General features: G+C 40.8%; 2 protein-coding genes across 3 annotated transcripts in view; both read right to left on the minus strand.

The window, feature by feature from the left end:
* Nucleotides 1-5,843: 5,843 nt before the first annotated feature.
* On the minus strand, nucleotides 5,844-52,685 carry sytl1.S (synaptotagmin like 1 S homeolog). 2 transcript variants are annotated; one of them, XM_018248315.2, is made up of 15 exons: nucleotides 52,585-52,685; nucleotides 41,942-42,183; nucleotides 39,201-39,349; nucleotides 38,988-39,072; nucleotides 38,752-38,797; nucleotides 35,840-35,882; nucleotides 27,312-27,367; nucleotides 27,111-27,200; nucleotides 24,581-24,750; nucleotides 23,494-23,596; nucleotides 21,180-21,341; nucleotides 20,497-20,575; nucleotides 19,912-20,011; nucleotides 18,212-18,417; nucleotides 5,844-6,156 (listed from the first exon to the last, which is right to left on the minus strand). In XM_018248315.2, exons 2-15 carry the CDS (start codon nucleotides 42,085-42,087, stop codon nucleotides 6,020-6,022), a joined length of 1,572 nt encoding a protein of 523 aa, XP_018103804.1. In that variant the 5' UTR covers nucleotides 42,088-42,183; nucleotides 52,585-52,685; the 3' UTR covers nucleotides 5,844-6,019.
* An 18,702-nt stretch (nucleotides 52,686-71,387) lies between these two features.
* The window catches only part of tmem222.S (transmembrane protein 222 S homeolog), an 8,366-nt gene continuing 7,664 nt past the window's right edge, over nucleotides 71,388-72,089 (minus strand). Inside the window, 2 exon segments of the mRNA NM_001095346.1 lie at nucleotides 71,388-71,907; nucleotides 72,022-72,089. The exon segment at nucleotides 72,022-72,089 is cut by the window's right edge and continues 60 nt beyond it. Coding sequence (NP_001088815.1) covers nucleotides 71,820-71,907; nucleotides 72,022-72,089 — 156 coding nt within the window. The 3' untranslated portion in view covers nucleotides 71,388-71,819.

The raw sequence follows: 72,089 nt of genomic DNA on the forward strand, positions 1-72,089 counted from the left end.
AGTCAACGAGATTTTTTGAACCCACTGGGACTGTTAGGGGGCTGTTTATAAAAACTCGATTCTTTTTTTCTCTAAAAATTCGAGTTTTCAAAAAAAAGAAATATATATATATATATATATATATATATATTAAATTCATGCACAAGTCAATGGCAGTTGTCCCTTTAACCAACTGAAGATGTTTTTAAGCTTCACTAGTTTTGGGGTGTTTGATGCAGGTTTTCGCTTGAAAACATTTTTTTTAGTTTTCTTTATATCTGATTTTTTTTACTTGATTTATTAGTAAATTAGCCAAATTTGTATATGGGCATTAGGTCAGGTTTTATCTCTGTTAAAATATAAGAAAAAAAATGTTATGTTTTGGGTAGCCGAGGATGAATAGAGTATATCAGTGCTTTATTAGCAGGCTCTCATGCAGCCATTACACAACAGTTACTTTCACTTTCACTTTTAAGCTGACAGGAAGTATGCACAAGTCTGGGTACAGTGACATCTACAGGCCATTTGTATAAACACCACATATTCCCCCTATAGCAGGAAAGCATTTGGGCAAATGTAATAAAAACAACAATGCATCTTAAAGCAATAATATACATTATTCACATCACATAGTCCTGGGTCCATGCAGGTAGTTTTCAGATTCTCTCAGTACGCCTTATAGGTTCACTTTCTTCAGGCCTACTGCAGTTGACATCAGGAGTAGCAAAATGTCCTTCAAATGGAGCTTCTCCAAAGTCATATCTAACAGGAGCAAGACGACTTGCATCCCATATGCGACTATCAGACAGTTCATATGTGTATGGTCCTCCCTGGCACCTCACTTCAAGTGGTGTAGTAAATTTAGATTGTCCTTGTTTCAATATTCCTGGTTTCTTAATTCTGACTAAAGATCAAGGCTGAAAGTGTACTTCTCTTGCATCACGTTTTCTGTCAGTAAAGTCTTGCATTTGGCTTGACGTTTCACAATGTCAGCAGTAGATGATCTTGTAGGCACAGTATTTTGTGGAAGTTTGATGTTTGCAACATGTAATTTAGTGCCATGTAATAATTCAGGTGGAGATGGTTGGGTTGTTGCATGGTGCATTGCTCTTTAGTTATGTTGGAAATCTGTTGTAAATACTTTCCAAGATTTCCCAATAAGATTTGATGTCTGTAGTGCTTCTTTCAGACTTCTGTTGAATTTCGATTTCTTCATTTGCTTGTGGGTAATACACTGAAGATTTCCTATGCACGATATTCCTCTCTCTCTCAGAAAGGATTCAAACTCATATGAGACAAACTGTGGTCCGTTGTCTGATATTAACTCCTTTGGATTACCTTCTCTGCTGAAGACTGTAGACAGAAATGTTATTACTGTAGCTGATGTTATATGAGAAAAAAAATGCAATTTCTGTCTATTTACTGTAATAGTCTATCAAGGTTATAGCAAATCTACAGTCTATAGGAGCATCTGTAAAAGGACCAACAATATCAATAGCAAGTTTTTCCCATGCTGAATCAGGGAATTGTACTGGTTTTACATCTGGTCTCAACTTAACTTTGTGTACAAAGTTCTTTGCACAACCCAGTGAAGTGTTGCTTTGTGGTGAAATTTTAGACACTGACTGTGTGGCAGGCACTGGTGCTGTAGTAATGAGACCATCAACTAATTGTAGGTTTAATGCAGCAAAGAGATCCCTTCCAAGTATAGCAGTACCCTTATTCACAATGTAAAAATCACATTTTGCAGTATTTGATTCAAATTGAACAGTCACTGGCAAGCAACCAAGCACAGGGATTGGATCCTTTAAGTAACTGACCAGTTTCAGGGCAGGTGCAACAAGCGGATCTTTTGCAAAGTATTTCAAGAAAATATCCTTTGGTAGTATAGAAACAGATGAACCTGTATCAAGCATCAGGTTAATGGAGTGTCCCTTGTCAGCAGAAGCAGTACTGACACTTGTCTGGAATAAATGTACCAGCTTTATTCACATTTAATACTGTGACATTTGTAGTAGTCACTTCATGAACATCTTTAGCAGAATTATGGCAGATCTTAGCAAAATGTCCTTCTTTTGTGCATTTGCGGCGCCGTTTAACTTTTGCAGGACATGTAACATGATTTGCAGTGTGTTGTGTTGAACCACAGTGAAAGCAGTATTTTCTATTTATGTTTGCTGCACGGTTTTGCAGTGTAGGTGAATCCCTTTCTAGCACTGTATTTTGCCTGTGACTGTGTATTATTAGGCCACAGTGCTGAATTCCCAGTCTGTACATTCCCAGCAGTTCCGTGACTGAGCGTTGTAGCCTCTGCCACTGCTGTTTCAATTTGGCTAGCAACTGTAAAAGCCTTTGCAAGGGTTAAATCCTGCTCTAGGAGCAGTCTCTCTCTAATGCGAGGTGAGTTTGTTTTTTCCACTATTTGGTCTCTTAGCATTTCATCTGTTAGATTCCCAAACTCACAAGTAACAATCAGCTCTCTCAAAGCTGCTACAAATTGTTCTGTGGATTCGCCATTACAAAAAAGTTCTTTATAGGAGTAAGAGCAGTTTCATAAGTATCATCAGTTAATGGTAATGTATATTCTGTCCCACTGCTCCCAGGCAGTGAATAAGTAAAGCACGCTTTCTAGCAGCAGAAATCTCCCCTTGGTCAGCAGCAATAATGTAATTTTCAAACATACAGATCCAAGCACGCCCCCCACAGAATGAGCCAGGACTTTAGGATGGAACTACTCAATGTAACTGAAGGTGTCACAGTGGGACCTGAATTTTTACTATTGATTGCTGTTCTTATATCTACCAAGGAGCTGTTATCTGGTTAACTTCCCATTGTTCTGCTGAGGGGCTGCTGGGGGGGGGAGCAGAAGGGAGGGGAGTGATATCACTCCAACTTGCAGTGCAGCAGTAAAGAGTGACTGATGTTTATCAGAGCACAAGTCACATGACTGGGGACACCTAGGAAACTGACAATATGGGGCAGATTTATTAAGGTTCGAATGGCAAATTCAAATTCAAAATTTATCATAACTCGACCCTGGAAGTAACTCAAATTTGATAGGTCACCACCTTAAACCTGCCGAGTTCCTGTAGAAGTCATTGGCAGAGGTAGGTTAACCCATTTAAAGATGTTAATAGACTTCCTGACATTCCAGTTTTTTGGAAAAAAAACTCGATTCGAATTGTGTTCGAATTTGATTTGAGTTTTCGGGTCGGTAATGTTCGTTCAAATTTTATACATTCGAGTATTTCCTTAAATAAGATATCATTCGAGTTTCAAAGTCATTCGAGTTCATTCGAGCTAAAAATATTCGACCTTTGATAAATTTGCCCCCACGTTTAGCTCAATGTCAGATTTCAAAATAAATGTAAAAAAAACTGTTTGCTCTTTTGAATTTTGGAAAAAAAAGCCATGTTTTTCCATGACAGTATCCCTTTAATACAACCAATACTTCTAGACTTGGTGTGTGTTCTCTACCATTCACAATAACCAAAAACAAGTCTGTAGTTCTAATGATGATCTCATTTAATGTTGTCCTTATTTTTAACAATTAACTCTCTTTGCCATAGATGATGCTCCTTCAGCAAGTTCCTCTCATACTGTCTTCCATGTTGGGAGTTTCATTGGAGGTGGTGTCTTAGTCATCATAATACAGGCTATTGGATTTGTTGTTGTGAAACGCCTGCAAGGAACTCAAAGCGACTACCAGGCTATGTGAGATATTCTTTGTGATAACTATCCATTACATTGTGACATATAATTACACACTGGGAATATTCCACAGAACTGTTTAGTTATTAGACCCTCTACTCAAAATAGCTAGCTATAATATCACACTGCTGGTATCCACATCACTTGTTAACGACATAAATACTGCGAATACAGTTATGCACTCAGCATTTTATGTGCTCTGTAGCAGAGTACAAGATTCACATATGGTTGCTTTCTTTCCGATATTTTCCTATCATTTTTACTGGCCAAGCTGGTAAAATATCAGCCTTGTGGCAACCCTAGATTCACGCTATGTAATTACTATAAGCTGCATAAAGTATCTCCTTGGTGAGACAGCTTTGCTTAAAGGGACAGTAACACTTGGGACATTTTTATTAAAAAATTTTAGAGGCAAAAATGTTCTTAAAACTATTGGATGGGTTCATATCAATATCCCATTTTGAAAAAAACCCTCAAACTTCCTTGAATGTTGAAAATACACCTGCAGGTACCCAACTCTTTGCAGGTCTCTATTGCATGCATTTCCTATGGGTCCACTGAGCACAGACTAGATATTTATATATCTGATTAAAATGGCTGAAGATGCAGGATAAAAAGCAAACAAACTGAACAACATGGACTTCTCATTTAAGTTTTATATTTTATACCATAGCAATAAATAATATTTCAAGACAATTTAATAATTTTTGCTGTTACTTATGCTTTAATTAACACTCTGTTCTGTTTTTTCTCTTGCAGGGAGGAGACACCTCAGTAAAATAACAAACTACCATGTGAAGAATGAATGATAACCCAAATTAATTTAAAATAAGAATAAACTCAGAATAGCACCCTCATCAATTTGACATTCACTTATTTTAAAGGTTTACTTATCTTTTAATAGGTACCTGCCAAGTGCTCCCTTATCATTGCACCATAGGCAGGTGCCTTTTCTGCCTACCCCTAGTGCCGTCCCTGAATTTTAGGGCCCACAAAATATCTAGAGGTGACCTGTTTCACCAATATACAGTATATTCAAATTGCTAATTAAGTAGTGACTCAAGGGGCCCCCAGTTAATCCGCCCCCCCCCCCCGCAGCAGCAAGGTCTTCTTCCTCTGTAGTTACACCCCTGGCTGCCTGTCCTTGTCTAGAATGCAAACCTGCCTGACCCAAATATGACTGCGCTGACTGTCCTTTACTATAATGAAAATCGGTCTGACACTATACATAATTCCTAATCTTGAAATCACTGTATGAAAATAGCACATACTTTTCATATACTTGATCCTAACTAAGATATTATTAATCCTTATTGAAGGCAAATCAAGCCTATTGGGTTTATTTTATTTTTTAAGTAGACGAGGTATGGAGATTCAAATTACAGAAAGATCCCTTATTCAGAAAACCCCTGGTTGATCATTTTGTATAACAGGTCCCATATGTGTAGTTATGTGATGACCGTAAAACATAAAACTTTTTTTTTGCCTGGCAGCCATGTTGAACAAAGTTTCACATGTTGTTATTGACTGTGCATGTCTATTAAAAACTTGAGCACAGATTCAGCCTCTTAATAAAAAGTTTGTTGTGTTTCCTCGATAATTGCTTGTGAGATTGTGTTACTTTGGCAATGATTCAGCTTTGCTTTGTGTACAATATTGCATAGGGTAATAGTTCCAAAGTAATAATTTCCAAATAATATATTTATAATTCACCCCTAAAAATATTTTATTCTTATTTATCATTTTGCAGCTATTGTGCAAGTGTGCTCAAAACACACTCTCCAGCTTTGCTGTAAATATCTCCTCAGAAACTGCCATATTCTTTATTAGAATAATTTGTATACATATTTGCCATGTTCTGGCCTTTATAATTGGTATGACTGCATCCCACTTTTTTGAGTGTAATATTCTTGCTTTTCTGGGGCTTAGGAATTCTTCTGGAATTCAGATGTCACTTCTTACGATTTTCTTCTTTCCGAAGATCACATAGGCTAATTACTCCCAGTCAGTGTTAAGTGAGGGTAGTTAGCTCTACTGAAGCATCAAGCTTTTCCCTGGATTACCATCTGGACAAAAATAGACAAATTTCTAGCTTTCTTCCTTATCAATAACATTGACATCAAGCATCATTTGAAAAAATATAGAAACTGCCATACAGGTAACCCTTTTATTTTGCAGGGTCAAGTTCATTCACAAACGGTTCCACTTGGCATTATGTGTAACAGTTTTCAGCAAACCCAGAGTAAGGGTCTATCCTCAGCCTAGGTTGTATGATTTATGTCTGGGGTAATCTTCATTGTAGGTCACCTCTTTAACTGGTATTAATCAGTCAACGTGAAGTTAAATTTTGTCTTAGTGGCAGCACAATCTCTGCCCACTCCGCAGGATTATTTATAACTGATTTCCAGAATGCCTTCTCCTCTTCTGTGGAATCCATCCAGTTGACACTGTTTTCATAGCTGCTTCCTGTAATACAAACGTTTTTTTAATATTCTGTATCAAGTTACTAGGAACAGGTAACTGCTTAAATAATTAATATTGCAAAAACACGCCCAGCAGTATACAATAGCTTTCTGACAAATATCAATCATTAATCTTTTATTAAGAGGTTAATAGGTTAATAAGAAGAGAAAGGCATTTAAAAACTACAAGTCTGTGGGTACAGAAGTTAGGAAATTAGGAACACATTGCGACAGAGGCTAAGACTAACCCCAAAAAGGCTTTAAAGAATATTAATAGCAAAAAACAGATGTGGGGTTAGAGTGGTGCTCCTTTAAATAATGGTACCAGTATGGGTGTAACAGATTCAGAAAAGGCAAATGTGCTAAATCAGTTCTTTTCTTCAGTGATACAATTAAGGAGTCATATTTTCCAGGCTAGTTCATAAAGCTTTAATAAAAATGAATGTGAACAAGGCGCCAGGGCCAGATGGCATACACCCCTAGATTCTAAGAGAGCTTAGCTCAGTTTTAGATTAGCCTCTATTTCTGATTTTCTCAGATTTGCTTTCATCTGGTGTGGTAACTATGGATTGGAGAAAAGCTGATGTCATTCCAATATTTAAAAAAAAGATTAAGATCTCAGCCTGGCAATTATAGGCTGGTAAGTTTGACATTTGTGGTGGGCAACTTATTTGAAGGCTTGTTAAGGGATCACATTCAAAATGTTGTCCTAGTGAATGGTATTATGAGCAGCAGTCAGCATGATTTTAAGAAGGATCGGTCATTTCAGACAAATATGATTGCCTTTTATGATGAGATAAGTAAGATGCTGGACAGCGGGGGAGCAGTAGATCGATTTGGATTTTGCCAAAGCTTTTGATACAGTGCCCCACAAATAACTGCTTTATAAACTAAAGTCTGATGAGCTTAATGAAGTCGGGATCGGGTACAGGATCGGGTAGCCAGAAGGTGGTTGTTAATGGTACATTCTCTACTTTGAGTAGGGTTCTTAGTGGGGTCCCTCAGGGGTCAAGTATTTAACTTGTTCATTAATTACTTAGGGGATGATAAGTAATATATCAGGGTTTACAGATTACACAAAACTATCCAGCCCAATTAATTCCATTCAGGATGTGACATCCTTGCAACACAATCTTGACAAACTGGCAATTTGGGCAGCTAAGTGGCAGATGAGATTTATGTTTTTTGCTAAATTTATTTTTTATAACTAATATAAGTTCTTTCCCTTCATTATGGAAGGCCTTATGCATTAAGCACTTTGATTAGCTACCCAGAACACTTCTCTGATTGGTGCTTTTTCATTTAAATATTACTGGTTGTACAGAATATCCTTAGCTTATTATTAAGTGTCCATAAGGCATGAAACGCATAAGGCCACCCTTTGAGATGTTCCTTTTTGTGTAATAATACTTTTTATTTGAATCTATTTTGGAGTTAAGTCCAGTTTTGTGCCAGCTTACCACTGAATTCTACATGATAAGATTCAATGTTGATAAATGTAAAGTCATGCACCTGGGATGTAAAAATATCCAAGCCACTTACACCCTTAATGGGACTGCACTAGGCAAATCCATAATGGAAAAAGATCAAGGAGTCCTTGATAAACTTGGCTGTAGCAAGCAATGCTAGCCAGTAGAGATGTCGCGAACTGTTCGCCGGCGAACTTCGGGTGTTCGCGCTCGCCGGAAGTTCGCGAACGTCGCGCGACGTTCGCCATTTTGGGTTCGCCATTGTTGGCGCTTTTTTTTGCCCTCTCACCCCAGACCAGCAGGTACATGGCAGCCAATCAGGAAGCTCTCCCCTGGACCACTCCCCTTCCCTATAAAAACCGAAGCCCTGCAGCGTTTTTTCACTCTGCCTGTGTGTGCTGAAGAGATAGTGTAGGGAGAGAGCTGCTGCCTGTTAGTGATTTCAGGGACAGTTGAAAGTTTGCTGGCTAGTAATCGTTTTGATACTGCTCTGTTATTGGAGGGACAGAAGTCTGCAGGGGTTTGAGGGACATTTAAGCTTAGGTAGCTTTGCTGGCTAGTAATCTACCTTCTACTGCAGTGCTCTGTATGTAGCTGCAGTGGGCAGCTGTCCTGCTTCTGATCTCATCTGCTGACTGCTGCAATAACAGTAGTCCTTGTAAGGACTGCTTTTATTTATTTTTTTGTTGTTTTACTACTACTACTACTACTACTACTATAAGAGCCCAGTGCTATTAGTCTAGCAGTGTTGGGGAGTGGGACTGGTGTGCTAATCTGCTGCTCCTAGTAGTTCAGCAGCACCAACTTTAATTTTTTTTTTTTAATATTCATTTTTTTTTTATTTTACTTTTTTTTATTTTACTACCGCTGTAGTAGTGTATAAGTTGACCTTTTAGGCATTATTTGCCCTGTAGGCATTATTTGCACACTGTTTTCTTCAACCCGCCATCGAGCTGTGTGACCTTGTTCCCATTCTGTCTAAATATCCATAATATTACCGTCTCCAGAAAAAACACCGGAGTCACTTTTTTCAAGCAGCCATAATATATTTTACGTAATCCGTATCCACCGCTGTAGTAGTGTATACGTTGGCCTTGTAGGCATTATTTGCACACTGTTTTCTTCAACCCGCCATCGAGCTGTGTGACCTTGTTCCCATTCTGTCTAAATATCCATAATATTACCGTCTCCAGAAAAAACACCGGAGTCACTTTTTTCAAGCAGCATTCATATATTTTACGTAATCCGTATCCACCGCTGTAGTAGTGTATACGTTGGCCTTGTAGGCATTATTTGCACACTGTTTTCTTCAACCCGCCATCGAGCTGTGTGACCTTGTTCCCATTCTGTCTAAATATCCATAATATTACCGTCTCCAGAAAAAACACCGGAGTCACTTTTTTCAAGCAGCATTCATATATTTTACGTAATCCGTATCCACCGCTGTAGTAGTGTATACGTTGGCCTTGTAGGCATTATTTGCACACTGTTTTCTTCAACCCGCCATCGAGCTGTGTGAGCTTGTTCACATTTTGTCTAAATATTGATAATATTATCGTCTCTAGAAAAACCACTTGAGTTACTTTTTTCAAGCAGCATTCATATATTTTACGTAATCCGTATCCACCGCTGTAGTAGTGTATACGTTGACCTTGTAGGCATTATTTGCACACTGTTTTCTTCAACCCGCCATCGAGCTGTGTGACCTTGTTCCCATTCTGTCTAAATATCCATAATATTACCGTCTCCAGAAAAAACACCGGAGTCACTTTTTTCAAGCAGCATTCATATATTTTACGTAATCCGTATCCACCGCTGTAGTAGTGTATACGTTGGCCTTGTAGGCATTATTTGCACACTGTTTTCTTCAACCCGCCATCGAGCTGTGTGAGCTTGTTCACATTTTGTCTAAATATTGATAATATTATCGTCTCTAGAAAAACCACTTGAGTTACTTTTTTTCAAGCAGCATTCATATATTTTACGTAATCCGTATCCACCGCTGTAGTAGTGTATACGTTGACCTTGTAGGCATTATTTGCACACTGTTTTCTTCAACCCGCCATCGAGCTGTGTGACCTTGTTCCCATTCTGTCTAAATATCCATAATATTACCGTCTCCAGAAAAAACACCGGAGTCACTTTTTTCAAGCAGCATTCATATATTTTACGTAATCCGTATCCACCGCTGTAGTAGTGTATACGTTGGCCTTGTAGGCATTATTTGCACACTGTTTTCTTCAACCCGCCATCGAGCTGTGTGACCTTGTTCCCATTCTGTCTAAATATCCATAATATTACCGTCTCCAGAAAAAACACCGGAGTCACTTTTTTCAAGCAGCATTCATATATTTTACGTAATCCGTATCCACCGCTGTAGTAGTGTATACGTTGGCCTTGTAGGCATTATTTGCACACTGTTTTCTTCAACCCGCCATCGAGCTGTGTGAGCTTGTTCACATTTTGTCTAAATATTGATAATATTATCGTCTCTAGAAAAACCACTTGAGTTACTTTTTTTCAAGCAGCATTCATATATTTTACGTAATCCGTATCCACCGCTGTAGTAGTGTATACGTTGACCTTGTAGGCATTATTTGCACACTGTTTTCTTCAACCCGCCATCGAGCTGTGTGACCTTGTTCCCATTCTGTCTAAATATCCATAATATTACCGTCTCCAGAAAAAACACCGGAGTCACTTTTTTCAAGCAGCATTCATATATTTTACGTAATCCGTATCCACCGCTGTAGTAGTGTATACGTTGGCCTTGTAGGCATTATTTGCACAGTGTTTTCTTCAACCCGCCATCGAGCTGTGTGAGCTTGTTCACATTTTGTCTAAATATTGATAATATTATCGTCTCTAGAAAAACCACTTGAGTTACTTTTTTTCAAGCAGCATTCATATATTTTACGTAATCCGTATCCACCGCTGTAGTAGTGTATACGTTGACCTTGTAGGCATTATTTGCACACTGTTTTCTTCAACCCGCCATCGAGCTGTGTGACCTTGTTCCCATTCTGTCTAAATATCCATAATATTACCGTCTCCAGAAAAAACACCGGAGTCACTTTTTTCAAGCAGCATTCATATATTTTACGTAATCCGTATCCACCGCTGTAGTAGTGTATACGTTGGCCTTGTAGGCATTATTTGCACACTGTTTTCTTCAACCCGCCATCGAGCTGTGTGACCTTGTTCCCATTCTGTCTAAATATCCATAATATTACCGTCTCCAGAAAAAACACCGGAGTCACTTTTTTCAAGCAGCATTCATATATTTTACGTAATCCGTATCCACCGCTGTAGTAGTGTATACGTTGGCCTTGTAGGCATTATTTGCACACTGTTTTCTTCAACCCGCCATCGAGCTGTGTGACCTTGTTCCCATTCTGTCTAAATATCCATAATATTACCGTCTCCAGAAAAAACACCGGAGTCACTTTTTTCAAGCAGCATTCATATATTTTACGTAATCCGTATCCACCGCTGTAGTAGTGTATACGTTGACCTTGTAGGCATTATTTGCACACTGTTTTCTTCAACCCGCCATCGAGCTGTGTGAGCTTGTTCACATTTTGTCTAAATATTGATAATATTATCGTCTCTAGAAAAACCACTTGAGTTACTTTTTTCAAGCAGCATTCAGATATTTTACGTAATCCGTATCCACCGCTGTAGTAGTGTATACGTTGACCTTGTAGGCATTATTTGCACACTGTTTTCTTCAACCCGCCATCGAGCTGTGTGACCTTGTTCACATTTTGTCTAAATATTGATAATATTATCGTCTCTAGAAAAACCACTTGAGTTACTTTTTTTCAAGCAGCATTCATATATTTTACGTAATCCGTATCCACCGCTGTAGTAGTGTATACGTTGACTTTGTAGGCATTATTTGCACAGTGTTTTCTTCAACCCGCCATCTAGCTGTGTGTATTATCGTTTCCAGAAAAACCAACTGAGTTTTTGTTGTTGTTGTTGTTTTTTTAAAAATAATGCCAGGCAAAGGCAGGCCGCCACGCAGAGGCCGTGCTAGGGGCCGTGCTGCTATGCAATCCTGTGGCCCTAGCAAATTGCCCAGTTTTAAAAAGCCAATGACCCTGAACTCCCAAAATGCTGAAGAGGTAGTTGACTGGCTTACACAGCACACCCCATCCTCTACCGTTTCTAACTTTACCACAACATCCTCCTCATCCTCCACTGCTATGGCCACCCCACGTAACACTTCCTCCACCACCGGTGCCCCTTCTTCACTGGGGTCAGAGGAGTTATTTTCCAATGAGTTTCTTGAACTGAGTAATGCGCAACCATTATTGCCAGAAGAAGATGAAGGAGATGAGGACCTTACACCAGATTTAATTCTGGCAGAGAACACGATAGAGATGGACATAATGAGTGATGAGGAGGAGGTCCCCGCTGCTGCTTCCTTCTGTGATGTGTCAGAAGAAATTGATGCATCTGAGGAGAATGATGATGAGGAGATTGATGTTTTGTGGGTGCCTAGTAGAAGAGAGCAAGAGGAGGGTAGTTCAGATGGAGAGACGGAGAGTCAGAGAGGCAGTAGGAGAATAAGACTTAGAAGAAGCAGGGAGGACAGCCCGCAGGGATCAGCAGGGCAACAACATGTATCGGCACCTGTGTTCAGCCGGCCAACGCACCCGCCATTGCCGCCAATACCGCCAACTCCGCCAACTTCTACTGTTACCGCCAGATCGCACACTTCCAAAAAGTCAGCAGTGTGGGATTTTTTTAATGTGTGTGCCTCTGACAAAAGCATTGTAATTTGCAATGAGTGCAGTCAGAAACTGAGCCTTGGTAAGCCCAACAGCCACATAGGTACAACTTCTATGCGAAGGCACATGAGCGGCAAGCACAAAGCACTTTGGGAGCAACACCTCAAAGGCAACAGGCAAACTAAAAGCCACACTCCTTCTGGTCCAGCATCTTACTGCTCTACCTCTGCTCTCCTTGACCCGTCTGAACCACCCTCCACTCCGCCTTCCACCTTGACCACCTGTTCCCATTCCCAGTCATCTGCCACCAGCCAAGTTTCTGTGAAGGCCATGTTTGAGCGTAAGAAGCCAATGTCTGACTGTCACCCCCTTGCCCGGCGTCTGACAGCTGGCTTGTCTGCACTCTTAGCCCGCCAGCTTTTACCATACCAGCTGGTGGACTCTGAGGCCTTCCGCAAATTTGTAGCAATTGGGACACCGCAGTGGAAGGTACCCAGCCGCAATTTTTTTCTAAAAAGGGAATACCACACCTGTACCAACATGTGCAGAGCCAAGTTACCGCATCTCTGTCACTTAGTGTTGGGCCAAAGGTCCATATGACTACTGACGCATGGTCCTCCAAGCATGGTCAGGGCAGGTATGTCACCTACACTGCCCACTGGGTGAACTTGGTAATGGCTGGGAAGCAGGGAATGGGTAGCTCAACAACAACAGTGGAGTTGGTGTCACCGCCACGGATTGCACGCGGTTCTGCCACCACCTCTACTCCTCCATCGCTCTCTACCTCGTCTTCTTCTTCTTCTTACTCTGCTGCTGGGTCCTCCTTCTCCTCCTCCACACCTGTGCACCCCCAGCTCCCCCTAGGCTATTCGACGTGCCAGGTACGCCGTTGTCACGCTGTCTTGGGGATGACGTGCCTGGAAAGCAAAAACCATACCGGATCTGTACTCCTGTCATCTCTGCAGTCACAGGCCGATCGGTGGCTGACCCCACACCAACTGCAGATCGGAAAAGTGGTGTGTGACAATGGAAGCAATCTGTTGGCAGCGTTGAGACTAGGCAATTTAACACATGTGCCCTGCATGGCACATGTGTTAAATTTAATAGTCCAACGTTTTGTCTCCAAGTACCCAGGATTCCAGGACGTTCTCACCCAGTCCAGAAAGGTGTCGGCCCATTTCAGACGTTCCTACACAGCCATGGCACGCCTTGCTGACATTCAGCAGCGCTACAACATGCCAGTCAGGCGTTTGATTTCTGACAGCCAGACTCGCTGGAATTCAACGCTCCTTATGTTGGAACGTCTGCTGCAACAACAAAGGGCCGTCAACGAGTACCTTTTTGAACTGGGTGGTAGGACTGGATCTGCACAGCTGGGGATTTTTTTCCCCCGTTACTGGGTGCTTATGCGCGATGCCTGCAGGCTCATGCGACCTTTTGAAGAGGTGACAAATATGGTCAGTCGCACCGAAGGCACCATCAGCGACCTAATACCCTTCGCTTTCTTCCTGGAGCGTGCCGTGCGACGAGTGACAGATGAGGCTGTAGACCAGCGTGACGAGGAGCTGGAAGCGCACGATTTCTGGTCGGAATCACCAGAACGAACCCAGGCACCTGCTGCAACGCAGGGAGAGGTGCCAGAAGTGGAGTCAGAGGAGGAAGGTGGCTTTGTGGAGGAGGAGGAGGAGGACCAACAGGAGCAGGCTTCCCAGGGGGCTAGTGGTGACCTTTTGGGGACCCCTGGTCTTGTACGTGGCTGGGGGGAGGAGACCGTGGATGATGCAGTCCTTGATAATGAGGAAGCGGAGATGGATAGCTCTGCATCCAACCTTGTGAGAATGGGGTCTTTCATGCTGTCATGCCTGTTGAAGGACCCCCGTATCAAGAGGCTTAAGGAGAAGGACCTGTACTGGGTCGCAACGCTACTAGACCCTCGGTACAAGCATAAAGTGTCAGAAATGTTACCAACATACCACAAGTCCGAAAAGATGCGGCATTTACAAACCAGCCTGCAAAACATGTTGTACAATGCTTTTAAGGGTGATGTCACTTCAGGAACTCATCAACATTCCAGGGGCAGAGGTGCCAGTAATCCTGCCACGAGCACACCTGCAAGGACAAAGCCCTTTGGCCAGTCTGTAACGTCAGACATGCAAATGTTTTTCTGTTTTTCTGCAGCGCCACAACCCTTCTGGATCCACCCTCAAAGAACGCCTCGACCGGCAGGTAGCGGACTACCTGGCATTAACTGCAGATATCGACACTCTGAGGAGCGATGAACCCCTGGACTACTGGGTGCGCAGGCTTGATCTGTGGCCAGAGCTGTCACAATTTGCCATGAACCTCTTGTCTTGCCCAGCCTCAAGTGTGCTCTCAGAAAGGACCTTCAGTGCAGCAGGAGGGATTGTAACTGAGAAGAGAACTCGCCTAGGTCACAAAAGTGTCGATTACCTGACCTTTATTAAAATGAATGAGGGGTGGATCTCGGAGGGTTACTGCACGCCGGAAGACTTGTTCTGACTTCTATGCAGCTGTCCTTCTCTTCAAGCCTCATGACTCCACACACAGCTGTCCTTTAGCGTCCTCCTCCTCCCTCCGCCACCGTTACAAACTAGGGTGCAAACCCTACTGGTTTAATTTTTTGTGGCCTCTGTGCTTCAGTGGCTGCAACCAAAAAAACTGGGCAAACAATGTCTACAAGGTCAACGTATGGCAAAAAATGCATATTTTCTGCATTTATATGGCATAATTTTTCTGGCCTCTGTGCTTCAGTGGCTGCAACCAAAAAAATTTATATTTTCAGCATTTATATGGCATAATTTTTCTGTCAACTGTGCTTCAGTGGCTGCGACCAAAAAAATGCATGTTTTCTGCATTTATATGGCATAATTTTTCTGGCCTCTGTGCTTCAGTGGCTGCAACCAAAAAAGTTTATATTTTCAGCATTTATATGGCATAATTTTTCTGTCAACTGTGCTTCAGTGGCTGCGACCAAAAAAATGCATATTTTCTGCATTTATATGGCATAATTTTTCTGGCCTCTGTGCTTCAGTGGCTGCAACCAAAAAAATTTATATTTTCAGCATTTATATGGCATAATTTTTCTGGCAACTGTGCTTCAGTGGCTGCGTCCAAAAAACTGGGCAAACAATGTCTACAAGGTCAACGTATGGCGAAAAATGACTATTTTCAGCATTTATATGGCATATTTTTTCTGGCAACTGTGCTTCAGTGGCTGCGTCCAAAAAAACTGGGCAAACAATGCCTACAAGGTCAACGTATGGCAGTTGTTTAAAGAGAACAGTAGATTACTAGCCAGCAAAGCTACCTAAGCTAAAATGTCCCTCAAATCCCTGCAGACTTCTGTCCCTCCAATACAGAGCAGTATCAAGCAGATTACTAGCCAGCAAATTTACTATCATCTGTCCCTGAAATCACTAACAGCTCTCCCCCTACACTATCTCTTCCAAGCACACACAGGCAGATTTTTCAGATACATTTTTGCCCTTGATCCCCCTCTGGCATGCCACTGTCCAGGTCGTTGCACCCTTTAAACAACTTTAAAATCATTTTTCTGGCCAGAAATGTCTTTTCTAGATGTTAAAGTTCGCCTTCCCATTGAAGTCTATGGGGTTCGCGAACCGTTCGCGAACCGCTCGCGTTTTTGCGCAAGTTCGCGAATATGTTCGCGAACTTTTTTTCCGACGTTCGCTACATCCCTACTAGCCAGCACCATCAAGGGCAAATAATGTGTTGAGCTGTATTAAAAGGGGCATTAATCTCAACTTTACTTTACAAAATTAATAAAAACATTTTACAAACAAAAAAAAGAGGGCATTAATTTGAGGGAGGAGGGGTTATTCTTCAACTGTACAGAGCACAGGTAAGACCCCATCTAGAATATGCCGTACAGTTTTGGTCTCCAGTGCTCAAACAGGACATTATTGAATTAGAGATGGTGCAGAGTAGGGCAGAGTAAGCTGGTAAAAGGTATAGAAAATCTTGAGCTATGAGGAAAGACTGGCCAAGTTGGGGTTATTCACGCTGGAGAAGAGGTTTTTAAGGGGTGATATAATAACTATGTATAAATATACATATAATAGATCATATAATAATCTCTCTTATGCTTTTTTTACCAGTAGGTTCGGAATGAGTTTTTTACAGTGAGCTGTGAAGATTTGTATTCTCTCCTTGAATCAGCCGTGCTGGCTGATCAGGCCTGTATTTGTTGCGAGGCCACAAAGGCCCGGGCCTAGGACGTTGAAGTTGTAGGGACGGAATGTCGCCCCCGCAGCATAGTAGACTACATAGTTAGTTGCGGGCTATAGGAATGGGAGGCCTTGGGGCGGCGAGCAGGGAAATCTGGCCCGGTGGCTGATACATCAGATAGCTTTAAGAAGGGGTTGGATGGCTTTTTAGCAAGGTAGGGAATACAGGGTTATGGAAGATAGCTCATAGTCCAAGTTGATCCAGGGATTAGTCCGATTGCCATCTTGGAGTCAGGAAGGAATTATCTCCCCATCTGAGGCAAATTGGAGAGGCTTCAAATGCTTTTTTTTGGCCTTCCTCTGGATCAGCTAGCAGTTAGGCAGGTTATATATAGACTTAAAAGGTTGAAATTGATGGGCATGTGTCTTTTTTCAACCTTACTTACTATGTTACAATGTGTAACATACTGTACACCAAATGAACAGATGGATAGTCAGATAGAGACAGAGAAAGACAGAGAGGCAGACTATGCAAATACTAAAGACTAATGTATCACTTCAATTAAAAGATCCTGATATTTTTCAAAAGTATAATCAGTGGAGGCCATCTAGGTGCCAAACATTAGCTCAAATTGTCAGGAATCCAATTCTGGCATGGTCGGAGACAAATAGAACAAGGTGGCACAAAGCTTTCTGCATGCTAAGGAACTTGCATGAGAAGGTAAAGTGCCATGGTCCATATTGTTTATATAAATACTAGACCATAACACTTAAAAAGCACATTTATTTTATATTAATACAAAAATGTTTGGGTTTTCTTGTAACATAATTCATGAACAGTAGTAAAATCTCCCCACAACAGCCCTGGCAACTGGCACGAGAGCAGGGGTGAGTGTGGCAGCGGGTGGGAGGTGGGGGCTGAGGAATGCATGAGGGAGCTGTTGATTGCTGGCCCCTCTATAGCCCTCTTTTTAAACCACTGGTCCTAATCACTGCATTATAATGCAACAAGGGTTTATTCTACCACTTTAACTTGGATCTGAGGAGAATATGCTTTACCCCACCCTGTTGATAAAAAAGCCACTAATTGTGTGGCTGATTACATTAGCAGAATTTGGAGGCATGGCAAGGAAGAGCCCATAAGGAATTAGTTACTATACCAATTGGGATACAGATTTCTAGCAGTAAACTAAGTATGTTTCATGTGTTAATCTATTTCCAGCTTCTACTCAACTATAAGAAAATGAAGCATGATAATTAATCCTTATCTAAGTCTCTAGCAATTAGAAATTTACAGCACTTGAGGAGATTAGATAATTACATGCAATCATTTTCCTCATAATATTAGTAGTTTCCCATTCATTATTCTTAAAATTAATCTTATTTAATAATATATACATGGTAAAACATGTGCTGTATAGTTTTCTATATGTGACAGTTATATCCATCCAGGTTATGATATACCCTGTAGTGGTAAATCTTAATAAACTGGACCTGTTTCTCCACCCATCTGGTTTCAACTGAATTGTAGCATACAGATGTAAATATAAAGACAATGGAAAGAACCGTTAATGGAGAACACAAACCACTCTATTGGTTGGGGACGATGTCGGGCCTGAATAAGAAATAAAATGGCTGCTAACCTTTTCCGGTGCTGAGGCGAATGCCCCCAAGAGGTCGACTTCCTATTTTACCCTGGTCCCAAATGATGCATTCAACACAGGCTTCTTTGAGGTCTTCTCCACTGAAGCCATCATACACCATGGTGTGGTTAAACACTGGATGCAAGCTATGTGGGATCACACGTGTGCGCTGTATGTTGGATGGACTGGAATCGGGAAGCACAAAGCTACAAAGAGCAAGACAGGTAATTGAATTAGAGGCATTAGCGTAACTGATGGGAAGAGCGAGGAAAGCAAAGGGAGCATTTGAAAAAACTAAATACTTTAATATTACTCAGGGCAGTTATCTTAAACCCTAAACATCAATATGGATAAAATGCCATATTTTATATACTGAACTTCTTGTACCAGCCTAAAGTTTCAACATCTCAATAGCAGCAATGATCCAGGACTTCCATCTTGTCACAGGGGGCAGGGGTGCTTCGCCAATGAGGCGAGTTGAGGCTGTCGCCTCAGGCAGCAGCGCCCCACTAGGTACCAGGGGCAGAAAAAATGCTGCTCCTGGTACTTTAAGAGCGAATTTCTGGGGTAGGGGGGGCAGCAGCAATTGCTGCTGCCTCAGGTGGCGGAGGGGCCAGGATCGCCCCTGGCAGGGGGTCACCATCTTAAGTGCTTAGTGAATATGTAAAATGTATGTTTGTAAGTATTTTGAATTGAAATAGGGGTCAATCCAGTAATGAATACAAATTAATGTAAAATACAGTTACATTACATGGTTAAGTGCTTAATGTTAAAGTAGAACTGAACCCTAAAAATAACTAGGGTTAAAATGCAATATTTTATATACTGAATTTATTGCATCAGCCTAAAATTTCAGCTTCTCCATAGCATCAGGTACACTCTCAGACTGCAAAGTATTTTGGGAGCCACACATGACTTGGTCATATGCTGTATCTATTGCTCCAATTGTTCATGCAAACAGCACAAACAATTATCAGAACAGCAGAAAGTAAAGAGGAGCTGTGTTGCCCGTTTACATACAAAATAGCAGTTATCATAATTTCACAAAAATCCCTTTGATATCATTAACTTACAGTATAGTACAGCACCAACAAAACAACTTGAATCATGAGTACCCAAGCTATGATGGCTGTTAAATGTGATTTGTTAAAAGGCCACAAGGGAAGTTCTAATCAAGTTTTCTCTATTTTTTTTATATCTTTGTAAAGGCTTCTTATTATTAAGTTTTACGTATTAAGTTATCATTGAGTTTTTGTAGTGGCTTTAGCTGCTATCTCATTTTTTATCTCACGGACTCTCACTGACTTTACAATGATCTTATTTTTTTTGTGGGCTATTATTATTGTTTTTTTCCATGGACTATTATTTACTTGGACTTTCTTTGCCATTCTTTTGCATTAAAACATATTTTTCCAATGCACTATTTCTTACTAACACCTGCATTGTTACATGTGGGGGTGGTTTTTGTGTATTGTCACATTTTCTATTTTGTATGCAAATTTTCTAATTCATTATCCTATGTACCCTTTGTATCACGGGTTCCATATGCTTGATAAAGGGGCGTGGCCCCGAAACATTGCACTTCCGCAGTACGAATTAAAGCAAGGGTTTCCCTGCATACTCAAGCCTTGTATCTTTGTTCTATTGCTTATTATTAAAAGACTTATAAGAGTTCTGTTCATAATAACTTGGTACATTACCACTTTACAAAAGTGCTGACATTTCCAGCCTTGTGAGGTACAAGTTGCTGTGCCTCCTTAATCCAAACATGGAGTTCACCAGTGGGAGGAAGCCCTAAGCCTACAAAGGAAGGAGAAATAAATTAGAGGATCACTGGGGGAAAAGAAGAAAGAGCAGAAGATATAAAGCTAAAACAAATGTCAGCAGATAAGGTGCCTCACATACAAAATGAGGGCCTTGTTTTTTGTAATTTTTATTATTTCAATTTGCTGCTTGTAAAGAGTTGCATCTTGTCCAATGTGAAACCACTAGTTCTGCAGCACAAAGGTGAAACCCTCCAAGCTAGCTTGTTATTCAGAACAGGCAAGTATGGGGGAATGCAAGGCACTTGGGAGCCCTGTACTGATTTCTCTTGCATACTGTACACGTGAGTTGCACTCTGCACCTTGGGACAGATTTTCAATCCAGTGCAAGGTGCATAGGGCATTGCGCACACACCAATGCTAACAGGACATGTGCAGTCCTAGTTTCACCCATAGCACTTGTAATAAATTAGATTGTAAGCCTTGACTTGAAGTAGAAAGAACAGGAGGAAGACAACTCACCTTCTGCCCCTTGTGGAACATATTTCACAGCAACTCTAAGCCGACCTCGACTGCAAAGGAATTCTGGAGATAGGGGAGTCTGTGAGGGGAAGAAGGGCATTTTTATAGGGCAGCATTCACTGCAGCAGTAGCAGATTAGACTACATCAGTAGGTTAATATAATGGTTACACAGTGAAGTAAATAGTTGTAAATTCATCTAAGAGTACAATAATAAGTTATCCAGTCACAAAAAAATCTTGCAAAACATCCATAGTTCTGACTAAGCTTTGGACAGTTGACTGGATTCAATGCATTCATAAACACAACACACCAAAGGACTCATTTAGTATAGGAGTGCTAAAAGGTGAATAATGGTTCAATTCAAGCAAATAGGAGCAGTAGCACACCTGGTCTCTCAGTATCCTCACCGGTGCTTGGGGTTAAAGGAGGACGGCACCTCCAACCAATGATCAATAAGATGAAACTCCAGCACACGAATGCTTAAGGGTTCATAACCCTTGTTTATTGTCAATGCCAAACAATGTTTGGCATTGACAATAAACACGGGTTATGAACCCTTAAGCATTCGTGTGCTGGAGTTTCATCTTATTGAATAATGGTTCAAACCTTGTCACTTATATTACAGATAGTGTAGCCCCAAAACAGATCCAGTATTTGAAAACAGTGAATCAAGATATTTTACCCTTGGCTGGAGATTGTACCAGGCTGGCTGAGTTTTGCTCCAGTCCCAGGACACAAGATCCACTTCCACCTCACCAAGAAAAAGGTTTCTTCCCAGTGACCCCCTGTGCCACACAGACAGATTGAGGACTCTGCTTTGCAACTCTGACCATTCCACCTTGTACTATAAATAAAGAGCGTAAAAAGTGGTCAATACATAGTCAAAATCAACAGAATTAAACTGTTGATTTGTTACTGTTATTTTTTCAAAGAAGATATAATGGGACATGGCTTGATAGTAAGTAGAGGCGATACTCTGATCATTACAATTCAAAGCTAAAGCCTGGGACCACATTTGTTAGGAAAAGTTAAGCACCTTATACAAAACCAAATTTTTGTGCTCGCTCGTGCTGTAAGCCATACGTTTAGACAAAGATAAGAGGTCCTCTGCGCTTACTCAGTATCTATATGTAGGACATTAAGGCACTTTTAATAAAAATCGCTAACGGAAAAACTATTTGCAATGCGAAAAGTTATGCCTTTGCGCAAACAAATTTTGCTTTGTGCGAATTTAATATAGCTTTTGCGAGCCCGGAAACTGTTTAGCGACCACTTCTGACAGTGGAAGACCGTTTGCGAATTTTATAGTTTGCGCCAATCTACAGTCAATGTAATAAAACTTCTTACTGAAAAAGTCGTTATGTTTGCTCCAAAAGATTACGACACCTTCAAGCACTTCTTATAAGTGCGCAATTAAAATTCACAATGTAATAACAGTTTAAGGAACAATATTACATTGCGAGATGTGGATTTTTAGTCTTATTGGTGCGAATTGTTTTGCTCTTTGCGACTTTTATTACATTCCCCTGTTAGTGCATTACTCTAGCCCCCCAAACAAAACAGGAATTGTCTGTCTATACATTAAAATATATTCTGGCTGGCCAACTACAAACAATCCCTGTTTTTTTTAAAGGGGAGGGCATTTTAGCATGCAAAAGTCACAGTAGGTGAGTGCAGAAGACCTCTTGTCTTTAACCCCCCCCTACAAACAAAGTAGTGACCAGCATAACTTTTTTACTTTTTTGTTATTAGTAAGACATATAGTACATTACCGTAAGCACAATTCTTTGCAAACCTCATACAAGTTGCATCCTTATCATTATGGGTGTCACACCCATAGTGATGTTCATTATTCTGTATGATTATTATTTGTTTGCAATTTGGTTAGCATTAGGGCTCTTACACACCAGCTGTTTTTCCTGGGAAAAATGCTCTTTCTGCATAAAAGTGTTTAAATGCAATATGTGCATTTTTTCACACTCAGTGTGCATTTGAAAAAACGCATAAGCAAACGCCCATGGGTAAGAGCACTTAGAGGATAAGGAAAGGCTTGCAGCACTTGGGGTGCCAAATGTTAGGCACCCCCAAGTGATTGTAGTTACTTATCTGAAACCCCGGGCTGGTGCTCCTATCAGCAGAAAACTGCACCGGCCCAGGTTTCTTCTAGCGAGCACCATGGAGGGATCTTCTTCCTGCTTCTTCAGGTTTTCTTGTGGCTGCGCATGCGCAGTAGAGTGACAAGCCAAACTAAAAAGTCGGGTATTTAATTCGACTGCACATGCATTTGCCCCGGGAAATTTGAAGACGGAAGTGGATCGCTCCGTGGTGCTCACTGGTATAACCCTGGGCCGGTGCAGTTATCTGCTGATAGGAGCACCGGGGTTTTAGGTAAGTCAATACAATCACTTGGGGGTGCCTAACATTTGGCACCCCCACGAGCTGCAAGCCTTTCCTTTAAAAAGAAATGTGTGCAAGTGCAACTTTCAAATGAAAGGAAAGCCTTTACTTCTACACCTGGTCACAGGCAGCTGTTACATATAAGGTTGCATTGTTCCCATAGTGCTGTACATGTACATGTGCCCTGATGCATTTTATTCATAATGCACCAACTCAATCATTTTTTAATTCAACGCTTAAGCTTTAACAAAAAATTTGACTGAATACTGAACCCAGTACATGCCCAAATTTGGATATTAAAACTTAAAAAAAAAAAAATGTGCAGAATCTTATCCAGTTTAGGTGATCAAAAAGGATACATTTAGACACTGCACTTTTAGCAGGATTTGGTTACCCCATTAATGCTAAAAGCTCAGGGACTTAATGAATCCTTTTTTGGTAAATTTTCGGAACACAAACTGTGCCGTTTCAGTTTATAGACTGAAGGGACAGCATAATATGAGATTATTGGTACATGAAAACAACATGAATAGAAAACTGGTTTTAAATAGGGTGTGTTGGTTATAGAGAAAATAATGTAACAGCAAAATTTCTCTCACTTTTAGGGTCTCATTAAAGAACGGTTCCAGAGTCTTCTTTTTCAACTTTGATTTCCTCTTCCCCTGAGCAGTTTTATCAGGGAGCAAATAACACTTTATATACCTGATGGTGGAGAGATTAAGAAAACAATAATAATTAATACCGTATTGTTTGTAGGGTAGGCACTCAAAGAACAATCCTCCAGGCAGTAGTAATAAAAAAAGGTATTTATAAAGGCCTGGCTGTAATCCACACTTGTACTCTAATAAAGACCTTTTACGTTCACTCGGTGAGTCTCTTTGAAAATAAATGTTTGTGATGATAATAATAATTAATACCTGTGTTGCCCTATCTGACTTTTGATCTGCTCTCAAACAAAACTAAGTCTATAGTCTATAGTATGCTACAGAACTCATGACAATCACACTTTAAAGACCTTGTAAACCCAAAAATAAGATTTTGCCTGATGGTAAAAAAAAGTTCTAAACTACTTTTTCTTATATGCATTTATTAGAAACTTAAAGTGGCTTTAAATATATTTATATATTTAATTGCTACTGAAAGCTGACTTTTTCTATTCTCTACACTGCAAGCAGGGGCGCTTCGCCAATGAGGCGGCTTGAGACTGACGCCTCAGGCGGCAGCGCCCCACTAGGTACCAGGGGTGGCAAAAATGCCGCTTCTGGTACTTTAAGAGCCGAATTTCCAGTTTTCAAACCGCTAGTGCACTGGCCCTCTCTGCTGCCCTGGTGGACCCCCCGGACTCCCTCAGGCGCAAAAAGGTAAGTGCACGGGGGAGGGGGTGGCAGCAACTGCTGCTGCCTCGGGCGGCAGAGGGGCCAGGATCGCCCCTGACTGCAAGTTCTGGCTATTGAAACAATGTAGCAAAAGTCAGCTACTAACAAACCAACGAAGAAGCATGCAAGGCATTGTGGAGGATTTGAGTCTCTGCAGGAGGATGGTTTCTGCTACATTATTTCAGACTAGAACCAGTAGTTGAACTGACAAATACTGCTTTGACCAGCAGTAACATTGACATCTATCATTAATAAGCGTTAGAAACATGTTTGTAAAGACCATCTATTTTAATGAATGCATTTCACTTACGGATTGGAGGTTTTGCTCTGTGCGGGTGTCAGGTCCCTGCATTGAATAATTAAGACATTCAGCTCCTTCTTGGAGGGATCGTATTGAAGAGAGAACTGGACACAGCCACGAACGTCAACTGATCGCACTTCCCCTGTGCTAAACAGGCTCATCATACTGCCAGAAATTTGCTGTGGCAAAAAAAGCATGCACCCATGGGCAAGATGTGGGAAAGATAAAAACAGTTACTTTAGGCTTAGGAATGTATATACGTATATGTATATACCTATATGTAGCCACAGCCATGCCCTATTAGCTATGACTATAAATAAGTTATGACTGCAGCAACATGGATACAGAAAAGGATTAAAATAAATGGATTAACGTTAGCGAATACAATCATTTAGAGGAAATCTGCTGTTATGAATGGAGTGGATTGGTACTTCTACCCAGTGAATGAAGGTATACGCATGTGGCTTATAAAACTAATATTGTAGGTTCCAAAATAAACTCATTACAACCTTAAAGCTGATTTTAGGTGGGCACCATGCTGCTTAATTTTATACTGCATCAGCTAATCTCTATGAACCTTGTTACATGTTAACAATGTCATCCTGGGAGAACAGTTGCTACCACACATGACTAGGTTTTGCTTTAGAGTCCAGTAATATCTTGTAATACATCTAGAAATAAGCTCCAAATAGCAAGCATTCAGAAGAAATGTATTATTTTGTAGAAAGAAATACACCGCAGTTATGCGCTACACACCCCTCCCTGTTTCAGTACAGAGTCTATTTTATGCTGCCAAACAGGCTCACTGCCTTTAAAAAACAAAGCCAGCAATCTGTCCAAGATTGTAATGATCTGAAATCCAAACAATGCCCTGAAAGCCTTGAAGGATCACTGAAAAACTGGAATTTCAGGTTCAGCGCTCTACTGTAGCTAAAGGCACACAGCATAGAGGGAGCAGCCTGTTTCCTCTGTAGACAAGGATTCATTGATTAAATAAGGTTGTGGCTTGCAATTTCAAGCAGCATTTCTGAAGCTTTGAATGCCAGTAATCCTTCAGATAATGTTCCCTGCAGTGACAGCATGGCCAGTGATGCAAAGATGAAAGATAAAGATGACATTATTCATATAATTAAGTAGTATGTCATTTTTGTTTCTCTATCTGCTCAATTCTTCATTTATGGCTTGTTTTGCCAGGACAACCAAGTCTTATGTGCTAAATAGTGTGTGCTGCAGTTGAATTAAATAGCCAGGGGTTCCATCATACAGCATGCAGAGAGGAGAATCTTTGGGTGCCCTGGCCCAAGTTTTACAGTAACACAAGACCACCCAGTGTAGAGACTCATAATTCCATATTCTACATGGTCAAGGGTTGCCTAATATTAAACTGCTGATGGAACCAATGAGCAGGATAGAGGTCATATCTATTGGATCTAATGAAACATCACATCCAGCACATGGACCTCCAGCTGCACAGTCTACATTGTAATAATTAAACATGTCCACATATGTATTAATTTGATTCGGATAGAGAAACAGGATGTAATAAAGATACTTTCTAAATTATATTTACTACAGACGCAGTGTTTGTCACTACCACTGGCATCCAGGGCATTTGTTTTACCTTTTTTAATACCAAATTTGCTGTTTAATGAGGGCCTTTTGCATGCAAACCAAAGTGACTACATTGCATGAACACATTGTAGCCCAGCAATCCTACAGTTACGGCTTTGGATTTGCTGGGCTGCCATCACCTAATTGCAAGAACTGAGCCATGCCGATATATTAATACTAATGTTTAGCTGAGCTCTCCTCCCAGCTGAAGCCACACAACACTAAGCAGAGAGTCATGTAAATCTCCAACGCTGGTCTGTAAATAGTCTTTTTTTCTTGCCTTTAGGGCAGAGACACACGCGAAGATTCAGGGAGATTAATCGCCTCTTTTTCGGGCGTCTAATCTCCCAGAAAAGCCTTCCCACCAGCTAGAATCGAAATCGCCGGGGAATGGCACTCAGATCGCTTCGTTTTCCGAAGTCGTCAAAGTTTCCTTTTAAGGCAACTTCGTGTGACTTTGGAAAACAAAGCGCTCCGAGTGCCATCCTGCTGGCGATTAAGATTTTAGCCAGCGGGAAAGCAGTTTGGGGAGATTAGTCAAAGAAAAGACAATTTGTCGCCGGGTGACTAAATCTCCCTGAATCTTTACATGTGTCTCTGCCCTTAGGGGTAGGTTTAAATAAAATATTAAGAAGCTGAGAATGAAAAATATTAGCTTTTATGATCCCAGACGGTGGTACCATATTGTCCCAAACTTCCCCACCAGTGTACAAAATTCCCAAAACATCACTATGCAGATCCATTTTATCTTAACATCATGCAATTTCATATTGGTGGACACACACAGTGTTACACAAGGGGGGAGCATACACCAAACAGTAAAATAATGAAATGTGTGATTTCTGCTGCAAGATACTGTATCTATGAGAAAACTGTAGCAAATGTGAAACAAGTTTGACAAAGACTGACAGTAGGGGCATTTTCTCACAGAATTATTTGCCAGCTGTCGAATTGATGGGCTGTGGTTGAGGTTCCGGTGTTCTTTTTCTTCCAGGCTTTCCCCATTAGTATCTTCACTCTGAAAGCAAATGGGTCATATTCTTAATCAGGGGATGTTCAGCACATTGTGTCAAACTATTTCCAGTGCTCATTTGTTTTATGTTCCAATCTGCTCCAATAATCTACTTACTGAAACTGTGCCATTTACTGGAGATAAGTTTATTTCTTCCATACTGTTCTTCCCATCTGCAGGGACAAGGCAAATATAAGATGGAATAATGTTGGAAAAAGTCTAATGATGTTTCATAAAATTGTCCTCTCATTATAACTGGGGTTAGATATCTTTATTATGACAGCATAGCACTAATAATGTTCTATGGCTCTGATCTGCTACTGTAATAATATTTACCATTCTATGTAATTGTGGTATTACAGGAATTACAGGAAGATAAATCGACAAGGAGAATAAAGCACTTTTCAAAAATGGGAGAAATTAAGCAGACTCATATTTTGCTGAATCAGTGTGTGTTTTCCCAGTTTTCCATATATTTTCATAAATCAGGAATGCTCAGAATATTACAACAAATCAATTGTCATATTTTAATGAACAACAATTATGTTTAAAATCTGAATACTGAGAATACACTCAGATGAGTAATCGAATGGAACTATGAGTGGACAATGCTGGGCTACATGATCTACTGATCAAAGGCATAAAATCTACAATTTGGGCACTCCTCCTATATAGCATTATGGTATTTTTTTCTTTTCCTGCTCCACTTCTTGACAAAAGGGATATTATCTTCCTTTAGATGCCCTTTAATTATATATGTTTATGGTTTTATGCACAATAAAACAATTCTGTGTTTAGGGATTCTCCAAATTCCATTTTTATCTGGATTCGACCAAAATATTAGAACTGAATACTTATCTGCATATTCAAATATATCATCATATTCATCAGTTAAATCATCAGTTTCCATAGTCACGTGGTCTAAAGCCACATAACTTTTATGGTTACATTCAGTTCAGCTAGACACTTGAATTCAGCTGAATATGAATCTTGAACTAAATCTGGTATTTGGTGCATCCCTAGCTGTAACAACTTCAGTTGTTAAGCTGGCCATAGATGTAAAGATTTTTAAAAGATCTGATCGTCATCTTGAGACCACGATTATCTCGAAACGATCGTACGATTGTACGAATTGTCCATAAACTAAAAAGACCATTTCAGGCGATATTGCCAGGAAAACAAAGCCAGTTGCCTGCTTGTCCCTGCAGACATAGATAGATTGCACTGGGACCGATAAAGATTCTTTAACCTGGCCGATCAATTTTCTGACAGATGTCGGCCGAAAAATCGTAAGATGTCAGGTCGGTCGAATCCCACTAACCGCACAATAATTTCGAAGGATTGGTCGGACTTTGCTAAAATCGGTTGTTTGGCAAGAGAAATCTATGCATCTATGGGGACCTTAACTCTCTAGATTTCTTATTACATACCAACAAAAGAGAGATTTTTGTACTTACCGTTAAATCTTTTTCTCTTGTCCTATATTGGGGGACACAGGCACCATGGGGATGAAGATCCTGCAGCTGGAGACTGGACACTAAATAGTTAACTTTAAACTCCTCCTCCTCCTGCTCTGGGCTTCATCCCCTGCCTCCTCCTACAATCTCCAGTTTCGACCGAAGAAGGAGCATGATGACCAAAAACAGAAGAGGAGGACCTCTACCCCCACCAAACCTCTTAGAAACAAGGTTGAAAAAACATATAAAACCGAACCGAACTCCAACGTGAGTCGGTAAAACTACAATTTAACCAGTGTCGGTACAGGGAGGGAAGGCCTGTGTCCCCCAATATAGGACAAGAGAAAAAGATTTAACGGTAAGTACAAAAATCTCTCTTTCTATTGCCTAATTGGGGGACACAGGCACCATGGGGACGTCCCAAAGCAACCCATGAGGGTGGGACACTGTAAGCCCCAGTAGGCGTTTAAGTAATGACAGCCTGTAACACCTTCCTCCCAAATACAGCTTCGGCTGAAGCCTGTGTGTGTAGCCTGTAGAATCGCGTGAATGTGTGAAGGGACACCCAGGTGGCCGCTCTGCAAACTTGTTCCGCCGATGCTTGATGCCTAACTGCCCAGGAAGTGCTAATCGAGCGAGTAGAGTGCGCCCTCACTTGAAGTGGAGATTCTTTACCCTTAAGTGCGTATGCTCTGATAATGGTAGCACGAATCCACTTGGCAAGTGTAGACTTGGCTGCTTTGGCACCACGTTTGGGTCCATTGGGAATGATGAACAGGGCGTCAGTTTTCCGAACCTCCTTGGTAGTGTGTAGATATGTGGCGAGAGCCCGAACAACGTCCAGGTTGTGAAGCTTGCGCTCTCCTGGATTCTTGGGTTCTGGGCACAAGGAAGGCACTACAATATCTTGGTTAAGGTGAAAGTCCGACACCACTTTCGGTAAAAAATCTGGAGTAGGTCTGAGGACCACCTTGTCCTTGTGGAAGATGGTAAAGGGTGACTTGCAGGAGAGTGCCGCCAATTCCGAGACTCTGCGAGCTGATGTGATGGCCAGAAGAAAAACCACTTTTTCTGTAAGGGTATACAGAGGGATCATGTCAATAGGTTCATATGGATCCTCTTGGAGTACTGAGAGCACCAGGTTTAGGTCCCAAGGTGGTACTGGACAGCGATACGGTAGTATTAACCGGATAGCCCCTCGAAGAAACGTTCTGATATTACTCCTTAGGGCTAGTTTTTTCTGAAGAAGAACAGACAATGCTGATACCTGCACCTTCAGGGAGCTCAAGGCCAACCCCTTCTGCAAGCCCTCCTGTAGGAAGGAGAGAATCTCAGTCTCCGTAGCCTTCTGTGGGTCTGTACCTCTGCGTTCGCACCAGGTGATGAAAATCTTCCAGACTCTATGGTATATCTTGGAAGAGACCGGCTTGCGTGCACGGAGCATGGTAGGTAGTGCATCTGATGGGGCTCCCGCTCTTCGCAGCACTAGGGCTTCAAGAGCCATGCCGTTAAAGCCCACTGAAGAGAATTCGGATGGACGACAGGGCCTTGAGTCAGCAGATCTTGCCGTAGAGGAAGGCGAAACGGAGCGTCCCTCGCGAGTGTCACAATGTCTGCAAACCACGGCCTCCTGGGCCAGAATGGAGCCACCAGGATAGTCGGAGTGCCTTCTCTTTTTATCTTTTTGACAACCTTCGGAAGCAGTGCCAGAGGAGGAAAGATGTAGGCCAGGGAAAAACGCCAGGGAATCACTAGGGCGTCTGTTGCGAGTGCAAGTGGGTCCATGCTCCGAGCCACAAATCGAGGGACCTTGCAGTTGCTTCGGGATCAGATCTACTTCCGGTAGACCCCATCTGTCCACGAGGAGTTGGAAAACTTCCTGATGCAGACTCCACTCTCCCTGATCTAGGGTTTCTCTGCTGAGGTAGTCCGCCAGCCAGTTGTCTACCCCTGGTATGTGTACTGCAGAGATTGCCGGAACGTGTTTTTCTGCCCACAGTAGAATGTGTTGTGCCTCCCGTAGGGCTGCCGGGCTCCTTGTGCCGCCTTGGTGGTTTATATAAGCGACTGCTGTCACATTGTCGGACTGGATCCGGGTGGCGTGGCCGCGGAGGAGGGGCGTCAAGCGTTCCAGTGAGTAGCGAATTGCCCTCAGTTCTAAAAGGTTGATGGGGAGAGAACGTTCCTCCTGATTCCAAAGACCTTGGACTGTCGTCTGGCCCAACACACCTCCCCAGCCCCGGAGGCTGGCGTCCGTCGAAAGAACCATCCAGTGGAGAGGAGGGAAGGGTCGCCCCCCAGTTGTCCGTAGTGGCTGAGTCCACCAGGAGAGAGAGCGTTTGACCTGTTCCGGAAGGACTATCCGGCGGTCTAGATTGGTGCGATCCGTGCGTTGGTGCATCAGAATTGCATGTTGAAGGGCTCTGGTGTGGAATTGTGCATAAGGGATGGCTGGGAAGGATGCTACCATAGTGCCTAGGGTTTGCATGGCCGTCCGGAGAGGGACCCTGAGGGAACTCTGGAGGGTTCGAATCCTGCCCTGGAGGGTGCTGGCCTTGTCTCTCGGAAGAAAGGCTCTCCCTTTCCTGGAATCCAGTATCAGCCCCAGGTATTCTATCGTTTGAGTCGGGATGAGCTTCGATTTGTTGAAGTTGACAGTCCATCCCAGTTCTGTCAAAGTCTTTAGGACCTGAGACGTGTGGTGAAGGGCTGCTGATGCCGACTCGCCTTTTACGAGAAGATCGTCCAAATAGGGAATGACAGGAATGCCCTGTAATCTTAGTTCTTCTAGTGCTGCCGCCATCACCTTGGTGAATGTGCGGGGGGCTGATGACAGTCCGAATGGCAGTGCGACAAACTGCCAGTGTTGACCGTGCACAAAGAATCTGAGAAACCTGTGGTGAGCTGGGTGGATGGGGATATGGAGGTAGGCATCTTTTATGTCGATGACGTCATGAACTCCCCGTCTTCCATGGACGCCAAAACTGATTGGATAGATTCCATCTTGAAGTGGCAGCGCCTGACGAAAGGGTTGAGATCTTTGAGATCTAGCACAGGTCTCAGGGAGCCGTCCTTCTTGGGGACCATAAAAAGGTTGGAATAGTACCCTCTTCCCCGGTCTGATTGTGGAACTGGTTGAATAGTTCCTGCTGTGACAAGGTCTTGAATGACCAAGAGAAATTTGCTCTTGTTGTGAAGTTGTCGGGGTAGTCTGGATATGAAAAATCTGTGGGGAGGAGGTTGGGTAAAGTCTATTAGTAGTCCCTGAGAGATGACTTGGAGAACCCATTGGTCCCGTATCTTGAGTTCCCACACCTCCCGAAAGGATTGGAGGCGGCCTCCTAGTGGGATCCCTTCGGGGGTGGGCACCCTTTCATGCGGAAGCGGACTTGTCCTGAGAGGACTTGGCCGGTGCTTTGTTGGACGACCAACTGGACCTTTGTTTAGTTTGGTAGCGAGAGCGGAAATTGGTGTTGGGTTTGTCTGACTGTGTCTTTGACCTTTGGCCTTGCCGAAAGGGTCGAAAAAAGGGGCGTCTCTTGAAGGCTGGTCTTTTGGTTCTGGCCTGTGGGAGTAGTGTGCTCTTACCGCCAGTTGCTTGTGCGATTATTTTGTCTAATTCGGCCCCGAAGAGTAGTTTTCCTTGAAAGGGCAGGCTGACTAGGGAGCGTTTAGATGTGAGGTCGGCAGACCATGTCTTCAGCCAAAGGAAACGGCGAGCTGCCACCGACTGGGCTGAGGCCTGTGCCACCATCTTTGCTGCGTCGATAGCCGCATCTCCAATGTAGTTGGTAGCGTCGGCTATTTGAGAGAGGAGATTGTCGGTGGTAGGGTCCTCGGACCCGAGAAGTTGCGCAACCTGTTCTACCCAGACCTCCATGGCCTTGGCGACCCAGGCAATAGCAAAGATAGGTCTAAAGGCGGATCCGGACGCTGTGAAGGAAGATTTGCAAAACCCCTCCAGTCGCTTGTCAATAGGGTCTTTGAATGCTGCTGCATCTGCCACCGGAATGGTGGTATTCCTGGAAAGTCTGGAAACTGGGGGATCAACCGCCGGGGGTGAAGCCCAGAGCTCAGTGCACTCTTGAGGAAAGGGGTAAGTTTGTGAAAAGTGCCTTGATATTTGAACCCTGTGGTCTGGATGTTTCCACTGGGCCTTGATTAGGTCGTCCAACTGTTCGTAAGCTGGGAAGACGTAGGAACTCTTCTTTTGTCTCTTAAAGATGTTTTTCGCTGGCTCAACAGAGACGGGCTCCTCTATGTTAAGGGTACTAAGCACCGCTTGTATCAGGCCTTCCACCTCCTTTTGGGTTCTAGGGGTGTCTAGATCTGGATCAGTGTGTTCCTGATCGGAGTCATCCTGTGATAGGACTTGGCCTTCCTCATCGGAGGGAGAAAATGGTTCCCTAGGGGAATCAGGTGGCGATGCAAGGCGTTTGGAACCTGAGGGGAGGTCGGCCGTTCTAGCGGGTTGAGAAAGGTGCTCTAGGACTTTGTCTAATGTCTCTGGGATGCGGGCCAGGTTTTGGATGCCTGCAAGTGAGAGGGAGAGGGCCCTTATCAACTCAGACTCAGATGTACTGGCCGAAGGTGGTGGCAAGGAATCTGAAGGTCTGCAGGCCATACACACGGATTCAGCCGAAGCCGAATGATATTTACATTACATTTACATTTGGTGCAGGCTAGAAACGTGATTTGAGTATTTTGGCGTGTGTGAGCTGAGGACTTAGAGGTCCTGGGCTCTTCTGTCTTATCTGCCATGATGCTCTTTCTCCAATTTGAGAAATTCTCTAATTTTTTTTTTTTTTTTTTTTTAATTTTTGCTGAGGCAGGGGAATCCGGCAAATGCAAGGATAAGAACCTCCTAATAGAGAAGGTGCTGTGGAGACAGAGAATAGAGGGTTTAGAGTCCCTGGGGAAACCCATGTATACCAGGTGTAGTGCCCCTTTAAGAGAAGGAATACTTGCCTGTAGACGTCTGCCTGGACTAGAGGAGCGCGGTCGCTGAAGATTTGAGAAGCAGGGGCCCCAAGTAGGAGCAATGTGGGCCGAGGTGCTGGGAGAGAAGGCAGCAGCCGTTAGGGTGAGGGGGCTTTGGCGCCAGCAGAGCCGTCTCAGCGCGGGAGCGGTAAGATCCTAATGCGCATGAGGCAGAGACTGGGCGGAAGCGGAAGTGCGTTCCAAGGTGGAACGCACGTTGGCGCCGACGGCGAAGCAGGAGAAAAAAGGCGCGAGAAGAGTAGCGATGAGCATATAGGAAGGCAGGCGATACCAAGAGGGCTCCAGGGGCATGTGAAAAGAACAGGGAGCTGTAGGAAACACCAGCAAGGACAGTGTTTAGACAGACAGACAAAACATTGTTTTAACACTGTATTCCAAGCACTTTCTACATAAATACTTCCAGGCTATGTAGAGAAAAGAGAGGGTAGAAGGGTGGAATGTACTCACCACCGTTGCCAGCTGTACTGTGCCCTTTTAATCGGTTTCCCTGTCACAGACACAAACAAGAATATATGTGAAGACTCACATATATAATTGTCTGTGTAAGGATATACACCTAAGAGGTGTAGAGCGCTGCTGCAGGCCTCCGTGGAGCGGGAAGACAGCGTAGGGAAAGAAGGGAGCGAACCTGCAGACCTCCGTAGAGCGGGAAGGCTATAAGGGAGAGTAGTTGTCAGCTGGAGAGGCTCTTTGAGTGTGTCAGTGGCCCCCATAATGTGGCATGATCCTAACACGCAGTCCTGATCAATTGCTCCAGCCACTAACTATGTGTCTTCTCCTTCTGAGGACACTAACGAAACTGGAGATTGTAGGAGGAGGCAGGGGATGAAGCCCAGAGCAGGAGGAGGAGGAGTTTAAAGTTAACTATTTAGTGTCCAGTCTCCAGCTGCAGGATCTTCATCCCCATGGTGCCTGTGTCCCCCAATTAGGCAAGAGAAAGTATGTATAAGGGCCCTTTAGGCCACATTACTATAAACAATGGACTAGATTCTTAGCCACAAGGCATAACAAAAATATAAGAGAAAGAAAGGTTACACACCTACATGACTAACAATATATACAGCATTCAAGCAAAAAAACTTTTCTCCAGCACAATTCATATAAATATTATTCATCGATTTCACTCACAAATCTAAAGATTACATGTATTATTTATTAGAGCAGGACTAGTTATGTAATAGTTGTAAAATTAAAAAAAAGACAGGCTTGAATTTAAATTTTTGCTTCTGAATCCAGAGCAGAGATGTGCATCTTTTCCTTATGCAGCACTTAATGCTGAAGGGACAGCATCTGGGAGTTCTTTGATATACCACCCTCAAGATTATTATGGTTATATAAAGAAACTAACTGCGGGTATGAGATCTATTATCTTGGATCTGAAAGAAAAGTTTTCATTCAAGTAATGTAGAGAGCTATGCTTTAAATTTGCCAAAAACATGTATACAATAAAACAATAATAAAAAATACAGTAGAATTGTTCTGCCACCATCATGGATTTATGTAAGCTTTGTTTACATCAAGGACAAGGTTCTGATTTATTGTTACTTGCCACAATATCACAGGGCTATTGCGCTGACTTTATTGAGGTAATTACACTGCACACGTACACCGGGGCCTTGTAACTTTAATGCTCTTGTCAACAGGTTAGCAATCTATATGTGGCCAATATCTGCAGAGGAATGTCAGCCAATGAGGATTTACTGATTTGTACATTTGTACAAATATGGAGTTTTTAAACTAATTTTAAATGGGGTGTTCATCATCCAAACACTTTTTTTGCAGTTCAGAGGGTCTTAGATAGTACAGCAGAAATAAAGACTCTTTTTCAAATGCTTTTGTTCTGTTTTTATACAATTGAAATGTAAAGCTTAATGATCTTACAATTTGCTACTTTAGTCTCAGCAGTATCTGTGGAATATTAGCAACTATTATATCAATTTTAACTTAAAATAATTTAAACTCATTGATTCTGATCAGGTGGGTTAAATATAAGAAATGTTTCAACTAACGCATCATTTTGAACAGTTTACAGAGTCTGTGATCCCCCTCCCAGAGCTACTCTAGGGACTAATGAAACAGAAAACAATGAAAAGGAAATAAGGCTTGTAAGGTAAACAACCCCTTTACGACCCCCCCCAACATTGTTAAATTGTCTAACAAATGTAAACGCATGGGAGCTTGACAGACCTGTTGTGTCTCCCCCCTCATCCTCTTTTGAGCTGCTCCAATCCTACAACAGAAATAAAGGAACACAATATATAATTTTATATATATATATATATATATATATATATATATATATATATATATATATATATATTTATATATATATAATGAAGCAATAGAATTCTTAATGAATCAGATAAAATTGAGCATAGGACTGGCCAGATATGGGATGACTTTGACGTAGTTGGCCAGCTTAAATATATTGCAATATATGGACAAACAATCCCTGTTTTGTTTAAAGGGTAAGGCATTTTTCAGTAGCAGTATGCACAAATGTCGCTGTCTTAAATATATTGATAATGGGTTGAGTGCAGAGGACTCTTGTATTTGACTATATGTATTTTGTGGTCACAGCCTCATTGCACCCCGCCTAATGGTTTTAAAAAATAGTGGTGAGCACAACTTTCCCTTGTTTGTTATAGTTATACAGGAGCAGTGACCAGCTCCATGTTGTAGCTCCCACCCTTCCCAGCTATAGTCAGGTGATCCCACTGGTGTCTAATAAAAGGGCAGCCAAGTATGGGGGTTTACTTTGAAAGCAGCAAGTAAGTTGCAGGTAAAACCTAGTCCCTTTGTAAAATGTATAATGAAGCAATAGAATTCTTAATGAATCAGATAAAATTGAGCATAGGACTGGCCAGATATGGGATGACTTTGACGTAGTTGGCCAGCTTAAATATATTGCAATATATGGACAAACAATCCCTGTTTTGTTTAAAGGGTAAGGCATTTTTCAGTAGCAGTATGCAGGGCCGCCATTAGAAATCACGGGGCCCCGTACAACAAAATTTTTGGGGCCCCCTGGGCCCCGCCCACACTGACGACCAAGCTCCGCCCCATATCCCGCCCACATCGCAGTTAAAAGACCACACAGACATCAGCGCTAAAAAGTAACCCCCCCCCCCACACAAGTTGTAAAAAGCTATTGATGGTCAGGGCCCCCTTATAAAAAAAATTGGGGGCCCCAAAAAAAAAAAAATTAAAATTTTTTTTTTTTAAAAAACATTGGTGGCAGGGGCCCCCTGTTAAAAAAAACTTGGGGCCCCAACAAAAAAAAATGTAAAAAAAACTAAAAAATAAACAAACATTGGTGGCAGGGGCCCCCTTCTAAGTTAAAAACAAATTGGGGCCCCAAAAAAAAATTTGAAAAAAAATTAATTTTTTTTTGAAAAAAAAAAAAACATTGGCGGCAGGGGCCCCCTTATAAGTTAAAAACAAATTGGGGCCCCAAAAAAAAATTTGAAAAAAAATTAATTTTTTTTTGAAAAAAAAAAAAAACATTGGCGGCAGGGGCCCCCTTATAAGTTAAAAACAAATTGGGGCCCCAAAAAAAAATTTTTTTGAAAAAAAAAAAATGGTGGCAGGGGCCCCCTTACAAGTTAAAAACAAATTGGGGCCCCAAAAAAAATTTAAAAAAAAAATAATTTTTTTTTGAAAAAAAAAAAAACTGGTGGCAGGGGCCCCCTTACAAGTTAAAAAAATTTGGGGCCACCAAAAAGAAAATTAATTTTTTTTTTAAAAAAAAACCCCAAAAAAAACAATGGTGGCAAGGGGCCCCTTACGAGTTAAAAAAAAAATTGGGGCCCCAAAAACAAAAGTTTTAAAAAAAAGATTGGTGGCAGGGGCCTATAGAATATTAAAATAATACATTGGTGGCCAGGGGATTAAAAAAAAAAAAAAACACAAACTGGTGTTCAGTAGAATTGAACTCATGGCTTCAGTACTTCAACTTCGCCTCCTTTCGTGACTTCGGGTCTTTTCACCGCTTCAGGACTTCGGCTTCGGCTGTTTTCGTGACTTCGGGTCTTTGCGCTGCTTCAGGACTTCGGCTTCGGCTGTTTTCGTGACTTCGGGTCTTTTCGGCTCTTCGTGACTTCGGGACTTCGGCTTTTTCCGTGACTTCGGGTCTTTTCGTCGCATCGGCTTCGGCTTTTCGGCACTTCCGCATTCGGCACTGAAGAGGCAAGACGTACGGCTCGGGCGCTCGTAAGGGGGGCCCGGATCTTCAAAAAAATGCAGCGCTGCCGGGCCCCCCTTCATGCCCGGGCCCGGTACGCTTGTCCCCCCTGTCCCCCCCTGATGGCGGCCCTGGCAGTATGCACAAATGTCGCTGTCTTAAATATATTGATAATGGGTTGAGTGCAGAGGACTCTTGTATTTGACTATACATATATATATATATATATATATATATATATAATATCAATAATCACAAACCACACTCCAAGGACTTCAAATAAACACAAAAAAAAAGTTTATTTCAACGTTTCAGCTCCTCTACTCGAGCCGTCTTCAGGAAGACGGCTAGAGTAGAGGAGCTGAAACGTTGAAATAAACTTTTTTTTGTGTTTATTTGAAGTTCTTGGAGTGCGGTTTGTGATTATTGATATTGTGTGAAATTATATAACCTGCACCTAGGCATTGATGTTTTTGTGGTTTGAGTGCACTCATTTTGGAGAAACTATATATATATCTCAAGATAAAGACCATTCTAAGGTTTCTTTAAGGTGAAATATATTTTCCCATAAGGAACCCTTGAAAAGATGAGGAAATTAATAGAAATCCGAATGTCAAAAAGGATTTAAAAATGCTTAGAAGTTTTCTAAAAGAAAAATATTTTGTACAAGTATTGGATTTATCATCTGCACAACATTATTATTACCCCATAATCATCCACTACCCCTGGATAGAACCTGAACACCAAACAGTCGGGAAGAATTCTCATTATTTATCCACCTGATCTCATATGAAGGACACCTATTTGTTACTGGGGCAGGTCGGAGGTAAGGTGGGGTAAGGAAAAATGGTGTTGATCAGGAACAACTAGTTTTTTTAGGCCGGTGTGCCATGATTTGTTGCTTAAGGACGTTTACCTGTGCATCACTGGAGAGCCGATCTGGAAGGGATTCCGTGGATAATCTGTAGCAAAGGACACTAATGAAGCAGTGGACATATAATATGAATACAGCATGAATTTAAAAAGATACTTGGTAAGAGATAGTGACAGTTAGTTTCTTTGCCACCTCTGACATCAATTGGTTGAAGTACAGCACTACAATTCTGAAACAATATTATTATATAGTTATACCAGGTATATCCTACGTCTTACTTTCTCACAGGTGCCAACGTTTCTGTTTCTTCTGGTCCGTCACTCTCTCCATTCTCATCTTGACCCCAGTTTACATCACATTCACCTGGAATGAGAATAATGTCATCTAGTTTCTACTCAATGTTTAATACTTTTATTATAGTATTATTTTCAAGATCTTTTGTAATGTAACACCCAGGAACATAAGGCTAAATGGAAGGTTCTAAGACCTACCTCTGACTTTTTTTTTCCTTCTAATTGATGCCTGCACAATGTCAATACCACCTGTCTGTCCCCAAGGACGTGTAGCCCTCACATCACAGAACCATTCCCCTGACAGACGTTTGAATGCTTTCTTGTCTGACAGAGTTGATCGCAGCTTGCTAAAGGAAGAGACAGAAGTAGAAACTGATTGAAATTTTGAGACTGAAAGGTGGACTTTGTCAGTCTAACTAGACTCTAGCATTTTAAAAAACTTTAAGCTTTTATTATGTTGCTTCAGCTATAAAATCCTTCATGCAGCACCAATTAAGTATAGTGATTGTTGTGCCAACCTATATGTCCCTAACATTTCTTCCATGGACCTTTAGCGCTATTTTCCCCTCTATTCTAGAGTGTTGCAAATGTGCATCAGATTCCCTGTACCCCGAAGAAGTGTACAGCATGTGTGCCCTATACTGGAACTGAAAGAGGATAATTGCACAAAAGGATTACTGATGCAGTTTTCTTTTCAGCTACAACTTCAGTGGCATAGAGCTGCAGTACTATGAGCTATTACTAATTAGAGTGAACATATAGTTTTTTAGAAAAGCAATTTTTTGCTTGATGACAAATAATATATGTTGCATGGTTTCAATGTGGGTTAAAAAATCATATTAACTTTTGAAATGACAACTTTATTGACAAAGTTATTGTTCTCATAGATCCTTTATAGTCAGTTACAAATGAACAGAGTGTATGTAGTTTCATCTATCTGCTGATTGGTTGGCACAGCCTACAATGCAAAACACGTTAAGATCTGCACAGCTTCAGAAAAAAGGAGTGGAAAGTATGGGTGATACTAGTATTGGGTTCCAATCAGTCCCTCATATAGGGGGACAGACTCAGTTTCAGGACCTTCATCCCTGGGGTAAAATCTCCCTAATAATTACTGCTCTCAACCTGAACCTTACATTATCTGATGTGCCTTCATTATTTAGCAAACTGGAAAATGAGGTTCAATGCTGATAAATACAAGGTTATGCACTTTGGCAGTAACTTGCAGTGTGTTATGGGTTTCCTTATCTGTGAAGGATCTAGGAGATTTTGTAGATAACAAGTTGTCTAATTCCAGGCAGTGTCATTCTGTGGTCACTAAACAAATAAAGTTCTGTCTTGCATAAAAAGGAATGAAAACATAACTTTGCCTCTTTATAAGTCCCTGGTGAGGCCTCAGCTGGAGTATGCAGTGCAGTTTTGGACTCCAGTCCTTAAGAGAGATATAAATGAGCTGGAGAGAGTGCAGAGGCATGCAACTAAACTGGTTAGAGGGATGGAAGACTTAAATTACGAGAGTAGACTGTCACGGTTAGTGTTGTTTTTTCTGGATAAAGGATGCTTGAGAGGGGACATGATTACACTTTACAAGTACATTAAAGGACATTGGGGATATCCATCAGGATATCAGGGGACCTTTTTACCCATAAAGAGGATCACTGCACCAGAGACCAAGCATTATATCCAAGGCTATTGTGATACTAAAATCTACAGTTAGTATAGAGAAGAGTATATATAGTTTATACGTGTGCATGGAGGGGTCAGTGTGTGTGTATGGATGCTGGGTTTCATTTGGAGGGGTTGGACTTGATGGACTTTGGTGTTTTTTCAACCAAATTTAACTAGGTAACTATATACCCATGCTGACCTGACTATCTCTGACGTCATCAGAGGGGGCGGTGCAGGTACAAATAAGCAGATGGCAGGCAGCCAGTAGAGCATTTTGTAGTGCAGTAATGTTGCTAAAAATATGCGGAGCTTGCCCAAACCCTGGTAAACCCATGTGTTCTGCGTGTTTTAGGCTGACCTCAAATCACTAGTCCTCACATTGAGTCCCGCTTGAAGCTATTGCCCCAAGAATATCCCTATTTGTTTACTCAACCACCCCACTATTATTCTGTATGAGAGTTGTTATTGGGTTGACAACAACAGAACTGTGATAGTAGCAATGCCAGCAACCACAAAGTAGAACATGCTAACATATGTATTTTATGTTTTTTACTAAAGGAACAATAACACCAAAAAATAAAAGTTTTTTAAAGGAATGGCAATATTGTTGCCTTACATTGTTAAAATGGGTGTGTTTTGCTGCAGAAGCGCTACTATAGTATGAACAATGCAGTATGAACAAGCTGCTGTGTAGCCATGGGGCAGCCATTGAAGCACAGGATGGACAGTAGGTAACAGAAACGTTATGAAGAATGCTGTTGTGTACGACAGAGCTTATCTGTTGTCTGCTTTCAATCCTGTGCCTTTTCTCCTTTTTCAGTTTTGAATTGCTGCCCCCATGGCTACACATGGCAAACACACCAGTTTTACACCATCAAAACATTGTCTTTGCATGCTTTTTAAAAGTTTGCCATAAAATTATTTGGCTGATGCTGTTACTTTATCTATCTGATCCCCATACTCCTTTATGAAGTGGCAGACATATTTGTGCAGCAGTAGTCTGTTAGCATTAGAAACTCTAACTGACAGGCTGAGAAGGGACAGTCAGGTTGGCAAAACAGTCAGGTTTATGAACTTCAAGTAACAATAGCAGACCTATCAGTGAAAAATGATCAGCATGACCTATAGGTAGCCTTTAATGTATGTTAATATTTTAAGGAGTGGTTTTTGAGTGTCAGTATCACTTTAATGCATGGTATTTGCTCAATTGTTTGTAAAACATGAGCGTATTACAACAATTTAATGAAAGAATGGGATGTTATGTGTCTTACTTTATGCGCTGATCTTCTTTGGCCTTCAGCTCTGTGTCTCGCTCTAGCACCTGTACTATCATTAGTTGCTCTTCTCCAGTTAAGAAACTGAGGTCTAGAAGCTCTCCACTCTCCCCCGGATCCATTGTCTCCCCACGTGGGATCATTACAGCTTTGATTGAAGGAAGGTCACATGCTTCTCATGCTTATAGTGCACAAGTCCTATTCCACCTCTGAGTCAGGCAGAGATATTCTCTAGGCACCTGCAAAGAGATAAACATACTTATAGTACACCTTCTTGTATCTGTCAACACATACAAAACACAGACATGGTATAATAATAGCTTACACACAAATAATACTAATACCAAAATTATATTCAGAAGATGAATAGAAATGTAAAGGAATGAAAATACTTAAAAGATAATATTAAAAGACACACATAATAGCACCCGCTCTAACTCCACAAAGAACAATAATAAACATATACAATTTCGGTGCATTTCTGCAGCCTGCTCTATGTGTTTATGCAGGATGTGGTTTACAACAGATAGCATAGTATTAGAGGTAGGAAATGATGAGTAATAGGTTTCTAGTAATAAATGGGTTAGCCATAAAACAGCCCTCGGAAACGCTAGCAAAGAGGGCACATGGCGTTGGGAAAAACCAGTACATCCATGCAGTGTCTGACTGGGACACCAGGGGCCGACCCAAAAACCCTTGACTAGGGGCCTACCAATTAATCTTAGACCAGGGGCCCACTCTCAGTACTATTATTCTTCCTGTCCTCACTCAACCTCTATTCTCCTAGTCTCTTTTCTTTACATACTATACTACTATAACCTATTATTCCATCGATTTAGCCACTTTGTTCTCATTAAAATAGGGAATGGCCATGAAATAGGCCAAATGTTTAGCAGCATTTGGGCCACTGACACCTTAGCCCACCGGGACTTTTCCTGGTATCGCAGTGGGCCAGTCTGACACTGATCACATTTGAAGATTTAATACACCCCACCCCAAAAACAAAACACTGATTTCAGCCAAAAATCACTTACGGTATGTACCTAGAAATTATGTCTGCCCAGCACAGGCTTATATTAATTTCACTGGGGAGCACTGTGTGCACTTTATTTTTTTTGAAAAATGTATGTAGCTCAATATAAGGTTTTCATTTATATACAAGAAAATGAAACCGCAGTTGTTCTACTGTGCCATTTTTGGAGTTTTTATATGTAAGCTACCTAATCAGAACAACTGGAGCAAATCTGCCTGGAGGAAAAGGCCATACACAGGTAATAAATACTTACTTAGCTTATCTGTTATTTCTGTATAAGGTTAAATTGTGAGGACTAAATATTACATTAAAAAGAAGTTTCAATATTTTGAAACAAAAAATCACATAGAGAATTTTAATGTAGTATTTGTCATTCAGTAAATACATAAAATGTTGATTTTTGTTCAATTACCTCACTAGAAATTAATGGCCCATAACAATATCATTTTATTGCTGCCTAAACATCTGGAGTAAGACTGTTTTATATACATATATTGAAACTCTATAATAATGCTCCACTGGGCCCATTATTATATCTGGGCTCACAGCAGTCTCAAGGTCTCCTTCTTTTATACACCTCAGTTTCTCATTAATCGTTTTACTTTCACAAAAGGACAGCTGAGATTCAGACAGCATATTTGCTGTTTCTGTGCCACACACAGTTTGAATGTCAGCATGACCCAGTAAATAGATCTTCTTAGATCGTATTTAGTCAATGATAGGTACACAGTCAGGGCTGCTGCCATCAGTGGGGTATAGGGGGGCTGTTTTTCCAGGCCTGGTCAAATTTTGATCAGGGGTGAGGGTCACTAGCACTAGGGGATGTTATGGAAGTTTCATAGAAACTATAACCTCCATAATAACTTACAGTGCAATGACAACAGTGCAGGTTGACATGGGTAGGAAGAGTTTAAACTTGCACTGACCAACAAAGAATTGACTGATTCATTAGCACATTAATTAATTCATGTGTCCCAATAGACCTGCTAATTCTTGGTTCCTGGCCTAGTTCCTGGGCTCCAAGCTGTTTCAGGGTATGTATCAAGCTTACCGGAGTCTGGAACCAATTAGCTGATGGAAGGCCGCTCTTACAGTACCCCACGAGGTGTATCCTCAATATGCACAGAGGAGAAACCTGAAGGAGAAGGTATGAGAGCCGAAATAATGATGACAAATGCAGGACGACTCTCTCACCGTAGAGAAGAAGTAGAATGGTCAGGCAGGCCGAGTCAGGGATGGTGGAGATCAGCGTAGTCAGGGACAGGCAAGGTCAAAACCAGAATGTAGCAGAGTTCCAGGCGTCACAGCAGGAGGGAGGTTCAATAGACGTGGTCAGGGAAGTTCCGGAGTCAAACACAATCAGGATTTCCAAAAAGTTTTAAGTATTAGCCAAGACGATGTCTGAGCAAGGTCCTGACCTTGAAGGTAGGTTTAAATAGGCCTCAGCATCCAATGGCGACACGTCACGAAGCCTGCGTCACGCCGCTTGCGTCAGCGTCATGTCGCCGGCGTCGAATGCGGACGCGATGCGGCACACTGTTGAGTCACGCCGTTACGTCGAATCTGGAGGCGCTGCGTCACGACGTGGGTTCTGCCGTCTGCACCGAAGAGTAGCGCCAGAACCCTTGGGATCCTGACATTGCCCCCCCTTTAGGCGCGGCCTCTGGACGCGACCATGAGCAGTTTTACCAGAATTCCGTGACTGAAAAATCCTCACAAGTATGAACTTTAGCCGCTGGTTCCCACGAATTTTCTTCGGGACCAAATCCTTTCCATTTGATCAGATACTGTAGCTTGCCCCCTCTGTGCCTTGACTCCACGATGGACTCTACTTCGAACTCCACATGGTCCTCCACAAGAACTGGGTCTGGAGTAGAATTTCCACGACCAGGAAATTGGTTTGAAACCATCGGTTTCAACAAAGCGGAATGGAACACTGGGTGTATACGGACTCAGGCAACCGCAACTTATAGGCCACTGGGTTAATTTGCTGAATTATCTCAAAGGGCCCCACAAAACGTTGCGCTAATTTTTGTGAAGGACAGTTCAGTCTCAGATTCTAAGTCGACAGCCACACCTTGTCTCCGACACCAAACTCCGGATACGGATTCCTCTTTTTGTCAGCAAAATACTTGATATTAGCTTGCGCTTTTAACAGATTCTGACGTTAGATCTCCACATTTGATTCTAACAAGGTAAGTCTTTCTTGTGCAGCAGGTACAGATTCCTCCTTCAACAACCCAGGAATCATGGAAGGGTGATAGCCAAAATTAGCATAGAAGGAGTTTGTTTAGTAGATGAGTGCATAGAATTATTATAAGCAAACTCCGCCATAGGTAAGAGCTCAAACCAGTTGAAGAACAAGAAAAACACCTCAAATACTGCTCCAGTGTCTGGCTGGTTCTTTCAGTCTGACCATTTGTCTGTGGATGATATCCAGATGAAAGAGATAACTTAATTTGTAACCCTCTACACAGGGCCCTCCAAAATTTTGAGGTGAACTGGACACCCCGGTCAGACACTATATCCTTTGGTAGTCCGTGTAGACGCACCACTTCTTTAATAAAAGTAGTCGCTGTCTCCGCTGCAGTTGGAACTCCAGGTAGAGCAACAAAATGAGCCCACTTGGTCAAGCGATCCAAGACCACAAATATAACTGAACAACCTTTGGAAGGTGGAAGATCAGTAATGAAGTCCATAGAAATGGAAGCCCATGGACGACTTGGAATAGGTAATGGTTGAAGCAGTCCAATTGGTCTCAAGGTAGAGGTCTTACAACGGGCGCAAGTGTGACAAGATTGAACAAATCTAGAACAGTCGCTACCCAATTTTGGCCACCAAAAATGTCGTCGTGCAAGATCTAAAGTTTTACGTAACCCAAAATGTCCAGCCGAAGGGAAATCATGAATAGCTTTTAAAGCCTCAGTCCTTAAAGGTGCAGGAATGAATAATCTCTCCCCAAAGAAATAAAGACTTTCTTGAAAATGTAAGGAAACATTTACTGGAGGGAGATCAACTTTAGATCTTTCTTGAATCCTATGCAAAAGTGAGAATTGTAATAGTAAAAAGCTGTTAGCTGGAAGAATAGTTTCAGGAGACTTGACCGAAGGACCCTCTTGAGAAAACATGCGAGACAATGCGTCAGCCTTATTGTTCCGTGAGCCAGGACGGAAAGTAATATGAAGTTGAAACCGTGAAAAGAAAAGGGCCCATCTTGCTTGTCTAGGTCTCAACCTCTTGGCAGTTCGTAAATACTCAAGGTTCTTATGATCTGTGTACACCAAGATAGGATGAAGTGTGCCTTCCAAAAAATGTCTCCACTCTTACAAAGCTAATTTGATAGCTAACAGCTCTCTATCTCCCACATCATAATTGCACTCTGAACTAGATAGCTTCTTTGAGAAAAAAGCAACTGGATGAAGAAGGTTTTGGGCCCCCGATCGTTGGGATAACACTGCTCCCACAGCCACTTCTGAAGCATCAACTTCCAGCACAAATGGTTGAGAGGGATCAGGATGCGCCAAAATAGGAGTCGTCGTAAAACTCTTCTTTAACGTGTCAAATGCCTCCTGGGCTTGAAAAGACCACTCGAATCTAGAACACTTCTTTGTTAAATCAGGGATTGGTTGAATAATCTTTGAAAAGTTCTTAATAAATTTGAGATAAAAGTTCCACAAAAACCCCACAAATCTTTGTACAGCTTTACGATTTGTGGGAATAGGCCAAGCCAGAACAGCAGACATTTTCTTGGGATCCATGATGATTCCATTAACAAAAATGATGAATCCAAGGAATTCAATTGTGTCTTTTTCAAATTCACATTTCTCGGCTTTAGCCACCAAATTATGAAGGCGTAAGCGGCGGAACACTTCTCGTATGTGACATCGGTGCTCTTCTAACGATGAGGAAAACACCAAGATATCATCGAGATAAGCCACCACATATATGTCTAGGATATCCCTGAAAATATCGTTGATGAACTGTAGAAAAGTTGCCGGCGCATTGCAGAGACCTAACGGCATCACAAGGTATTCAAAATGTACGTATGTGGTTCGAAACGCCGTCTTCCACTCATCCCCCTTCCTAATTCGTATAAGATTATAAGCTCCATTAGCGGTTTTTGATGGTCACTTTATTGAGCTCCCTATAGTCTATGCAAGGCCCTAGGGAATGATCTTTCTTCTCCACAAAAAAAATTCCTGCTCCAGCAGGTGATGTGGATGGTCTGATAAAACCTTTCCTCAAATTCTCATTAATATATTCAAGAAGTACTCCAAGCTCTCTTTCCAAAAGAGAAAAGATGCGCCCAAACGGTATAGGAGAACCGGGCAGCAGATCGATTGGACAGTCATACGCCCTATGAGGTGGAAGGATGTCCGCACCTTTCTCATTGAAGATATCCAAAAATTCATGGTAAACAGAAGGCACTGTTGCAAAGAGTTCTTGTTCCACCGCAGTACATGCCACAGTTCTGGGACGAGCCTGAGAACGAAAACAATTCTGAAGACAATATGGAGAGGAAAAGGTTACAGTCCCTAATGTCCAATCACCGGATTGTGTGCTTTTAACCAAGTTAATCCAATAATAATTGGAAACAAAGGAGAAGAAACCACATCAAAACGAATAAACTCATAATGTTCATCATTTATTGAAGAAAATAAAGGTGAAGTCTCCAAAGTAACGGGACCAGAACTAAGTGGAGAGCCATCGGCCATTTTAATAAGGATTGTTTGAGACTTAGTTAGTAACGGCACTTCATGGGTCCTCTCGAAGGTTGCATCCATGAAACAACTGCTAGCACACGAATCAAGGATTGCGGCTACTTGTAGACAGTTTCCTCCCCACTGTAATGACATACAGTAAATAGAGAGATATGGGCGCTTGAAAATTGAAGTTGAGATTTTAATTCAGACTTGCAAGAAGGATTACCCTCTGGTCGGACAGGACAGGAACGCAGGAGATGATCTGCGGAACCACAATATAGGCAGAGATTAAGGTGCCTCATAGCTGATTCGTTCCATGAAGAATCAACAGCCCACCTACGAAATTCGGCCGCATAGTCCTCTACTGGCCTCTTTCCTTGAGTCAAATATTGTATAGCAGTTTCAGCTGTAGTAGGCCTCTGTGGATTGTCATATAAAGAGGCCATAGTGGCAAAGAAAGTCTTAGCATCAGCCAGGAGAGGACTGTTCAGCTCCAACAACTGATGGGCCCAAATCTGGGGTTCCCCCGAGATGAAGGAAATTACTGCTCCCACCTTAGTACGTTCATCGTGGTAGGTCCTTGGCTGAAGTGAAAACAAGAGCCTACAACTGTTCCAGAATGTACGAAATTGACTATGGTCACCAGAAAACTTCTCCAGCAGCACTATCTTTGGTTCTGGGGGAGGTGTCCCCGAAGCTGCCTGTGCCAAAGTGGTACTGGATGTGGAAGGCGAAGCAGTAACTGGAGCGGTAGGATGTAGTTCAGTAAGCCAGGCTTGTACATTCTGAGAGAAGAAGTAGAATGGTCAGGCAGGCCGAGTCAGGGATGGTGGAGATCAGCGTAGTCAGGGACAGGCAAGGTCAAAACCAGAATGTAGCTCACAGCAGGAGGGAGGTTCAATAGACGTGATCAGGGAAGTTCTGGAGTCAAACACAATCAGGATTTCCAAAAAGTTTTAAGTATTAGCCAAGACGATGTCTGAGCAAGGTCCTGACCTTGAAGGTAGGTTTTAATAGGCCTCAGCGTCCAATGGCGACACGTCACGCCGCTTGTGTCAGCATCAACGTCACAACGCCGGCGTCGAATGCGGAAGCGATGCGTCACGCCGTTGCGTCATGCCGTTACATCGAATCTGGACGCGCTGCGTCACAACGTGGGTTCTGCTGTCTGCGCCAAAGAGTAGCGCCAGAACCCTTGGGATCCTGATAGTATGTTTCTCTATAGTTACACTCCTGCTAAGGTTTGTGAGTTTGTATCGTTGCAGCTGAGTTTTGGGAAAAAAACACATCCTTCAAATTCAACCTTTTGTCTTAGCAAAACTGCTAGTTGATCATTTGGGTAGTGTTTACAAGGAGTGTGCTCACAAATGTTGGTACTACTTGCTTGTGTTCATTTTTGCCACATTTAGTACTGTGCTCTTGTGTTCATGGTTGCCACATTTGTGAAATAAATGTTATGTGTGCCAAAGGCCCTTACTGTGGAGTACAGAGGTGTCTAACCTAGAGGGCGATGGAGATTGAAATAAAAGCTTATTCAAGTTCAAGCAGCATACACAAATTTTAATTTGCACAGCTTATCTATTTACCCAATTTTTATACTGAATAATTCCTTTAAGTACAGTGGACTACAAATTAGGGTATACTCCATAGACAGAAACATGACTGCATATGAATACAAAGTCTCACCTATAACATTACAGTCTAGTGTTTAACTTATATAAAAAAAAGATGTACATTTGTTTGATAGAATGTCAATGGAAGGAAAAGTCACATGTGGGAATACTCTTTTTCTATAAGAATACACAAAAAGGATGCAGGAATGTTTTATTCTTTAGAGAATGGGGGCATCGGCCCAGGCTAGAAAGCAAGTGATTGTAATCAGTAGTGGTACCTAACAAATAAGCACATCACTGTGCTCCCAACAGGGGAGATCCTTGCACTACAGCAAGACAATTTGCAATTGCTTTTCATTTTTTATTTTATTTATTCTGCAGCAGTCTGGTTGCTAAGATCCAAATTGCCCTAGCAACCATGTATTGATTTAGAAAAACTGGAATATGAATAGGAGAGTGCCTGAATAGTATGCGAGCAATAAAAAGGAAAAATACATTTGTTTTCTTACAGAGCATTTGTTTTTTAAGATGGGGTCAGTGACCCCCATTTGATAGCTGGAAAGAGTCAGAAGAAGAAGGCAAAGAATTAAAAAACTATAACAACTAATGAAGACCAATTGAAAATTTGTCTGGAATTGATGATTTTTAACCACAATCTTCAAATATATTCGCTCCTGCAATGAGGCAAGATGAGAACAGAGAAAAGCTGCCTCCTGTAACGTAAGAGAAAAAATGACATTTTTAAAATAGAAATTCAACTCCACTAGTGCAGAGAGCATTAAAGCGCTCATTTCACTAGTGATGTGGCCCCATTTTGACTATAACATTTTAAATGCGGAGCGGGAGAGGGGGGCAGAGTCACCCCTGAATATGGCTATGGCTTCCAGATGGCTGATAAATAAAATTGCATAGGTCCTGGAGCCAGAGAGGCTACTTTTAGCAGATGGTCAACACTACATTTATTTTTCTCTTTAATATAAAATTATAAATCCTGCCCAGCAGCCTGCCTGACACCTGTGAGGCTCTAAAAGACTGGTTGGAGCAGGTTACAACACCCATGTAGCCAAGCCCTTAAAGTTAACATTAAATAGGTTATGTTCACCCATGTCAATAAGTTGTATCTGAATCTGTGTCACTGTATTATAACTGATAATTCCATAGTCTGCATTTAATAGACAGCTGTTATTGTATGGCTGACAATTGAGGGATGAACCAAATGCAGGGTTGGGATACAGCTGATTCCTAACACTTTTTGCAGAACTTGTAGTCAGACGAATCTTTAGTGGTCAGGTGAACCAAATCTTAACCCTTAAAGACCATTAAAGTAAAACTATACTTCCAAAATGAATACTTAAGCAACAGATAGTTTATATAATATAAAATGGCATATATTAATGGAATAAAGATATCAGTAATAATAAATAATTGTACTATGGATGCATAGTTATTTCTGCAGCAATGCACAGTGTAGAACTGTTTCAAGAATGAGTGGTGATGATAGACAGACAGCTAGAGATAGACACTTTATATGACAGACAGATTACTTTTGTTTATAATATGCTTATATGCAGTTTACCTGAATAGTATAGCATGCACATCTTTATAATACAACCTGTATTTTTGTATTAGTGTGCATTAAACACAGGGCTATAACTAATCCAGTCCTTGTGTCACTCAAAAACTCCAAAAAAAGTCAAGGTGTGGTGGTCAGGCCACTCTTTAAAACAAGGATGGTTTATAGGCCAATTTGCACGTATTGGCAATTAGAACATATAGAGGGATTGCATAAACAACATGCAACAGCAAGTCTCACCAACTGCAAGTCCTCCAAGTAATTAAACTGCTGCAAAATGTTAATAAATATAGTTCAATAAATCCAGAAAGCCACATCTATGGCTAACTGTGGCTAATTTTTAGTGTAGCTGTCATATGGTGCAAAATATATCTATATATATACAGTATATATATATATATATATATATATATATATATATATATATATATATATATATATATATATATATATATATATATATATACTGCAAAAGGGGCAAGGTGAATCTTGCATAGCTGACAGATTACTCTAAGAAATAATATACACACACACACACAATATATTGCTGCGTACACAACAACAAATGTTTGTAAACCTCCTTTAATACAGTACAAGGAAGTGAGCTCCACACACACTGTGTAAAACAGGTAATATTTTGCATATTTCGACATTTAAAAAAAATAGGACTATAACATTGTGTCACTCTCCTAATATTCGACTCCCTGTAAAGACTTAAGTGCTGATCCATTGGCTTGGGTAATATGGATGTGTATACAACATATTATAAGACACCCTTGTGATATTAGTGTCAGAAATTCCTCCCGGGTTTCATTTCCTATGTACTCAAGAAGTATGAGCCCTTAGGCTTACAAAAAAATGTTGCTCCTTTGGTATGTCACCGTCTAACCCACAGAGAATAATCTTTCACCATCTGTCAGTATCAAGCACACCAGAGATGGCCTTCTCGGTTCCAGAAACACAAGAGAAAGGCTCCTTCCATCTGTCAGCAACAACAGGAATTCCTTCACAGGTTAAATTCATACACAAAAGAAAAGGTCAGCACATAAACTTTAGCCATAGGTATTTTCCAGAAGTAGAAATGTGTCAGAGACAGTATAAAGGGACCCCAGGATCCCTCAGTAGTGTTGCCACTTTTTTCAGGAAAAATATGAACCTTCCTTTCTGTTCTTCCCTGTTAATAACATTGACATGAAGCATCATTTTTATCAGCTGGGTCACCTAAACCCTCAGTAAGTAACAAAAGTACTGGTGACACACCCAGGCTGTTCATTTAATATGTGTATGTTAAAAATAAGTACAAAACAGCTCAACAAACGTTGTGATGAGTTTAGACAGACTGAAGAATTTCTGCTACACATAAATATCAAGTAAACAATACTTATTTTGTATTGCATAATTTTTACACCCATAAGTTAAAGCCAAAAATAACTTTACTGTTGCTCATAACTGACCTGGAATTCCCAAAATGCTTCTTAGGTCTGTAACAACAACAACACACACTGGCAAAAAGTGGCACCCTCGGTCAGCAACCCCAGCACTTTCCAAAGTTTCAAACAAAAGTCAATTGCCCTGCTGGCATCAGGATCCATTATTAAACAAATGGCAGGATGTGTTATCAGCTGACAAACGTTCTGCTCCCTGTACCCAGTTACTGAGTCCAGCTAATACCCCTGTCATTTCAGCAAGGGTTATGCAGCCCCTTTCCCAGTCCTTACCTGTCAATGGCTGAGCAGATCCAAGCCAGGTGTGCAGGTGTTATTTATTTGAGTTCAGGTATGTGAATGTGTGCTTACACTATTTATAACACTGACTCACTGTAATACACTCCACCCACAGGTCTGACACACCCCCAGTTGGCTGCACAGCTGTGTATTGGAGCATAATGTTACTGACTGATATTAAAACATTGAATATTGTGTATGAAATTGTCATTGTAAATGGTCTACCGTGCACAAACCAACTGTCAGTTAGCCACACAATGTGTTAACATAACTATACAAGCTAACCCCACTTAATCTCAATAGTTACTATAAATAAATAATATAGCATTACCCTTTCATCTGTCCATCTGTCTCTGCTGATTTAAATGTATACTTAATTGCTGCTACTGTACAGTTTACTGTACTGCTGTGAAGAGCAGCAACATCTGTATATTTCTCCAGGATTTGCTCTTGTCTTGCTTGTAAAGAGTATTTCTGCCAGGGGAAATAATGAGATATATTCCACTCCACTAACATATATATGTATTAATGCAGAGTGAAATATTTGTTTGGGCTTATTGCCTGGTTTATATTTAACAAAAGTATCTCTCTTATAGCCCAATCCTTATTTATGAGCTGGGCCCACTTCTATCTAAAATGATTCTTTACATTTTGACAACACAGTACCTACCCTTAAGACACAATGGCTATACACATTTTCAATAATGTACATGTAGACTAAGCCATGACAGCCCACTAAACATTTGCTTTCATTGTCAAAATTGCAGCGATCGAATTTCTGGTTACCCAGGGGTGATATCAGGAATTCTGCCAACTGGTGCCAGCCCCATACTTATCACACAAATACACAGAAGTTCATCTCAATATATAGTGACTGTCTATGGCATCTTCTGGTACTTGCCAGAATCTACAGATTGCCAGTCTGAGCTTATGTAGAGAGTTGGTATTGTCTAAGGCAGGGTTCCCCAATAGGGATGGACGAATTTGACCCGTTTCGCCAAAAATTAGCCGCTATCGAAATGTCACCGCCGCCATACGAGTATATGGCCGTCATTTCCAAGGCAAAACAAGGTGAAAAAATTCGCCCATCCCTAGTCCCCAACCTCTTTTTTTTTTTTTTTATAATCTCTTTTATTTTTCAAAAATAGATACATTGACAGAGGATAACGTAAATATCTTTTCCAGTATAGAACAGTGAAAGTAGAACACATCAGTACAATTCCATGTAGTATAACATACATTGAACTTATTGTTTTGCTCAAGGTTGCAGAAACGAATCTAATGGGGCCCAAATTTGCATATGTCTCTCTACCCTGTCTTCCAATAAAGCCGTTAAATATAACATATTCTGTGTTTGAGTAATTTTTGCAATGACAACATGAGTATCAATAGCGTATTGTAGCCAGTGTTTCGCTAAATTGGTTCGTGCAGCAGCTAAGATTTGTCTCATCAAAGTATTCTGGAGTTTCGTAAGGGACTTGGACGGGCAGGCTAAAAGAGCCGTAGTAGCTTCGGGGACTATATGTGTGTGAAATACTCGGTCAATTAAGTTATAAATCTCTGCCCAATATTGTTGTGCTACAAGACATGTCCACCAGATATGCAAATAATCCCCAACTGCTGTACAACCCCTGAAGCAAGAATCGGGAGTGGAAGGATCAAAACGATGTTTCCTTGCCGGTGTAAGGTGCCAACGCATCAGCACTTTATATGTGGATTCTCTAATGGCAGTATTAGGGGATATCCTGGAGACAGTATTCCATATTAGTGACCATTCCTGCTGAGGTATAGAACGCCCTAAGTCTTTCTCCCAGTCCAGCATGTATTTAAGGGGCTTTTCCACATCCATAGAGACTAAATATTTATACAGTAACGAGATGGTGCCTCGCAGGTCCCCAACCTCTTTTTAACTGTGAGCCACATTCAAATTTAAAAAAATGTTGGAGAGCAACATAAACATGCTAAAAGGTCCTGGGGATGCAAAATATAGGTTGTGATTGGTTACGGATATACCCCTATGTGGACTTGAAGCCTACAGGAGGTTCTGTTTCGCTGTATACATGCTTTTTATGCAATTAAGGCTTGCCCTTAAGTCAAGAATTCAAAAATAAGCACCTGCTTTGAGGCCACTGGGAACATCCAAGGGGTTGGTGAGCAACATGTTGCTCACAAGCCACTGGTTGGGGATCACAGGTCTAGGGAATGTGTTGGGGGCAGACTTTCTCACAACTGATAATAGCAAAGATTAGAATTTCCTGTTTAAACCAGGTAATTTGGCTCTTAAAGCACATGCACTCAGTGGAAGTACACATAACCTTTCCTGACAGCAGGTATTTGCCATTCCCCTAAAGAATGGGGCAGTCACGCAAATTTTCATTGGGACCGAAGCAATGGGGATTGGCGCACAGGAAGTTTATAAAACTATTGTATCGGCTGCGCAACCTGGTGTTTCTGAACCAATATAGGTGTGGTTGGGCAGCATGCCGCCCCCTAAAATCCTGCCGCCTTCGGCCTGGGCCTTGGTGGTCTTTCCACAAATCCGGGCCTGAATACCATACATGTGCCTAAGCATCTAAGCATGAATCTTTCTAGACACATAGCAGGTTCCATTACTATTTGTCCAAAAAGGTTATGTTATGGTATGGGTATGGGACCTGTAATCCAGAATGCTGGGGACCTGGGGTTTTCCAGATAAGGAGTTTTTCCATAATTTGGATCTCCATACCTTAAGTGTGCTAAAAAATAATGTAAACATTGTAATAAAAAAAACAACAGGATGGTTGTGCCGCCAATAAAGATTAATATTATGATAGAATGGATTAAGTTCAAGGTACTGTTTTATTTTTACAGAGAAAAAGGAAATCATTTTTAAAAATTAGAATTATTTGATTAAAATGGAGTCTATGGGTGATGTCCTTCCTGTAATTTGTAACCTTCTGGATAACAGGTTTCCGCATAATAGATTGAATACCTGTACTATTATAACTTGTTCAAAACTTAAGGATATAATTATATAATGACAGCATGCCTTTAATTCTCCCTGTAAAATGAAAGAGTAAGATGCCATATGTTTCGTCTCAGTAAATGCATGGCTGGACCATGTGTTCAACTAAATGGATCAACTTATGGCCGTAGGGATAGTAACCTCTTAACATCAGACATCACAAAGATAAAACAGGAAAAGCTCAGCAAGGACTTTTGTGAGACAAGAAAAAAAACTATTAAAAATAATTCAAAAGCACATAAAGAGGGGGAAAATAGCACTGTCTACATGATACTAAGGGCCTGGATACAAGGAGATTAGTTGTCCCATGATAAATATCTTCTAATGTGGGCAACTAATTCCCTCCAATGCTTTCCAACGAGCAATAATGTATGTTGCCAGTCGGAAAGTTGCTTCGGCTTTCTGAAGTCACTCAAAATTGCCTTGCAAGAAAACTTCTGGTGACTTCGGAGAGCTGAACCAACATATTGTATACAGTATTTTTCCCACTGGAGTGTGTCAGTGGCCTTAAAGTTGATGTATCATTTGACCATATCTTTTATGTAGGATTCATCATCTAGAGTTTCGCAGGGCCGCCATCAGGGGGGGACAGGGGGGACAAGCGTACCGGGCCCGGGCATGAAGGGGGGCCCGGCAGCGCTGCATTTTTTTGAAGATCCGGGCCCCCCTTACGAGCGCCCGAGCCGTACGTCTTGCCTCTTCAGTGCCGAATGCGGAAGTGCCGAAAAGCCGAAGCCGATGCGACGAAAAGACCCGAAGTCACGGAAAAAGCCGAAGTCCCGAAGTCACGAAGCGCCGAAAAGACCCGAAGTCACGAAAACAGCCGAAGCCGAAGTCCTGAAGCAGCACAAAGACCCGAAGTCACGAAAACAGCCGAAGCCGAAGTCCTGAAGCAGCGCAAAGACCCGAAGTCACGAAAACAGCCGAAGCCGAAGTCCTGAAGCGGTGAAAAGACCCGAAGTCACGAAAGGAGGCGAAGTTGAAGTACTGAAGCCATGAGTTCAATTCTACTGAACACCAGTTTGTGTTTTTTTTTTTTTTAATCCCCTGGCCACCAATGTATTATTTTAATATTCTATAGGCCCCTGCCACCAATCTTTTTTTTAAAACTTTTGTTTTTGGGGCCCCAATTTTTTTTTTAACTCGTAAGGGGCCCCTTGCCACCATTGTTTTTTTTGGGGTTTTTTTTTTAAAAAAAAAATTAATTTTCTTTTTGGTGGCCCCAAATTTTTTTAACTTGTAAGGGGGCCCCTGCCACCAGTTTTTTTTTTTTTTTCAAAAAAAAATTATTTTTTTTTTAAATTTTTTTTGGGGCCCCAATTTGTTTTTAACTTGTAAGGGGGCCCCTGCCACCATTTTTTTTTTTTTCAAAAAAAATTTTTTTTCTCCAAATTTTTTTTTTGGGGCCCCAATTTGTTTTTAACTTATAAGGGGGCCCCTGCCGCCAATGTTTTTTTTTTTTTCAAAAAAAAATTAATTTTTTTTCAAATTTTTTTTTGGGGCCCCAATTTGTTTTTAACTTAGAAGGGGGCCCCTGCCACCAATGTTTGTTTATTTTTTAGTTTTTTTTACATTTTTTTTTTGTTGGGGCCCCAAGTTTTTTTTAACAGGGGGCTCCTGCCACCAATGTTTTTTAAAAAAAAAAAATTTTAAAAAATTAATTTTTTTTTTTTGGGGCCCCAATTTTTTTTTATAAGGGGGCCCTGACCATCAATAGCTTTTTACAACTTGTGTGGGGGGGGGGTTACTTTTTTAGCGCTGATGTCTGTGTGGTCTTTTAACTGCGATGTGGGCGGGATATGGGGCGGAGCTTGGTCGTCAGTGTGGGCGGGGCCCAGGGGGCCCCAAAAATTTTGTTGTACGGGGCCCCGTGATTTCTAATGGCGGCCCTGAGAGTTTGTATAGGACATATAAAATATGCTATGATTGGATTGGAGAACACATACTTGAACATACCACAGCAAAAATCAATACACCACAGAAACACTTTAATGCTTGTGAATTACAGGCATGCCAGTGATAGTGAACAATTTTTAATTTTTAGGTTTCCTATTCGACCATTCGATAATCGAAGTACTGTCTCTTTAAAAAACCTCGACTTCGCCACTTCGCCACCTTAAACCTGCCGAATTGCTATGATAGCCTATGGGGACCTCTTAGAACCTATAGCCATTATTTGGCTAAGTTTTGAGAAGTCGAAGGATTTTTTTGTAAAATTCAACTTCGAATGTCGAACTAGCTTATTCGATGGTTGAATTTCGAAGTTTTTTTCACTTCGAAATTCGACCCTTGATAAATCGTCCCCTTAATGTTCTGATAGACTGAAGAAGTACACAAATTAATTACATAAATTCATATTCGAGCAATAGTGGCTGATCTCCATGTTCCAGTCTGACAAATCCGTTCCATGGGCATATTGGTTACGGCTGCTCAAGAGAAAACTACTGCCCTGGCTGGTAAAATGTACTTTTTACTCTTTTAGGCGTTAGCTTCCCTTGAAATTGATAAGCCTTAGAAGCCATCTAGATATAGTGGGAGTGGAAGCTGCTGGTCCTGTTTTTTGCACTAGCTGGAACAACAAACAATCTGTCTTTCTTTCTTTATGGTTCTGACATCTTCAAATATTCACTGCTATTACTGTAACAGCATATCTGCTGATACTTGAGGTAAAGAGTGCTGGGAGAACAATTTCATGTTCCTAATGAAATAGTCCATTAAAAAAGAAACAAAACATCAGGCTTTAAAGTAATTAGTTTGTCTGAATCAGGGGTAGGCAATCTGCGGCTCTGGAGCCTCATGCGGCTCTTCATCCTGCATGCTGCGGCTTGGTTTTGTGGCTATAAAGATCTGCTCAGTGCCCCTGCTCCATTGATTTGAATCAGATCTGCCTGTGTGCGCCGCTCACACACTGACCTCAGATTGTGTGTGTGTGACCGCACAAAGGCTGATTTGATTCAAATTAAGGGAGCAGGGGCACTGAGCAGATCTGCTTCTCTCAGCCTGCTGACAACAGCCTATGTGTCCATAGCCTTAGCATTAAGAGAGCTAAGCTCTCCTCAACCACAAAATGAAGCCTTTGCAGTGACAATCTTCCATTCTCACTGATGAAGGGGAAACCCCTGTATCAATCAATGTAACAAAGATGTTGTTATGTTTTGGGTAGCCGAGGATGAGTAGAGTATAACAGTGCTTTATTAGCAGGCTCATGCAGGCATTACACAACAGTAACTTTTACTTTCCCTTTTAAGCTGTACAGGAAGTATGCACAGTATAAGTCTGAGCACAGTGACATCTACAGGCCATTTGTATAAACACCATAGATGTCTTGCCACAACTGTTGATTTACCTTCAGGGAGTGAGAAATAAAAATCATCTTGGACCAATTTCTGTTAAATCTGTCAAACTGACCTACAAAAACCAGGTTGAGATAGGTTCATGTACCACTGGGGATTGTCATCTGAATAGTTGAAACCATTAGACCCTAGATCAACATGAAACACTTTGCTGAGCCCACACACTTCTCCCTCGGTTCTGATATTACGAAGAACATTTTGCTTTTGTACCTTGGTAGAGACACAAAACCTTCTCTAATATTGAAAATGACCCTGAACAATTAGAGATTGTATGGGTTGTAAATTCATCATGAGCCAAACATATTTGAATACCTGTCTTCCTGATTTCAGCAATGAGAAGAAGCAACATCTTGGTAAATGTTGGTGACATTTGTGGAATGCCTAAAGGGATGGCATCTGAACTGAAAGTGTTGAATGCCTACTGCAAACCGCAGAAATTAAGTATGTCAGTCAATAAGTCAAGATTATCCAGTTCCCTTTTTGAATAATTGAAATGATAGAATGAATAGACTCCATCTGAAATTGTTTGTGTCAATAACTGGTGTCCACCCAACCAAAGATTTTTCTTACAAGAAAAAAACCCTCTTCCTTTCATTCTTTGTGAACCAGAACCTTTGTGAATGATTTGGCCGAATACCGAACTGAATAGAATCCTAATTTGCATATGCAAATTAGGGACGGGAAAGGAATAGGTGGGGAAAATGTTTTTTTGTGACAAAAAGTCATGCGATTTCCTTCGCACACCTAATTTATATATGCAAATTAGGAATCCTGTACCGAATCCTGGATTCGGTGCATCCCTAATATATACCCTGAGCCACAGCCTTTTAAATACATGACAGTAATTAGGAAAACTGCCTTATTTATAGATTAAAAAAATCATTATAAGGAAACTGAAACATAAAAGGGGTTGATGCATTTAATTTTAAATATATTTCAAATTTGCAGTATGAAAGACGATAAATATTTTTTAATAATACTATTAACAATACTTTTTTTTTAATGGATTTTTAAATGGCGGAATTATGGGCAAGGCAAGATTAGCACTATATTTTAGGATAACAACACCACAATACACTTACTAAGAGAATATAAGAGTAATTTAATGAAATCAAACAATAGCCATGGGCGCGTTTGTTTCCAGTCCTAATGACTGCAAAGCCTTTTGCAAAGGTTTTTGAATAGATATTCAATTGTTTATCTCTTGAAGGAAGAGTGTTTTTTGGTAAATTGCCTTACAAATACATATTAATCTTAAAGCAAATAAGAGTATTTAGCTGTGTCTTCTAAGCATTAATCTGAGGTTGTAGCACTGTTTTTAATGTAAGGTGAAATGTACATTATATCATAGCAACGACACATTGATTATTGTTATTATGAATTCTGACATCAAAAATTATATTTTGTTGGTGGTATAAACCATATTTTTTTGAATATTGATTTATGTCTCTTTTTTCCCTTTTGCTTTTGTAATTATTACTTTAACTCCATTTAAAAAAAAAAAAAAAAAAAAAAGCTTTGTGAATTCTCTGCTGAGAGCAGACATTTTATATAAGGCACTGATGATGAACCTGTACCATCATAACCAATTGGACTTTATGTTATAGGAAAGAAGGGAGTGAAAATCGGAAAAGGGTTTTTTGCCCTATTGGTAATATGAAGCTGCTCCTCTTATCCCCAACCACTATCGACCCCTGTTTTAGGACCTTGGTCCACTGGGAAAATTGTCCCTATACCGAGTCCCCTCCTAAAGCTATTGTCTCATGAATGCCCCTGTTTTTTTGGCTTATTGACCTCACAATTGTGCTGTAGTGAAGCTGCTTGAATTAACAGCAGTGTAACATGAGAACATATTTATTACATTTTTTTTATTAATTGGAACTTTGTGGATTTGTCCTTGAGTGAGTATGGCACTATATATTGTATATTGTAGTGCCTATGACTAAATGCATAAGGCTATAACTATGGGGTTTGTATTTTAAAGATGTAATAAGTATTTTTCTAATTCAAAAATTTTTAAGAGTGCAAAATAAATTGATATATTTCTACTTCAAGGGAAAGTGGTCAATAATTAGGCATGACCTAAATAATATTTTGCAGGCGACCTTAATGGGCCTCACTTGTCAGATTACTCCCATTTTTTGCAATTTGTACCCTGCCATGCATGTCATAAATGACCCCTAAGGACCCCTGTGCATGGCAGCAGTGTGAAGAAGAACACAGAAAAACAAAAAAGTTTTTTTGGTAACAACTTATTGTTTATTGAGTAACTGAGTTCTGTAACAGTGCAAGCCTTTTAAGATTACACAATTACATTTCTTCATCAGGTATAATATATTCAGGACTGCATTTATTATGTAATGCTGATTGTGAATGATAGGATTGTCAGTCCAGCCCAATTAACATCTGAACAAACCACAATGGTGCTTTGGGTGTCCATACTGTACATTGGATCTCAATACCTAAAAATCATTTAAACATTAAATAAACAAAATAGGATTTTTTTTGCCGTCAATATAGATAACACCATTTTGCATGTTAAATGTTAACATTCACTGTTTCCTAGAAAATTAGTAATATAAAAGAAAACTAAAAATTATAATTTTACAGTAAAGGTATGGGACCTGTTATCCAGAATGCTTGGGACCTGGGGCTTTCTGGATAACAGATAACTTTCCATAATTTGGATCTTCATACCTTAAGTCTACCAGAAAATCATGTAGACATTAAATAAACTCAATAGGCTGGTTCTGTTTCCAATAAGGATTAATTATATCTTAGTTTGCCTCAAGTACAAGGTACTGTCTTATTATTACAGAGAAAAAGGAAATCATTTGTAAAAATGTGGATTATTTGGATAGAAGGGAGTCTATGGGAGACACCGTTCCCAAAATTCTGAGCTTTCTGTATACTGGGTTTCCAGATAACAGATCCCATACCTATACAGGGTAGAAAAAGTGAGATAAAATAAAGCATTTATCCACTGCTGCCAAATGTAATATCTGTTGATGAAATCCACAAGGTTCCCCTTGTCTCTTACCTTGGCTCATTCTATCCCTATAAATAAATATAATGCCAATGGCACAAAGAAGATGGATCATCTATTGAAATATGAGTCCATACAATGGACCCCTCCACTGATAGCATTTTCTGTGAATAATTTCATGAATCAAAATGTTTGTAACAATCTAGATTATTCCACTTTTTACCCCTCTTGTGAAATTCTTTCATATGTTTAAGGATCTGGGGGCATGTTTACTAACATTGAAGAGATTTCTGGAGATTAGATTTAAAGTGGACCCGTCACCCAGACATAAAAATCTGTATAATAAAAGTCCTTTTTAAATTAAATATGAAAGCCAATTTCTTTTTTTTATTAAAGCATTCATAGCTGTTGTAAACGCATTTAAAAATATCAGTTGTCAATCAAATATTGCCTACCCCGCCTCTATGCCTAGGCATAGAGGCGGGGCAAACAATTACTTTCACTTTCCATTCAGCACTTCCTAGATGTCACTGCTCTCTCCACATTCCCCCAGCTCTCTTAACGATTTAATTGTGTAACCAGGGCATGGGGATGGACATTGGGTCCCAGTCCCCTGGTGCACAAACAAGATTCTGAGATGATACAAGACTTGTCTTAATAACAGTGTCCACAAAATGGCTCCTTCCTGGTTAATATAATTATGAGTTCCCAGACTGATGGAAACAATATTCAAATAATTTATACAGTGTAATTAAAGTTCATTTTGCTTGACTAACATGATAAAATAGGATTTGGAATAATTTTGTTTGGGTGACGGGTCCCCTTTAAACAGCCACCTATAAGTTAGAAAACAAAATCAAAGTTCTGCTATGGGAAAAAATCTCTTCAATGTTAGTACACATGCCCCCCAGGTCCTTAAAGGGATACTGTCATGGGAATTTTTTTTTTTTCTCAAAATGAATCAGTTAATAGTGCTGCTCCAGCAGAATTCTGCACTGAAATCCATTTCTCAAAAGAGCAAACAGATTTTTTAATATTCAATTTTGAAATCTGACATGGGGCTAGACATATTGTCAATTTCCCAGCTGCCCCAAGTCATGTGACTTGTGCTCTGATAAACTTCAATCACTCTTTACTGATGTACTGCAAGTTGGAGTCATATCACCCCCCTCCCTTTCCCCCCCAGCAGCCAAACAAAAGAACAATGGGAAGGTAACCAGATAACAGCTCCCTAACACAAGATAACAGCTGCCTGGTAGATCTAAGAACAGCACTCAATAGTAAAAACCCATGTCCCACTGAGACACATTCAGTTACATTGAGAAGGAAAAACAGCAGCCTGCCAGAAAGCATTTCTCTCCTAAAGTGCAGGCACAAGTCACATGACCAGGGGCAGCTGGGAAATTGACAAAATGTCTAGCCCCATGTCAGATTTCAAAATTGAATATAAAAAAATCTTGCTCTTTTGAGAAATGGATTTCAGTGCAGAATTCTGCTGGAGTAGCACTATTAACTGATGCGTTTGGAAAAAAACATGTTTTCAGATGACAGGATTCCTTTAAACATATGAAAGATTTTCACATATTTATCTATAATGTTAGTAAGCGTGCCCCCTTGTGCCATCATGTTTTACTTACCCTTTATGTTTGTTTAGTCGTAACATTAAGCAGATCATGTATACATATTTTCATGGTTGTTATTAATTTCTGATACCTTCCATGCAGGTATACTCTCTTGGCTAATCACATCCTATAGCCTACTGTGTAATCTCTAGCTTTGTAAAATGTCAGCAAGACTAGAGGCTGAGCACCCCAGTCTGATGTATCTGGTGATGTGGTTTAATCAGGTAATAAATTAAGTTATTCATAGCACCAACACTGCCCAAGTTTTCTCATACATTTCTTGTCTTAAGTGAGGGAAAGCTCAACTTCACCATTCCAGATACCGCAGGATTTTTATTCCCTGCTTCTGCCAGTCATCTGATTTTTCTGTTATTTCTGCCATGTGGTAACTAATTGCAAGTGGTTATAGCAATTGGCAGATCAGCTCTTGGGGTGCTTTTTATATACTGTATATGTATATTTAAATGATAATTGGCACCGGCAGAAGGAAAGATAATGACACTTCATGACAATTTTCCTGGATTACTATCACCTACCCCAGTGTAGGAATAAAATCGCTGCCAGATACTTGCAAGGAGTCCCACTGTGCAGTAAGTTGTGAAGCCATGCTGTAACCTTTCCTGCATCCAAAAAACTAGCAATTGCTCTTTCATCATTTCCCCAGAGGGCAGAACAATAGGACATATAATTGAAGCTAGAAAGACTGGTTATATGCTTCTTTCAGATTTATGTAAATACAGCTAAGACACACCACCAGTTTCTTCAGAACCTGCAATGTATTGCTCCCCCGCATTTGAACCTAATGACAGACCAAGACTGGAAAAAATGGTAATTTTATTTTTATTCCCCACAGCTAGAAAATATTGGCAACGGTGACAGTTTCAGTACAGTACACAAAGTAACTTGGCAGCTGGTCAAAATTGCAGTATTAAAGAATGTCCTATTCTCTGTCTGTGAGGCTACTTTTTATTGTAAATGTTAGTTTATAGACTTATCTTACTATTCAGCCCCTTTTTTCTTTATCTTCCACTATTTCCTTGAAACTAGTGCCTGGTTGCAAGTTTAAATTTAAATCAAGCAACCAGTTAGCTGAAATTCCAAACCGGAGAGCTGCTGATGCTGAACAAAAAAAAATCTAACAGTTATAAAACAATAAAATAATAAAATTAGATTGCAATTGCAATTTGTCTCATATGTTACTATCTATGTCATACTTAGGGGTTTTTTTTCAGAATTTGCTATACCCCAAGGCTGAAAAAAGTCAGAATCCGAAAATCCGCCATCACCAAGCTGTCGGGTCCTGTAGAAGTCAATGGCAAATTTCAATATCATTGTCCGCTCTGATTTTAGGCCAAAAATCCGTGTTTTTTTTTCTCATTTTGGCACCAAAAAAAGATTTTTTTGCGCGAAACGATTTTAGCGAGCTTTTTCTATGGTAAATAAGGTCCAATCAGCAATTCGGAGTTGGTCGGACTTTTTTAATAGAAATAATGATATAAATTCAGACTGTGATAAATAGAGTCCCATTTATCCAGGGCCGGATTTACATAGTGGCCGCCCCTAGCCCCACTGCCGTTTTGTCACCCCTGTCTTCTCTCCTTTATTTGTGCAAATTTTCATCATCTGGAACAGAGCAATGGGGAAATTAAAAAAAATATTGTATCTCATGTGCATCCCCAGTGCCTTTGAACCAATGTGGGTGTGGTTGGGCAGCATGCCGTCCCCCAAAATCCTGCTGCCCTAGGCCTGGGCCTTGGTGGCCTCTCCATAAATCTGGGCCTGCATTAATCAATGGTCAAATTTCGAATTCATGTGAATTTTTTGGTTACTAATAAATACAAATATACAGTACTCACAATTCGATTGGGAGGTTATTTAAGAAAAAATTTTGAATGTCTAAAACTCGAACGAATATTACTGACACAAAAACTCTAATTAAATTCTAATTTAAATCACTAAACTAGAATCGAGTTTTTTCTCTGAAAAAAAAAAACTTGAATGTCAGGAAGGCTATTAACATCTTCAAATGGGTCACTGGACCTTTGCCATTGACTTCTACATGAACTTGGCATGTTTTAGGTGGCAAATTTTAGATTGTCAAATTTGAATTGTTCCTAGGGTCCAAGCATGATAAATCTCAAATTCGAATTTAAATTTCAGTTTGGATTATTCTGAACTCGAATTTGTGGGGTTTGACCAATAATCAAACTCAAAAATTCAAATTGGAATTTCAACCTTACTAAATCTGCCCCTTAAAGTTAATTTACAGATGAATTACCCCTTTAACTAAACATGATTTATTGTGCAAAGTATTTATTAGTAGAAAACGTAGTAGATAAATGTAATTATAAATATGATATATGATAAACATAATTGGCATACTGAATGGCATAGCAATATCTGGTGAAATATATATTTTTAAAGGTATATGATCTTTTGACCATAATGCCTGGGATTTTCCAGATTTATATCTCCACAACTTCAGTCTGCTAAAAATCATGTAAATATTAAATAAACCCAATAGACATGTTTTGCCACCAATAAGGATTAATTACATTTTTGTTGGAAACAAGTACAATGTTCTGTTTTATTAATACAGAGAAAATGGAAATCAGTTTAAGAATTAGAATTATTTGCTTATCATGGGAGATGGCCTTTCCGTTATTTCAAGCTTTCTGAATACAGTGTCGGGATACCAGGAAAACTCCAAGGGTGCAAGGGTGCAGTTAAACCTAGATCAGCTAGAGGTTACCAAACTGGTCCTAATCTTCACCAAACTAGAACATTTTTACATTTTTGGGCAGTTTAAAAGGAAAAGGTTTAAGGAATGGCAAGGCAGTAGATGTGTAGAGACAGTGGCACAAGTAAAGAGTTGTATCAAGGTGCAGAGGTCTTTTAAAACTAGAAGATGGCTTTAATTTATACTTTATATACTGTACATTGGCAAAACACAGTATCAGGTGTTCTGTACTATGACTAAGATAGAGCCAGAAGGATATACATATATAAAGCAACCACATACATATACTGGGACCCTATTACATTATAATGGCTTCTCTTAAATATTTTCTTTTGAGCTTGAACTAATGCTGATTCAGAAATTAGCAGTTTATGCCCTTGCAAACCCCTGGTATTAGAATTTAGACAGAGAAGAGAATGTCCTTTTTAAGAATGTAACCAAGGGCACCAGCATTTTAGCACAAGTGGGATTAAAATGTTTTAAAGCAAGGAGACTTCATTTATGGTGAAAAACAAGCTATGTTGTACAGTCAAAAGATTTTAAGAATGCTTAAAATGTGAAAAAAAATTACACACTAGCTATCGAGCAGGTCTGTCCCGTTGGTCGATGGTGGAGTTAACAATAGATGATTACAGAAGAATAGGTGCGGCTATAGTGGACAATAAATCATTAGAAATCCTGTGTTTCTAGGACTGTGTTTTTCTCAAAACGAAATGAAATAAAATAAAGGGCCTGTTTATCATGCTGTGCAAAATTATTAAGCTGGAAAAACTGTGTAAAATTTTTTTTAAAGCTGTGCATTTCCTTTATGCCACCTGATTTCTGTATTTTTATTCTGTATTAATTATGGTGTCAATCAGTGCTGTACAACTCCTGTGGGACCAAGAGCTGGAATTTTTCTGTCCTACATGGTGGAGGACCTATAATGAAATGTTGAGCACTCCCATTTTTTAAACCACACCCACTTTAAACCACATTACTGTTATCACAAGAACAGAAGATTGTATCCACCTTAGTTGTGGTAGCACACCAAAAACACACATGGTTTGTGTTTACTGCAGAGATATCACAAGAAAAAGTGCATTGACATTTTAAGACATACCCTTAAATCTATATCTCTCCTCCTTTCCTGTGAATAGCACAGCACATCAGCATAGCGATCCCTAACAAGTATTTCCAAATGCTAACAAACCCCCAGAACAAACATCACTAAGCTCACCTCCTACAGGTAGAGTCAGGGCCGGGCCGCGCCGCACAGGCGCCCAAGGCAAGCCGGCGTATGCGGCGCCGGCTTAGCTCAAGTGCGCATGCGCAAGGTGGCATTCGCGTGCGCAAGAAAATCTGTAGTTTTTACTTCTTTTGCGCTTCTACGCATGCGCGAATTGGCGCGAATGTGCGCATGCGCGAATTGCAGAGAAGCCGTAAAAACTACAAAGAGTCGGGCACCGGACTGGGGGTAGGCGACAGAGGAGGTGCGTGCCTGGCGCCCCCCGGCTTTGCACCCTAGGCACGTGCCTACTCTGCCTACCCCTAGTTCCGGCCCTGGGTAGAGTAGAGCAGGCAGAGTATAACACACACAGGGAGCATAGGGCAGGCAGAGTATGGCACAGACAGGGAGCATATGGCAGGCAGAGTATAGCACACACAGGCACAGACACAGAGGAGAGCAGAAAGATTATTGCAGCATAGGCAAGGGCAGGGACAGAAAGAGCAGGACAGGATAGTAGAGCAGCAGACAAGGAAAAGAAATAACACCTTCAATAATCTATGCCTCTTTCCTTGGAGCAATGTAGAGGTTGTTTATTTTAACTTCAACTAAATGTTTGCTTTGCCATTTTAGCAATCCATTCATTGATCTTTCTATTCTTAGCACTACACTCCACTTGACCCAAAGCAAAGAAGCAAACCTTTCCATGCTTTGGCCAAATCACTAAGCCAATCAAACAGGTTCTTCTGAAAGTGCAGTACTGGAGATTTCCTGAAGATCTCAGAAGTAATTTTGGATTTTCACCTGGTCTGATGTAGTACTTTTGGAAGTACAGTGTTTGTCAGATGAAAAAGAGAAAATAGCTGAAAATAATTTATCTCTGTGCATTACCAGAAGGGATTCTCTGTCTTTCTCTTGTGTAACTACCTTTGTGTGTTACATGTATATAAAATCCATTAATATTACTTACAAACAGGTACTAGTGACATCACAACAAAATGTCTCTTATTTAAAAGGGCACTCAGTAGCGATCCTAGAGGGGGGCGGGCCCTGGTGTGTGACACGCAGCCGGGCCCCGCCCCCCTCCGTACGGCCCACATTTTCAATGGCTCGCGGGCTGCCGGGGGGCCCTGGCCCACTCGCACCCCCTGCTCCCCCGGTAGTTCCGCCACTGAGGGCACTGCTCCACTAGTTAGACTTCTTTAAAGAGATACTGACATCAGAAAATAACCTTTTTTATTATCTATCATAACTTTGTCTTTGAATGCTATTTATAATTTTTTTCTTACTACCCTGTTTCTCTATGAGGGGGCTGCCATTTTTGTGCAGCAGGAGTCCGTTAGCATTAGAAACTCTGACAGACAGAGAAGGGACAATCAGGTTGGCAAAACAGTCAGGTTTAGAAAATTCAAGTGACAATTACAAAAGCAAACCTTTCAGTGAAAAACATGACATGTAGGTAACTTTTAATGCAGATTAATATTTTTAAAATAACATTTTTGGTGTCAGTATCACTTTAAGTATTCTAAGCTTTCATCCTCCCTCCAGGGCTGGATTTACATAGTGGGTGCCCCTAGGCCCACTGCCGTTTGTCGCCCCTGTCCCCTCCCCTTTATTCGTGCAATTTTTCATCATCTGAACTGGAGCAATGGGGATTGGCGCACAGGAAATTTAAAAAATGATTGTATCTCCAGCGCATCCCCAGTGTTTTTGAACCAATGTGGGTGTGGTTGGGAAGCATGCCGCCCCCCTAAAATCCTGCCGCCCTAGGCCCGGGCATAGATGGCCTTTCCACAAATCCGTGCCTGCCTCCCTCAGTGTTCCCACTTCTGAGTCCTAATCTCTAATACACAGTTACCACCCAAGCCCTCTTGTAAGAACTGGGCACTGTCTGGATCCTATATGCAGACTAAACTGGGCATATGCGGGCACCCCATTGACCCAGCAGTATTAACTGTAATTAGCACCATTGCAATTCTGAGCCCAATTCATCCATATAATAGCCATGTGTGCGGTCTCACCATACACACACTGAATATCGTACAAAAATTAGTTTGGTACGATAATATCGGTGCATGTATGGCCACCAAAGTCAGCAGATTTTATTAGCCCGTGTATGGCCAACTTTAGTCTTTTTACACATGGAAGACCAGAGTAATAATAGCCAACCTTGGCATACTTCACAGGCCAAAAACTTCAATTTTTAAACACACTTTCTTTTTTTAATGTTACTGTTCCTTTAAGTGCAGGCTGGCTATTATATAAAACATGTAACATTGAAGCTGCCATGCTGCAATAAAGAGCCTCATTTGCTAAAGGTATTTTGTGTCCAACCCTACACTCACAACTAGCCTTGGCTTGGGGCCGGAATTTATTAAAATGATACAAAAAGTTTACAAAGCCCTCAGGCAAAGCTGTGAGCATTAATAACCAGTTGGAAGTCATGTCTGCCCTGTGAGCCTCATCTAAAAGAGGGAAAGAATATACCGGTTCTACACAGGAGCTGAGATAAACCATGTGAAAGTACAGGTCAGCCTACACTAATCTCTATGCAATTAATGAGTCACTGAGCGAGAACTTTTTATCAGTTTGCTTTATAGTTTGAAACTGTGCACTACGGATCAGGTAAAGGGCAGTGCCTGTATTACTGAACAAAAGCAATACCTGAGCCACTGTACAAATCTGAATACTGTTCCAGAAGAACCGTGGTAATTAAATGTGTTGCACGCAATGCTCTGCTGAAACAACTCACACTACGGCAGCACATTAAAGGGGACCCGTCACCCAAAAAAATTATTCAAAATCCAATTTTATCACATTAGTCAAGCAAAATGAACTTTAATTACACTAAATAAATTATTTGAATCTTGTTTCCTTCAGTCTGGGAATTCAAAATTCTGTTAGAATAAAGGCTACACAAGACATCCCTGCATATACCAAGTGTTGCCCCTTTTAGAAAATAAGACTTGACAGTTGCACTGGCAATTGACAGAAGTGTTAAATCCAGTTTTGAGCGATCAACATGACCATAATATTCATGTGACAAATTGAAACCAGAGGTGAGTGCATCTTATATTTCAACCATATGAATAAACTGATGAGTAAAACAGATTATTACCCAATATACCGCTGTAGATAGGAGAACAATGCAACATAACACTATGGAACAGACAAATGTCCAGACTCCACCATTATCTACATGGATAGCAGAAGGCCTTGAAACAGAACTTACAAAGAACCACTTACAAAGAAATTGTCCCCTTTTGACATGAACTCATTCAGTTTGGCTTATGTAGAAAAGGTGCATAAACACAGAATTTCTAAAAATGAATGTAAATGTATTTTTTTTTACAAAAAATTATATTTTAACTATTATAGCATGTAATCGGACCCCTCCCTTCCTTGTTCTATTGTGAGGTGATGAATTCTGGGACTTGAAGTCCCTCTGCTTTCCACAGTGGGTGGTGCATAGAATCTGTGGAAAACAGGTAGAATTCAAGTCCTCACTTCCCATTGATATAAGATGATGAAGGGGGTTGCATTATACTGTGAACTTAAAAGGTTGCAGAACTCATCCTAATGAACTGAGATTTCTTTCCTGTATGCCTGTGTAAGAAAAACACATGTATAGAAGTGTTTGTGCAACACTTCTGCTTAAACAAACAAATGAGCTCAAGTAAACAACGAGAGTATATTTTCCCTTTACAAATACATATTTTAGGTCTCCTTTTTAGCCAATATATCACTCCCCCATTATGAATTCTTCTTGTGTTTCCACTGAAAGACTAATAAGGTGAACCCTGAACCAGTGATATGAGAAAAAGTACTGAAAGTTCTGAATGTATACAATAAAAACATAACATCTGATCTGATTTTGCTATGCGATTTTTTTTTTTTAAACAGAATTTATTTGTACATATTCAGTAGTAACCCTGCAAGCCGATCTATATTCTAGTAGCAGGTGTTCAAAATGAGGCAATTTTCGGAACTGCATACCACTTACTGCACTGGGCATGTGTATGGGCATGACATGACACCAACTGTTCTTTTTTTTTATCAGTAACCGATGAGAAGGTGATCCTACAGTCCGCTGAACAATAGAAACAGTACCACCTGTCTGAGCCACAAAATAAAACAGGAAGAACGCATTGGCCAAAATATTCCATGCAAGTCTCTATGAAACGGAGTGGTGGTATCGGGGGACTCCATCATGAAAATGTATTGTCCTCTCTTTAAGATCACCCTTAGTTCCAGAGCGTGACATTACTAGTATCTTGGGGCTTAAGCTGATGCCTTATTCCAGAATAGTTCTCTGCCTCAACGCAGGTGTAAAGTGAGAACCAAGGTCACCACTGCTCCAGCCAACAAGATGAAAGGAACCCAGGTCTTCAGAAATGCACCAAAACTTAAGAAAGAAAAATGAGAAAAAAATGTTAATAATTACATACATACACTAAAACAGACTAGAACAGCGAAATGTGCTTATATACAGGGTACGCACATTGGCACATTAATTTACCTGACATATCTGCTGTATACAAGGCACAGAATACACAGCTTTACCATGTTCCAGGAGGTGTTGTTGTA

This window comes from Xenopus laevis, chromosome 2S, assembly GCF_017654675.1.
Source record: "Xenopus laevis strain J_2021 chromosome 2S, Xenopus_laevis_v10.1, whole genome shotgun sequence".
Classification (NCBI taxonomy): Eukaryota; Metazoa; Chordata; class Amphibia; order Anura; family Pipidae; genus Xenopus; species Xenopus laevis.

Excerpts from the sequence above, each read along its gene's own strand:
- sytl1.S (XM_018248315.2), bottom strand. The coding sequence starts at position 42,087 with ATGATCCCACGTGGGGAGACAATGGATCCGGGGGAGAGTGGAGAGCTT. Across the intron at positions 23,597-24,580 it reads CAGAGCAAAACCTCCAATCC|GTATATAAAGTGTTATTTGC; the intron begins GTAAGTGAAATG and ends CTCCACCATCAG. Across the intron at positions 18,418-19,911 it reads GTCAGCACTTTTGTAAAGTG|CTTTGTGCTTCCCGATTCCA; the intron begins GTAATGTACCAA and ends TGCTCTTTGTAG.